Source organism: Nicotiana tabacum, chromosome 2 (genome assembly GCF_000715075.1).
Source record: "Nicotiana tabacum cultivar K326 chromosome 2, ASM71507v2, whole genome shotgun sequence".
Classification (NCBI taxonomy): Eukaryota; Viridiplantae; Streptophyta; class Magnoliopsida; order Solanales; family Solanaceae; genus Nicotiana; species Nicotiana tabacum.
The window spans coordinates 27606298-27677673 of record NC_134081.1 but is presented as its reverse complement, the minus strand read 5'-3'; the positions used below and the strand labels follow the sequence as shown (position 1 = coordinate 27677673).

General features: G+C 37.9%; 1 protein-coding gene across 1 annotated transcript; it reads right to left on the bottom strand.

Moving 5' to 3' along the window:
* Positions 1-10856: 10856 nt before the first annotated feature.
* Positions 10857-20730, bottom strand: LOC107831645 (E3 ubiquitin-protein ligase APD2-like). Its single transcript, XM_075232102.1, has 11 exons — positions 20585-20730; positions 20255-20502; positions 17961-18067; positions 17760-17885; positions 17578-17674; positions 16855-16929; positions 16660-16742; positions 16250-16396; positions 15173-15245; positions 14741-15092; positions 10857-11217 (listed from the first exon to the last, which is right to left on the bottom strand). Exons 1-11 carry the CDS (start codon positions 20599-20601, stop codon positions 11142-11144), a joined length of 1401 nt encoding a protein of 466 aa, XP_075088203.1. The 5' UTR covers positions 20602-20730; the 3' UTR covers positions 10857-11141.
* Positions 20731-71376: the final 50646 nt, after the last annotated feature.

The window sequence follows — 71376 nt, the reverse complement described above, 5'->3', positions numbered from 1 at the left end:
TATTTATTTCAGATATTTATTATTATTCCGCATTGATAGGCTTACCTAGTCTTAGAGACTAGGTGCCATCACGACATCCTACGGAGGGAATTTGGGGTCGTGACAGGACTGACCCCGAAATCATAAAGATGCTTGAGGAACTGACAAAACGGGTAGAATCAGGGGAGAAGAAAATCGAAGCTAATGATAAAAAGGTGGAAACCTACAATTCCAGGATCCACCAAATCCCAAAAGCACTACCGATATTGAAAGACCTGGATTCCAAGAAGTTCGTGCAAAAACCTTTTCCTCCGAGCGCGGCTCCAAAACAAATTCCTAAGAAGTTCCACATGCCCGAGATTCCTAAATACAACGGAACGACCATCCAAATGAGCATGTAACCTCCTATGCATGTGCCATCAAAGGGGACGACTTGGAGGATGATGAGATCGAGTCTGTCTTGTTGAAGAAGTTCGGAGAGACACTGTCAAAAGGAGCTATGATATGGTACCACGACTAACCTCCTAATTCTATTGATTCATTTGCTATGCTTGGAGATTCTTTCGTGAAAGCACACGCCGGAGCTATCAAGGTCGAGACCAGGAAGTCGGACTTTTTCAAAGTAAAGCAGATGGATATTGAGATGCTCAGAGAGTTCGTATCTCGGCTTCAAATGGAATGGATGGACCCGCCACCGGTCACTGATGATTGGGTCGTTCAGGCTTTCACCCAAGGACTCAACGTTCATAGCTCGTTGGCTTCACAGCAGTTAAAACAAAACTTGGTAGAATATCCGACTGTCACTTGGGCCGATGTCCATAACCGATATCGATAAAAAATCAGGGTCGAAGATGATCACCTTGGGGCCCCTTTCGGGTCCGTGTATCCTGTCAGAGCCATCGACAGATTCAAGAGGATATCGATCGTAAACCGAGATCAAACATGGATCGGTATCAGTCATACAATGGAGACCGAAGAAGCAGTAGGTTCGGGCGGAGCTCTATGAGAAATGAAAGGAGAAGTGATCAAGGTCAGAGCAACCGGGGACTCATGAGCAAAAATAGCTTCAATAGGCCAGTCGGGCCTAAAGAAGCACCGAGATTATCGGAGTACAACTTCAACGTCGATGCCGCCGCTATTGTATTTTGCCATCGGATGCATCAAAGACACAAAATGGCCGAGACCTTTACAGTCTGATCCATCACAAAAGGGATCCTAACCTAATGTGCAAATATCATAGAACTCATGGCCACAGAATGGAAGGCTGAGAAGAGGTGGCCCGGTTGTTCAACAACTGGCATCTCCGAGAGTTCCTGAGTGATCGAGCCAAGAACCACTTCAGGATAAGAAGACCGAGCAGGAAGAGCCTCAGCACGTCATTAACATGATCATCGGTGGAGTCGACATTCCTTAGGGTCCAATGCTGAAACGAACAGAAGTATCCATCACAAGGGAAAAACAGACTCGGGATTACGTACCAAAAGGAACCTTGTCTTTTAACAATGAAGACGCTGAGGGGATCGTGCAGCCCCACAACGACGCACTGGTAATATCGGTAATCATAAATAAATCTTGAATTAAGCGTGTGTTAATTGATCCGTATAGCTCAGCCAACATCGTTAGATCAAGGGTCGTGGAACAACTCGGCCTATAAGATCAGATCGTACCTGCGGTCCGAGTCCTGAACGGGTTCAACATAGCATGCGAAACCGCTAAAGGGAAAATAACATTACCGGTGAACGTTGCCGGAACCGTGTAGGAAGTCAAGTTCTATGTAATCGAGGGGGATATGAGATACAACGCTTTGTTCGGGAGGCCATGGATTCACAACATGAGAGCAGTACCCTCAACACTGCACCAGGTGCTGAAATTCCCAACACCCGAATGAGTCCAAATAGTTTATAGAGAACAACCGATCGCCAAGGAGATGTTTGCAGTCGATGAGGTTATACCGGCATCCACGCTCTCAACATCGGAGGATCCGATTCGGATGATCAAAGATGGGGCCAAATAGCAATCACCGATACCAGCTTCGATGGAATCTGAGGAACGAAGATTAGACGAGGACGATGACTACGGATTCCCCAGATCTTTCATAGCCCCCGATGATTTCGACGCTACAAAATCAACGGTCGAGGAACTGGAACAAGTCGTACTAACCGAACATTTACCCGATCGAAAGGTATACCTGGGCATGGGGTTAAGCCCCGAGCTCAGGAAAAAACTCATTCAATTTCTTATAGCTAACGAATATTATTTCACTTGGTCCCACCTTGTTATGACAGGGATCCCGCTGGAGATAACCACTCACAAGCTAAGCCTGGACCCGAAGTTTCACCCAGTCAAGCAGAAGAGAAGGCCCCAATACGAGGTCAAACATGCTTTCATCAAGGACGGGGTATGTAAACTCCTTAAAATAGGGTCCATTCGGGAGGTTAAATACCCAGATTGGTTAGCAAACGTAGTGGTAATCCCTAAAAAGGGAATAAATTAAGAATGTATGTAGACTATAAGGATCTGAATAAGGCATGTCCCAAGGACTCATTCCCTTCGCCCAACATCGATCGCATGATCGATGCCATGACCGACCACGAGATCCTCAATTTACTCGATGCCTACTCCGGGTACAACCAAATACAGATAAACCCGGTTGATCAGGAAAAAACCTCCTTCATCACTAAATACGACACATATTGCTATAACGTGATGCCATTCGGATTAAAAAATGTTAGTGCCATGTACCAACGCCTAGTAAACCGGATGTTCGAGGAACAAATAGGAAAATTAATGGAGGTTTACATTGACGATATGTTGGTTAAGCCTCTGCGAGCAGAGGACCATTTAAAACATTTGCAGGAAACCTTCAGCATATTGAAGAAATATAATATGAAGTTAAACCCGGAGAAATGTGCGTTTGGAGTTGGACCAGGTAAATTCCTCGGATTCATGATATCCAACTAGGGAATCGATATCAACCCTGACAAGATCAAAGCCATCAAAGATACCACAATTGTGGACAACGTGAAGGCCGTGCAAAGATTAACCGGACACATAGCCGCCCTGGGCGATTCATCTCGAGGTTCTCCGATAAGACCCATAAATTCTCTCACTATTGAAGAAGAAGAATAACTTCTCCTAAACCCCGGAGCTCCAACAGGCCTTAGAGGAACTCAAGCGGTATCTATCGAGCCCACCGCTACTTCACAAGCTGGAGACATACGAACACCTATACCTGTACTTGGCAATATCGGAGATAGCGGTAAGTGAAGTCCTGGTCCGGGAAGATCAAGGTACGCAATTTCCAATTTACTATGTTAGCAGGACTCTAGGTGAGGCTGAAACTCGGTACCCTCACCTAGAAAAATTGGCGCTCGCTTTGCTAAGCGCCTCTAGGAAGCTAAAACCATATTTTCAATGTCATCTTACATGTGTTGTGACAACTTACCCATTGCAAAATATAATGCATAAACTCGAGCTCTCGGAACGATTGGCCAAATGGGCCATGGAGATCAACTGGTACGATATTGAATATCGACCCCTGACCGCCATTAAATCTCAAATATTGGCGGACTTCGTGGCTGACTTTATGCCGGACCTAATATCTGAGGTCAAAAGAGAGTTGTTGGTGAACTCGGGGACGTCCTCGGGGATTTGGACCCTCTTTACGAACGATGCCTCAAATGCAAAAGGGTCCGGACTTGGCATCGTATTTAAGCTACTAACAGGCAATGTAGTTAGACAATCTATTAGGACTGTGAAATTGACTAACAACGAGGACGAATATGAGTCCATGATTGCATGTCTCGAATTAGCCAAAAGCTTGGGAGCGGAGGTGATCGAAGCTAAGTGTGACTCCCTTCTCATAGTGAACCAAGTTAATGGGACGTTCGAGGTCAGAGAAGAACGAACACAAAGGTACCTAGATAAGTTGCATGTAACATTACATCGGTTCAAGGAGTGGACTTTGCAACACGTACCTCGGGATCAAAACAATGAGGCCGATGCCCTTGCTAATTTAGGATCATCGGTCGAGAAAGACAAGTTCAACTCGGGGGCAATTGTACAACTCATGAGATCGGTGGTGGAAGAAGTCCAGACCGAGATTAACTCAACGAGCCTAAATTTGGACTAGAGAAACAAATATATAGAATATCTGAAGACTAAAAAATTACTTTCGGATAAAAAAATATTGAGGGCCCTGCGTACGAAGGCAACTCAGTTTAGTTTGTACGAAGACAGGACACCTGTTTAGCAGAACATTCGATGGACCACTCATGATATTTCTAGGACTAGGTGATACTGAGTACGTTATGAGGGAAATACACGAAGGCACCTGTGGAAATCATTCGGGCGCCAAATCATTGGTTCGAAAAATAATCAGAGCCTGTTACTACTGGATCGATATGGAAAAGGACGCGAAGAAGTTCGTACGAAAATGTGATGAATGTCAAAGACATGCTCCGATGATTCACCAACCTAGGGAGTTGTTGCATTCGGTTTTGTCACCATGGCCTTTCATGAAGTGGAGAATGGACATCGTCGGCCCCCTTCCAAGGGAACCCGGTAAGTCTCAATTTATATTATTTATAACTGACTATTTTTCTAAGTGGGTGGAAGCCCAGGCATATGAGAAGGTCAGAGAAAAAGAAGTCATCGATTTCATTTGGGATCACATTATATGACGGTTCAGAATGTCGGCCGAGATCATATGCGACAATGGGAAGCAGTTTATCGTCAGCAAAGTGAGCAAGTTTCTCGAAGACCATAAGATCAAAAGGATCCTATCAACACCCTACCACTCTAGTGAGAACGGACAAGCAGAATCAACCAACAGAACCGTACTGCAAAACCTCAAAAAAAGGTTAACCGACGCCAAAGGGAAATGGAATGAAATCTTGCCCAAAGTCCTATAGGCATACCGTACGACCTCGAAGTCCAGTACCAGGGCCACCCCGTTCTCGCTGGTTTATGGCGCTGAAGCTCTAATACAGGTTAAAGTCGGAGAACCAAGTCTTAGGTTTCCGATATGCAACGAAGGAATCGAACGACGAGGCTATGAATACAAGCCTGGAGTTATTAGATGAAAGGCACGAAACTGCCCTTGTTCGGTTGGCCGCTTAAAAGCAGCGGATCGAGAGGTATTACGGTCGATGAGCTAACCTTTGACATTTTAATGTCGGGGACTTGGTGTTAAGAAAGGTCACGCTAAGTTGACAGAACTTGAACGAAGGGAAGTTCGGGCCGAACTAGGAAGGCCCTAATCAAATTATCGAGATCATCGGTAAGGGATCGTACAAACTTGGAACAATGAACGGTGAGCAACTACCGAACAACTGGAACATAACTCACTTGAAGCGATATTACTGCTAAGGTATGACTCCATTCATTTCTTTTATTTTGAACTAACACTTGCAGGTAACGAACAAGGAATGATACAATTTTTAGGCCTGAAAGCACGCGTTGCACTCTTTTTCCCTTGAACCGATTTTGTCCCAAATGGGTTTTCCGGCAAGGTTTTTAATGAGGCAATAATAAAACATGCTAACTTAGAATTGAAGGCCGGTTACGAACCGGTATCGAAGATCACGATAATAGTATTCGAGGAATCTCTACGATCGGCCTCGAACATTAGGGGCATTACCCTCGGATAACAACTTTAGCAAGGAAAGAAACTTTATGATTAAATGGTCTCGGCTCGATCGATAGGATTTACTGTAAGGGCCAAATGGTCATATGAACCCTGCCTGTATAGACTGCTCGAGCCCTCACACAAAGCTTGTACACATGTGTAACTATTATGCACAAGAATAAAAAGAAGTCCCTACCTTGTGGATAAATATCTTATCCCTTACAAATTTCTCTTTTTTTCCTTTCCTCTTAAGGAATTTCCTACATTCGATCCCCTAAAGGTATCGAGCCCAAGGGCCGCCTTTCTCCGGGTTCAAATGATCACTCCCAATCGGGGACTGCCGTCCAAAAATAAATTCGGACAGCTCGGGCTAAGGGAGCCCGGGGGCACAAGACCTATTAGGCAACGCCCGAACCTTAAAGGCTACGGCCATCCCCATTCGGGGACTGTTATCTTAGACAAGCCCGGATAACTCAAGGTGACAAGCCCACTGGGAAACACCCGAACTAAAAAGGCTACGTACATATTAAAATGGCTCGGAGACATCCGTGACCCGTAATAAAAAACAAGGCCTTAAAAATTTTCTAAACCGGTTTTGAAGGCTACCCTCGACAAGCTACAATCTAAAAAATTATAAGTACTTTGGGAAAAGGTTCTGGTCATACCGAACCCCCACGATGCCTTAGACAAAATAATGTCAAAGGCAAGGCCTGTTTGAACCTCCGAACATGACCGAATGAGTTCATGCTAAGGCATTTCGATATTTGCAAACATAAAAAATAAAGCAAAGAAAAACAAAACTCAGAAATTGTCGAAGGGAAAAGAAAGCCTTGTATTATATATACATAAAGTCTTTACAAAGGCCAAACGACCTTGACAAAAAATACAAAAGTACACAAGTACAAAAAAATAAAAAAGCAAAAACATCTATAAAGGCGTCTAAATAGCCTGGTCTTCTTCACCCCCGGATCCACAAGAACCCTCAGAGTCTTCTTCTTATTCTTCCTTGGGGTAAGCCAACTTCTTGGCCTCGGCTTCGTGCCCCTTATCGGTTTCGATCTCAGCCTACAGGTCAAAACCCCGAGCTTGAATCTCCTCGAGGGACTCTCTTCGTGACTGTCGCTTTTCTTAATCAACAATGTTTTTCAAGCAGTCTTGTGCCGCCTCGGCATCGGCTCTATACTGGGCCACCATCTCATCGGAATCGGCTTTGGTTACTTCAGGCACCAACTTGGCCACTTTAAGCTCCTTGGCGAGGGCCTCCCGATCTAGAACAACCGAGCCCAGTTGAGATTGGAGCTCCTCGGCTCTCTAGGACTGTGCCTCTGCCGAAGCCAATTGCGCCCGGGAAGTTTCCTTTTCCAAGGCCAAGTGGCCCAGTTTGCTTTTTCCATTCTTCAACCTCGAACTTTATCACGTCCATCTCTGCCCGAAGCTGGTCGATCCGGTCAAGCTTCTGTTAGACCTGCGGGTTCGGACTATTAGTCACCGAGTCTAGTTCATCGTCACGAACCTCAAAGACTTTTACCTTTTCCACTAGGTCGGCATGTTCTTTCTGAGCCGCATCCAACTCGGCCCGAAGACTCTTAGCCTCTTCCTCGCGTTGCTCACTGAGAAGTTTGTACATATATCTCTTCTCAATAAGCTCTTTGGCTTCGGCCTCGAGGAGACTCAGCTCTTCTCGGTATCGAAGGAAGGTCTCGTGGTGAAGCATCGAGGCTTGCGAATACAAGGAGAAATATTAAGATCATTAAGTAACCAAAGCTGGAAAATGAAAAGGTTTGGTAACACCTTACCCGATTCAGTGCCTGCTGTGCTTCGTTGAACAAGCATAGAGATTCCACCTCGTTCATCTTTGCATGGTCTTCTTCAGTCACAGGCTCCGGAGGTAACTAGATACCCCAACGGGTATGGAAATGACCCGGGCGTCCTCCGAAACGGAGATAATGATCGACCGCTTCCGACTGGGATTGGCACTCGGGCAAGGAATCGATTGACCAGTCTCGGGCTCGAACTAGATCCACTTGCCTCGGAGGCAGTAGAATCCACGCCATAAAAAAAGCTTTGGAGGGGATCGTTCACTCCTTGGACCCCCTCATTTGACCGCTCCTTCATCGCCTGAGCTTCATCGAACATCGAGTCCGTGAACAAAAGCGATCCTGTTATATCGATCACACCGGGTGGAGCAGAACCAACATCTTGAGGGTTCTCGACCCTCACTGTAGCATCGGCCTCTTAGGTTTGGGAGGGATTAGCCTCTGTCGTCCCCCCTTTGGTTGATGCCCATTTTTCAAGGGCCGATGGCTCTCGGGCCACTAAAATTTCATCCTACTTGGACTCGTCCCTGAGCCGGTAGAGGGAGTCCGAGTCAAGTATTCGGGAGCTGGAGATTTCTTTTGGCTTGCGGACCAGCCTCCTCTTCGGTTTCTTTTTCTCCAAGCTCTCCTCTTCTTCTCTCCGTCCTGGCCCAGAGCAGGAGAATCGACGGGTAAGTCCTCCTCACCAACCAAAGGCCTAAGCTCGACATCATTAGGCAAACCTGAGAAAGAAAACAAAGGGAGTAAGAACTTGATAGTAAAAAGAGAGGCTTAACACAACTTGGTTGGAAAAGTGATCTTACCGTAGGAACGGGTCTCCCAACGGCTTTTCGAGTGTTCGTTCCATGAACGCTCGGAGTAGGGCATATGGGAAATGATACCCTTGACCCACTCCTTGAGCCGGGGGATAGCACCTGGAACCCGGGCAATGGCTGCACCACCACAAACATCAATAAGAAAAAGAAAAGAAAACGTAAAATCAACATTCTGGTCCATTTACGTTTTGTATTCCACTTCTCAGGGAATGGCATGCATTCTGCCGGAATCAAGCCCGAAGTCCTCACTCGGATAAAACGGCCTTGCCAGCCTCGGTCCCAGTCCTCATCGATGCTAGAGAACGAGGCTTTGCTGGCCCGACGCACAAGCTTTATCAGTCCCCTTCGGAATAGTCAAGGACTGTACAATCGAAGTAGGTGATCCACGGTGAACCGGAAGCCATCAATTTTGCTCACGAAGAACCGGAGGAGGATTACAATCCTCCACATTGAAGGATGGATTTGGCCGAGGCAAACATCGTACCTCTTGTAGAAATCTATGATGACCGGGTCCATCAGTTCCATGTGAAGGGATAAGTGTAAACACTCAGGTATTCCTCGACATGGGTGGTGATGGCCTCATCGGGGTCAGGGACCACTACAGTTTTGTTGGCCCAGTTGCAATCTATCCGAACCATAGGGAGGATCTCCTCGGTAATCGAACAGATGTATCTCGAGAAATCTTCGCACCGACCCGGTACAGAGGAAGTTTTTTTCAACTTTGAAATCATTATTAACGTGCAACCCCCGGGGACGAACATTTTCAATGGAGGTTCGGCCACCGGTTCATCAGTTGTTACGCTTGGAGCGGTCGCCTCGGCCCCAGTGGCCGGCCGCGAAGTAGAAGGGTTCTCTTTTCTGGGGGACAATTTTGGAAGTCTTTGCTATTTTCTTCTATAAAGCAAAAATGGAGGGAAATCTGGAAAATATGAAGAAAGAAATAAAGATTGAAGAACTAGGCTTGTTAGCTTGAGAAGAATATGGGTGAAAGTTTTTGCAAAAGACCCTGAGTGACGGAGGAAAAAACACTAGAGGGGTGCATATATCTTGAAAGCTCGAGGGCAGAAAGTTTGACGTAAAGTAAAAATGAACAAAGGAGATGGTATTTATAAGAACTCGGTGACGCTTCGCGTTCAGGGGTAGCCGACCGACGGCTGACAGGCATTTAATGCCATATTGACATGACTGACAGGACGTTTCACATTTTTGTCGTTTCTAATACGACGTCCCGAAAAAAGAACCGTGAATCTCATGTCGTTTCTTGTTAACTCATTTTTCGAGAAACAAGGGGACTATCTGTATACAGGTAAAACCAGTCTCACAGTACATTTCAGTCTCTGACGTGATAAGTCAAGCTCGAGATATGGTAACATGGGAGCTTAGATCGAGGTAGAGATCTCATCAATTTGGAGTCCGTACCATAACGCCCGCCCTCGAGGATGTCGGGGTCGTGATTCGGGATCGGTCCCTAGCCTCGATTAACTTCAAGAACATTGTCAGGTAGTCAAGTTCGGCCAACAGAAGGCCGTGATATACATGACCGACCGAATATCATGACAGAAATCTCGGCACATATCGATAAGAGATCGACAATCAATTAATTAGAGAAGTTTTACCTTTTATAGAGTTGTATTTAATGTATGACTCTCCTACTATATAAAAGAGGTCTGATGACTTGTAAAAGACATTGTAACACGCATTCAAATCAATACATTATTATTATTATTATTATTATTCATTTATTCTCTTTAAGCTCTTATTCTTTTGTGTCTTGATACCGATCGAAGTGCATTCGGCTCGAGGGTGGCTAACCTTCCAAGGCTGAAATTGTCCAATTCATGTGGTTTGCATTTACTTTATCGTTATTTATTTCGATTGCAATCTAATTTATCATTTTGTGTCAAGTTTAATTCACGTATTCTTAAAACCACTTACAAATTCAATTGTTATCCGATTTAGAGATAAACTATGTCTGCCCAATCACTATTGTATGTTGCCTCCTGGATGATTTATTGCCGACTTTTTGTCGCCCTTCCAGCATATATTTGGACTCATATTATTACCGGATTATTGCTTGTGTTTCATTTTGTTAATATCCCGATGTTGCTATGTTTCCTTTTCAGATTTGTTCATTTTTCTATATTGCATTTCTTTACTATTAATATTATGCTTACTTGAGCCGATGGTCTATTAGTAAAAAGTCTCTCTACCTGTACACTGCGTACACATTATCTTTCCCAAATCCACTTGTGAGAATATGCTGTATATATTGTTATAAAAGTGAACATTTTGGGGAAAAATTCAGTAACTTGTTTGTACAGTTATATTTCGTCTTTCGCTTCCAGCCGAAAGGTCGGAGAGTTCAAGTCACAAAAAACGTAAGTGAAGAACCATTATCGATCACTTGTGGATGGTAGTAGGAAAAAACAAAGAAAATAGTCATTAAAAAAATAAAAATATAATCTAGGGACTCCGAGTGTTGCAGTATGGTTAAAAACCATAGATATTAGAATATCACCTCGATTGTGTGTAACTTCACCAACTGTATGTTTTCAAGTACATGATAGCGTGATTGCTACTTGGTAGAGTAAACCAATGTAAAGAGCCAAACATCTAGGGGAAAAAGAATTCAAATACATGCTACAGATTACATAAGAATACATTATGTGCTGCCCGCTATACCAAAAGAGATGGCAACAGAAGGAAAAGGGCATCACATTATCCATATGTGCTGCCCGCTACACATGCTCTTAGTTATTCACATAAAAAGAAATAGATTGACCTACCAACACTGTGAACTATTTCATTTACAGCATATTCAAAGACTAATTCACTGGAAGGAGTACATGGTATATCCATGATCTACGTACATTGTATCTACAACAGCTTTCTCTTGGCTGCTCAAACTGAGTATATCTTTCTCACCTTCTTCATAGGCCTGCGACAGATTGGGCAAGTACCAGCAGCTTCTGCTATCCTGTAAATGTCAATTCATGGTGTTATCAGTCATGCATGGATTTTCCATATGTATTGCCAGTGTAGATACCACCAACGACTAAGTTAATAGGAATTGTGGAAAATGCCTTGGCAACAGTAAACTTAGGTCATTCTCTAAGTCATAGCACAAAGTTGTATGTACTTTAACAATTTATGAATTTCCAGTTTCCTGGATCCATATTAACTATCAATAGACTAATACTCAAACTACATGTTTCTGCAATTTAGCTCGAAATAGGTGGAGTATTAATCTATATCTATCTATAATAATAATAATATATTAAAAGCACAAAGCCCCTATCGAAATGTCGTTCGCATTTTTTACCCTTCTTAAGAGCATTTTACATTGGATATAATTGTAATTGTATCTAATAATATTTTTTTGAGGTAAAACCAAAAGTTTTCATATATGATCGTTTTCTTTTTTTAGGATTCTTTACAGATTTAGGATTTCCTCCAAGAATCGTGGTGCATTACCTTTTCTTTTGTTTAGCATTCTAGATTTAGAATTCTTTTATACCAATGTTACTTATGGTGTATCTTGTCTTTGTTTAAGTTTAGGATCCAATTTAGGTTTATGTTATCAAAGGTGTCGTAGGTTTAGGATTCTTTTATTTTCAATCTTAATTGCTTTATAAAAAGAGTCTAATCAAGACATTACTACAAAGTTTCAACAACTTGAGTTTTATCGGAAGATAACTTTAATAATATTTTCAACTTCTTTAGAGCGTATTCAATGAAAATTATTTTTTGATCCGATTGCACTCTTTAAAAATATTTTTATTAATTATGGGTGTGTTGCAGTAAAAGATCAACAATTGTTGATTCTTCAAGCTTATCCTCGAGCAGAAACACGAAGTCCTATGAAAATGTCGTTTGCCTTTTTAACTTTTTGTAAGTGTATTTCACGTTGGATAAAGTTGTAATTATAAACAACTAATAGTTTAACAAAACATATGTAATTAACTTGTCGGGTTTTAATTGGAGCCTTTCTTTATTTTGGTTTAGTATTTATTTAGGTTTTGGATTCTTTTACCAATTAATGTTACTTACATTGTCTCTTTTCTTTGTTTAGGTTTAAAATTCACTTTAGGTTTGGTACCCTTAACAGTAAATTGTTCCACATTAATGTGTTAAGGTGCAAGAACTTCACCTTTCATGACATTAACATAAAGGCTCCAGCCGAAGGCATAAAGACAAAGTCACATATTGGTATTGGAGATGACTGCATATCGATTTGTGGGGAAAAGCTAGGCTTAGGATTTAACAATTAATATCGAGGTCTGTGGAAATTTCAGATTGTGGTAGGAAGAAGGTAAAGAGTGACTTGTGATTAAGGTAAACATCAACCCTTTAGTCGTCCAAAATATGTCATTTTATATCCAATGAATATATTTATATATTTTCTGTAGTTCGCACGTATGTTTTATTGTGTAACATTACTGTGTCGTTCATCAATCTTATACCGTCTCAAGTTTTGCTTCTAAGATAGATTGTTTATACTGAAATCGTCAGATGTTACTGCTTGCTTTCTATGCTTTGGGTTAATTAAGAAAATTTATACTAAATTCATTCGGTACCTTGTGATGCCTACGACTACAGGATGGAAGATTTATGTTTTTTCCTTTTCCTTTTTTCTTTGTTTGTTCTTATGTGTTTGCTTTGTGGTTTTTTCTCCATAGATATTAACTTCTTTATAATCTAACTATAGCTAATAGATACTAATTCTTTATGCAGTAATTGGTGGCTCTTAAAGTCTTGATATATTTTCACAAAGAAGATTTATAATACAAATCTGTCTTAATATAATCTGGGGATTGAGGTTAAATTTTGTATCGGAATTCAAAATTTGGGTATACTTCTCCATAATCTTATTAAAAAGTTAGAAAGCATATTTAGACAAAGAACATAGTCTAAAAGAGATATTAAGTAGATGCAATAGCATAACATATTACTATCTTTTACAATAAAATATCTATAATTAGAACTACTATATAAGAACTAAACTAAATTATCATCGTCTTTGCAGGATTAGAAGATATCATTTTTTTAACACAACTACTGAATCAATGTAATAACACTCGTTTTTGTCATAAAAATAAATATAGTGTTGCATTTATTTTAATGTTAATTGCTATTTTATACATGATTCATTCTTTTTATACATAACTTTTTCATATTGACGCGGTATACACGTGCGAAGCACGTACTCTAAAACTAGTTTATTTAATAAGTATAGGCAGAGTATTAGTAATAGCTAGATCTTAATAACCAACTAGATGGAGTTACTACAGAAATTTGATAAAATGTGACCAGCTAGAGCTATCTCTTTAGTCTTTTTTAGTTCTTGTTCTTAATCACACCATTAAATCATTGGGATAAGATTCTCTTTTTTTTCTTTCTCGGTTGATAAATACCATTGAACAGATTCTTAGAATTTGATGCATGCTAAGTAAAGCAGCATGCCATCGCAGACTGAAACCCGAGTGCTTATGTAACCCCTAAAAAGGAAGGCAATATTACCTAGGATTGACGTACTAACTAGCACGGATCTTAATATACTAGAGCATTATGTTTAGCCTGTATTTCAGCAGGCAGTATGACATTCTCATTTATAGTACTGGAACTCTACGGTTCTGATGATCAAAAAGACAAATCTTGAAGTAGTTTATATTGTGGGCTTCTTAATATGTCGTAGAAGGATTGATCACAGTATTGCCCCTTTCTTTCAAGGCTTGCACAAATGACAGTTCAATAAATGATCTTGAAATTTGTTCGCTGGCTTGGTAAAATTTAGAACAATAAGAGGGGGATGGCAAAACAGAATTGCCAGAATAAGGGAGGGAGCATAGAAGATGAAATGGAAAAAAGGAGGAAGAGCAAGATCCATAACAGGATCTCTTGGTTATGGGAATGAGACAGAAAGGTGATAGTTTCCATTGAGGGCGAATCTGTGACTAGTCCTAAGTTGCGTCTTAGATATATGCCTATACTACCCCATCCATGTAGCTAGAATAGTAACCCCGAACCACATTTTCTCAATGAACAAGAACAACAATGTTCAACTCTCAATGATGAAGATGAAATGCCAGAAATAAGGGAGGGAGCTAGAAGATGAAATAGAAAAAAGGGAAAGGGGGAAGAGCAAGATCCAAAACAGGATCTCTTGGTTATGGGAAAGGGACAGATAGGTGATAGTTTCCTTTGAGGGCGAAGTTGTGACTAGTCCTTAGTTGGGTCTTAGATATATGCCTATACTACCCCATCCATGTAGCTATAATAGTACCCCCGAACCACATTTTCTTAATGAGCAAGAACAATAATATTCAACTCTCAATGATGATCTTTTTTTTATTAGAGGATGGGTAGCTGTCGTGTCATGGCTTGCTGGTTTCTCTCATATGCATATAACCCATATTCTCTTGCAAGTACTTAGTCCTTCCTTCTTGAGTTTAAACTCAAAAATGAAGCATTTATAGTTTTTAGCGAGAGGAGTGGCATACCTTGTTCCACATTCAAAACAGGATGCATAGTGTCCGCATGGTAGAAAGAAGCAGTCTCTTGGCGCATCAAAACAAATTGCACAAAGTCGGCGGATATTGCTGTTGTATTCACCATCTTTAAATTGTTTCCCTTGAGGTGCAGTGAGGTCCAGTCCATCTTCATTATACTCGTCGTCTTGTGAAAGACCATCATAAGAAGAACCCCAGCTTGCGAGATCATCATCTTTGCGTGAAAGAAGAGGGGTCTGTTGAGATTCCATCGGCCCCACTGGATTTCTAGTCCCTTCCTGACGAGTGGATTGCATATTATTCAAGTACCAGAATACCAGCCAAATGAGAAAACTCATACCACCTGCATTTGATTGATGAATATGAAAAACTACAGGGTTTTCAATTAGGACATCAGATATTACATAGAAAAGAGAAATATACCTACTCCAAGAAGATATGTTATCCATCGAGGTCCATAGGAAAGTTTGACGCTCCACATACCAGTAGCTGTACCCTACAGGAATTTAAAAAAGCCTAAATTCATTCGCATAAAATCTGTTCGAGTTGAGGCCAAATAACTAAACGTACTCAAATAAGGATCTCTAACAAGACAATCTATAATCCTTATAAGGATGGAGTCGTCATGACAAATTCATGTGAAATCTTCAAACACAGTAATGCAATAACTATATTAACTAGTTAACTGCATCTTAAAAATCTAGTCCTAGCCTTCAAACGATTGCTTGTTTGTGATGATGGAAGCAGAAAAGTTACTGCTTGGTCTTAATTCACTCAAGTAGTCTCCATTCAACAAGTTATATAATACACAAACAGAATGTTAAAGTCCCGAGCTGGTTGATTAATGGGTTGCGGTCTCCTTATATGGACATGGGCAGTTCTCCCCTCGTGAGCTAGATTTTGGGATTGAGTTAGGCCCAAGGTCCATTTCTTCACATGGTATTAGAGTTAGACCCATTCATCCCGGTTGTTGTATTTCTCAATGTTAGGCCCTAGTTATGTTATCCAAGCTCCAGTTGGGTGTGCAGGGGAGTGTTAAGTTCCACAATGCTTGAGGGAATGGGTTGTGATCTCCTTATATGGACTTGGCAAATCCTCCCCTCATGAGCTAGTTTTCGGGGTTGAGTCACGCCCAAGGTCTATAATTTCACATAGAACATACTATTCCGACAAATAAATTGTGAAGAGTTCCACATCGGTGCTTTAAGGAATGGGTGGTCTCCTTAATATGGCTGGGGCAATCCTTACCTCTTGACCTAGCTTTTGGTATTGAGTTAGACCCAAGGTCCAATTCTCTATCGTAAATTAACTGAAGTTCTCAAGATTGTGTCCATATGAGGTTTAAAATTCACTGATCAAAGAAAGAACTTTTAATAGGAATAATACAAAGACAGCTAAAAACTGCAAATGTATTGATAGCAAAACTAACTCATTCATATTGGGTATATTCTTTGCTGAGAGAGTTAAACAAGGAGAACTAGAAAAAAACTGGTGACTTACTGGACTTTGGGGAGGCGAGGTCAAAAGAGCAGCATTTCGACCGGCCAAAAAGAATCTCATACTACACTGTTTTCGTCTAAGGTTGCATTCATAGTAGGCACCAGTTGTATTATAGAGCAAAGCCCTACCTTTAATATCCAAACGAACCTGTTTTGCGCAAAACCAAACATGATAAATAACAAAAAAGAAGTAAGATAACGCAATTCCAATGCAATGCAGGATACTATGAACCCACCCCCAAAGTAATTTGAAAAATCTGGGACATCACAATTTCTTTCTACCAATGTGATTAAATAAGTGTTCATCAGGGGGAAGGAAGCTTCTACACCCATACTTGCCATGAAGAGTACTATCATAAGTGACAATTAAGACTTGGTAATAGAACAAAGCATTCAGTTTACTTATTTGACCTGCACAACTCCAGAGTTCAAGTTGCCCACTGCCACGTAATAACTAGAGGATTTTCCTATGTCCTGGCTGATTGTGCCATTCCCTGCAGAAATGCAGTTGGTGCGATAAGCTGACTTCTATCTTTTGTGATGTATAGTTCTTACAAGACCTTTTATGCAGGGATCATAAATAACTTAGCTAGTTTTCTTTCTTACCATGAATGACATTCCATGATAATGTAGTATTTGGATATGATGGGTCCTCAAGCCACTGCGCTAGCCCTTCGCTTCCTGCAGTTCATCAACTTTTAGAGAAAAATATCTAAGTGTTAGAAAACTGAAATGGAGCTAGCATGTCAGTATTCGACTAGCTATATTCAATAGGAAGACCTGATTGATAAATCAGCTAACCACCTTCCAAGGGAGTGAGCTACAAAGACAGTTTCCCCCTGAAGGGTGGAACCAGAATACACCCCTCTGATGGACAACTTTAAGAGGAAAACAAGGAGATAGATAGTGCCAGGGAACACTTGTTTTTGACCTTGGGTCTGAAAGTTGGGGACTGGGACTCAGGAGAGTCTAGCTTAGACAAAACTTATGGGTAAACTGTAAGCTAAATGATAGTACAAAGTAAAATATTCTTTGTTTATCTGGATGAGCATCTAAGAATCAAAGATCACAATGCACTCAAGGATCATAGAAGCTATGCTGCAATAGTGAGGTGGACCGCATTCGTACCACGTTGAGGATTGTGACGAGCCCTCTACACTTGTTACATCCTATGATATATACTGCTAATGTGAGGTGAAAAGCCCATTAACTTGGATTGATTTGCTAAGTGTTGATGCTGACTTACAGAACATCCTAGTATTGATTCAAATTCACCCTTAAATAATAAATGGGACACTAGGAAACAAAAATTAACGAAGATGAACTTACCTTGAGCAATAATAAGGACTAAAGAATGCGAACTTGAGGAATTGACACTATATGAAATGTTTATTTGAGATCCTTGATTCAAGTAATATATCCATTGCTGTAAAATCAAACACAAGAAAATTCATTTAACCATCCTCAGCTAGGTATCAGAGAGTACAAAGAAATTTAATGTCATGTCATGCCTTGTTAGTGTTTGCAGGAAAAGAGGTTTTGTAAGCTTCAGAAAAAGTTGTTAAAACATCAAGAGACGGATTTTCATAAAACCCATACACCGTTGGTCTAGTGTTTGCATCATCCATCTCTTCCACCTAGTAGGAAGACACAAATTGTTAAACAACAAACTTAGGAAATAATAAAAATGTAGGCTAAGGATACACATTTACCTTTATATTTTCCACAAATAAGGGATTGGGTTTTATCAGGATTGAGGAATTTGGTCCAAGCTGCAAATTGGATGGTCCATAAACCCCCAGTATCAAAGTCATAGATACTGAACAAAAGAGAAAACATTCATCAAGGCAAGCTCTGAAGTGTCAAATGGTGAGTCTAGTGGAAGAAAATAAACAGTAAAATGGAAATGGCAAGCGTATTAACGGGAAACTCCCTATCAAAGTCATAGATACTGGAGAAGAGAAATTATTCCAACAAAGAAAGCTCTGAAGTGTCAAATAGTGTGTTTACTGTGAGGAAAGAAATAAGGAAAATTTGTAAGCGGAAAAAGTGTTTTAATATAGCGTGCTTCTTACATTGAATTAAAGATTTTAAGTAAAAATAATAACAAGAGCATGCTAGGGGACCTATTACTATAGTTAAGTGATTCACTTGCCAAATATAAGATTGCACAATGTAACAATAGTTAACAAAGTCACATGAAGCCATCAAAATACATGATTTTTTAATCATTTGGAGCAACACACTACCATTACCAGCCAGCCGTTCTTCCCCCCAATCCATCATCAATGCACCATACTTACCTAGTTGCAGTCGACTTCCGATGTCCATGAAATTCACATCCTCTAGCCAAATTGTCACAACAATTATAGTTGTCATTTTGAATCCCCTTCATTTTCATAAATTTGTTTCATCTTAAGGCCCAACATATACACAAGATGAGTGTCACATACATGCAGATGATAAGATGGATGTGCAGGCATATAAAATCAGATAAGATAAAAAATGATCTCATCACATCCGATAGGATGTGCAAGTTGTATGCATAATGAACAAAATGAGAGAATGTCGTTTGAGAAGGTTTAGCTATGTCCTACTTAAACTTCCAAATGCAAAGGTAAGGTGTGAAATCATAATAATTAAAGGTTTTAAAAGGGACGAGATAGACCTACAGTCACATGAAAAAAGCTGTCTAAAAAAACCTACAATCTCTCGAAATCCATGCAGACTTAGCCAAAACAGAATGCAATAGAAGCGAAAGATCCATATGGGCGACGCCTACTAGTTTGAATTAAATCTTAATCATATTGGCATGCTTACATTAGGCCCGATTTTTGCTCGGAACCTTTTTAGTTTGTATAGATATATCAGTAGAAAATGTACATGATTTTTAGTGTTAGAGAGCCCCAAATTATCGAATATAGGAATGAAACAGGTCCAAGTGACGGATGATGAGGAATTCAAATAGCCAATCCGTTTTGGTTGGGATTGAGCAGTCGTACTCATTTTGTTGTAGTGATGGCGGTGGTGGTCTGTCATCTAAGAGAAAAACCGTAGGTAGTCAACAAGATCAAAAGGTTTAACACCTACTGATCTTTGTCTTCTTTTGGCATCAATTTTGCATCACTAACTTAACTCAAGTTACAAGGTCCGAGACAGTAGAGTACATGACACTAAATGGCTAAGAACCAATCTAAAGATCAAAACATAAATTGGCATCTAAAGGTGCTTATTCCAAGGAAGAAGGAGAAATGTGGAGACTCTTTGCAAAATGAGTACAGGATGTCCATTGTCGAGGAAGTCACAACAAGAAGATTGCAGGGCAGCTGGAAAATATAAATTTATATCCTTGATACTGTTCCACTGATGCCTAGGAGAAAGATGCTGTACAGAAGAAGGGTAGTCTAGCAGTTATATAGCATTGTGAATGATGTGTCCTTAGCTTGGAGTTCTGATCCTTTTTTTTAGGGAAGTCAGGAGGAGATAGAAGATAGTAGCTTATCAGTTTTCTAGAGGTGAGATTGCTGATCATCTTTAGGGGTAATAAAAAATTTACTTACCAAAAAAAGAGGTGCTTATTCAAGTATCGAAAGACTTCAAACTCTTTTATTTACATTTTTTCCACTTAAACTGAGGATATTCTAGGATTAAAAAAACACCAACGGGAAATAAGACACAAATATACAAGGAAAAAGGGCACAATAAACATCTGCAAATATGATACGTAGTAGTTATCGGGACAGTAAATATTGAAATTTATCCTCTTTTCTTTTTCGGTCGACTGAAGCCATACACTAAGTTTGATTTGTTAATAACTGTGTTCCATAAGATAACTCCTGCTCGCTAGTTGCCTGGACACCACCGTTATTAAAAAATATATGGTCCTAATAGTGCCAATAAATGTAACCATTGCTCAGTAAACAATAACTTAACTGATTTTTTTCATATTTAGCTGGTGAAAAAACAAAAATATCATCAAAATATTTTAAATTTTGAGAAAAATTACCGAAGAACCAGAAAGTGAAAACAACAACTACGCAGGACCAGGTATCATCTCTCGTCAACGGCACCACGGCTTCCTCATTATCGGCCGCCGGGAAATACGGCGCATTGTGAAAAACACTATTCCTCTCCGGAAACGGCAACGGAGGCCGTCGATCGTCGTCGTCAATCACCGGAACTTCCTCCTCATCTCGCGATGTCGACGCGGACGTATCACCGGAAAATGACGGATTCCGATCTGATTCTTCCATTCTGAAAGGAAAAAAACGTGAAGAACAAGTTTGGGAGAAAATAGTAGGAATTTAATTGAGAACTAAATTGAATATTCTTATACTGATGAGAAGAGTTCATGATTGAATTCAGTGGCTTCACCAATCAGTCATAATTTTAGTTTTTGGAGGGGGATATACTGAGATTCGGAATGGTAGTTGACAACTGAAAGTTTAGAATATTTAAGTGTGGCAGTTAGGTGATTACAGCCATATGCATTCCGCATTAACTTTAATTCAATTGGAAAATGACAAGTTTTAGCAAGAAGAGTTCATTTAAAGCCTCCGTTTTCTCTGCTCTTTTTTTAATATGACATTTGGCCTGACGGCCTCTTTTTCAAAAAATAAAAAATAAAAAATAAATTGGGCTGGCTCAGTATTTGCAGAGTAATTAATGTGGAGATATTATTTAAATAAAAAAAAAGTCCAGCATAATATGCTACATTATAAAATTCATGCGTATAAAATTCTAGTATATTATGTTAGAATTGGAGCACATTAGAAATCCTAACATATTATGTTGGAGTTTGATACGTAAAAAATTCGAACTCCAATATATTATGCTGAAATATTTTTGGATTTTAATATAAGATATTTTTGTCCAAATTTATTTTTTGATGTCGCACGATTATTAAAAACCTCATTATATTGATCTTTTTAATAATTAATAGTTTTAAAAATTCAAAAAATAAGTTGTGAAGATCTAATTTTTAACATTCAGTTCTTTTATATCTTGTCTATCATGTGCTCGTTTCACAAAAATGAGAAATTCGTTTACTTCTTTCCTTTGCATGAAGTATGCATAAATTACTTTATTAGATGTTTGGTACTGTGCAAAGGCAATAAAAGAGACATATTTTCTCGTCTTTGTCTAATTTAAAAATTAAAGTCAGTATATTGGGTTTTCTCTTTTGCATTTCTCGTGTTTAGCTTCCCAAAGGTAAATGACCCTTTTTCGCCAGTTTCATCCTTCTTCTTTTTCCCCTAAAAAAAGGGTCTCAATTCATGTATCTATATGATATTTAGAAAAAGTTAATTTAAAGCAAGCCTTGATCCCAACTACATCTCTTAATTTTAAGGTCTTAGCTTTTGGGATTAAATTAATGGTTTATTAGCAGTTAGCAAATCAATTAATAGCAATTAAGGATTTGTTCGCAAAAAAATAGCTTATGAATAATTTTTTGTTACGTTACTTGTCCACTAAAAACAAATATTTTAATAAGGTTATACAGATATGTTAACAACATCTTGAGGTTTGCCAAGTTATATGCCTTGCTTAGTTTTTCAGAAATGGCATAAATAACAATTCACAAAATTATTAATCTTATTCCATAAGTTACATTACCATTTGATGTATATCGATATTCTTACCCACTCCAAGCAAAAAATATGACAATTCTCACACAAGCAAAGGCTGAGATGATATCTAGTTTAGGACAACAATAGGGAGGCCCTCCCACTATCTTCTTTTCTTTCTCTCTCCTTTTTTTTTTCTTTCCCCTTCTTTCTTCTTCTTCCTTCCTTTTTTTACTTTATTCTTTATTTTTCTTTTCCATTCTTACGTGCCAATTTTTTAATAAAATCCAAAATCACCCCGTAAATCTGCACAATCCCTTTTCGTCCAAAAATCACGCTAAACATCTTAAAAATTCTCCATCATCTCAGAAATTTATCCTTACAAAATACAATCTCTTTAAAATTTTCATATAAAATCCCCACCGGAGAATTGAAGAAAATGAAACGAAAAACTTAAATAGATTCAAACTAAAACGTTATCAGCTTTTTAACTCAAATGCCAAAACCCTACAACATATTCATTAAGTAAGAAATCAAGCACATTGTTTAACCAAAAAATAAAATTTTCAGTCAAAGCCTATATTTAGAAGAAAACAGGTTACCGATAACCAAGTTTTACTTCATTTCCTCAACAATATTTTTTGGAAAAATAATAAAAGCAATAGCGTAAATTGACAGAAAGAAAAAAGGAATGAAACGACGGTCAATCCCTAAAATCAAAGTAGAAAACTTTGATAAAGCAAGAAATTAGAAAGTATATTTCAGTAGTACTTGGAACTCTTATACAAATAAAATTTTGTATCCTTATATAGGAATGTACAATCATAACGATTTTCTCACTTAGTTTGAATTTATTATGGGTATTAATTGTATTGATTGCCCATTACCATATATAACCGTAACAAGCATATTTATAGCTATAAATGCCTTATAACTGCTCTGATTCCCCTTCCTTATTTATTTCTGGTTCGTGTATCTTCCCTTCTTTTTTATCCTTATTCATTCCGTCCTCGCCTCTTCTTTGATAATTGTCAGGCCCAGCCCTCTTCTCTGTACTGTCTCGTGGGTATTTCTCCCGTGCCTTCCTCGTATTCTTAATTCTATTAATTGAGAATGCCATTTGTCACTATATCGTTGCTCCATGTGTCATGCTTCGTCAGCATACCAACACTCCACGTGTAATATATTTTTTCACCAATACAGATAGTCCCCCCACTTTCTGAATATTCTCAACTGAATATTCAGGAAGTGGTAAGCTCTTATGGCAGAAATTCTTTGCCGCCGTCTTTCGAGTGTCATCATGTCTTCTTCAGAATCAATGCGACGTACATCACATCTATTTAATGCCCATGCCACGTGGCTTTCAACGATTAGCTCTGCAGTTTTTCAGCGCTTTTTAGGGTTTTTCTATGGCTGTGTCAGTCACAAAGTGACGGTTCCATTATGAAAAGATTCATAATGACCAACTTTAACAATGGTCATGCCTCCTTATAAATACTTCATTTTTTTTTTGATTTCTTAGAGTCTTTCTTTTCAGTATCCATCATCTTATTCATTCTTTGCATTTTCTGCATTCTTCCTTCCATATTTCTTTAGACAATTATGTCTTCATCAGACCCTCGCAAGGTTGTGATTGTTGACGAACTTGTTCTTTCTAATGCTCCTACTAGAAGTAGGAAGGGTGGTAGGCTTCGTAGTCTTGGTTCAATATCTAACTGTGGTTCTTCTTCCCAGAGTAGTGCTACTAAGCCATCTTCTTCTAGACCTAGGGCTCCTTTTAACTCCTAGATCTTCTTCTAGGAATAGAGATTAAAATGATCATGTACGTGAACCCACAGTTGCAGAGATTGTTCCTCAAGAATTTTCTTTTATAGCTGATCATGAAACCATAAGGAATCAAGTTTCTTCTATGGCCTCCCTCAATCCTGCTGATATTTATCCGAGTTTAATTACTACTGGTCTTCTTTCCCTGGTTCGAAGAGAGTGTTACTGGAAATAAGATTTCCCAATTTTAGTCCCTGGTGCCAACCAGAGAATTACTTCCTATCATGCCGGTTTTTTTTTTGTTTATACCTATCCCTTCACTTTAGGGTTCAAACCTCCTATTGATCCAATGATTATTGAATTCTGCCGTTACTTCAACGTGTGTCTTGGCCAGATTGGCCCCATAGTATGGAGGGCTATTGCATGCCTTCGTTATTTAGCAAATTTGGTTTCCATGTCTTTCACTTTTCGGCACTTGCTTCATTTGTACTCCCCCAAACTATTTCGTGAAGAGGTATTTACTCTCGTAGCTAGAAGTAAAAGAGTATTGGTTAACCCTGAAGATGATTGGGACCGTGGCTGGTACGCCTGTTTTGTTGCTGCTCTCACTAATGGATTAGTGGGTGAAGAAAATATGCCTTTCCTGGAGAAATAGAACTTTGCACGTAAGCTTTCTTATAATAAATATTATTATTTTTTAAAATCTCAAAGGACTTCATGTATACCCAATTTTTCAGCAACTGTGGAAGTTTTTGATAAAATTCCCAACTTTCGTGCTTGGATAGAAAAGATGTTAATGGCTGCACCTATGGAGAAAAGATCCTGGAAGTACCTTTCTCAAAAATTCGGTTAGAAAGTGAAGACGCACGGTAATTTTTACCTTAACTATTTTTCCTTTTCTCTTCCTTGTTTGTCAAAGAATTTCTCATCCTTCCCTTTTTATTAGGGTTTCCTATTCGTGGAATTAGTCCCGCATCTGTTCCATCAACCAAGCTTTCTGTGAGTCTTGCCTAGGAAAGAATTTTAAGTGCTTCTTCTTCAAAAAGAAAAACTGACGTTGCTCGTGGCTCTGATGACGAAAAATAAACAGAGAAGGGTTCTTTGGTGCGAAGGCCACGCGTTAGGAGTCGTGTGGTTTCTGATGATGAAACTACTCCTTCTCATGACCCTTCATCAAGTTCAATCCCTTTTAGACTCATAGATGAGACAAAGAGTGCCCCTTTAGTGATTTCTGATGAAGATGTTGCTAATCATTCCCTAGGTTTTGTTGATAGATTGTTTGCTCATGGCTTCGAGGGTGATGAAGCTTTTGGGCCTGTTTCTAAAGAATTACCTCTTACTTCTCTTCCAGTTTCAGTTTTTATTAACCCTCCCGTGTCTTTACCTGATACTACTTCTGCTGTTATTCCCGCGACTGCTTCTGATGCAGAGGCCGAACCTTCTAGCAGCAGGAGGGTAATGAAAAGAGTTATTATTGAGGTTCCCGAAGGTGAAAACTTATTAAGAAAATCTGGTCAAGCCGACGTGTGGTTGAAACCTCTGCTAGGCCCCGTAGAGAAGAAGAAGTTAGAAAGCCATAACTCAATGACTTTAATGAATGATATTGTTCATTCTTCCTTGAAGGTACATGATTAATTAGATTTCCTTCCTTTTCTCTTTCTTATTCATAACTCTTCCTCCTTTTTTGCAAATCAACTTGATTGGCACAGAGCTTATGAAAATAGTTTCTCAGACGAACCAACAAGTTATAAATTTGCATACCGAAGCTGATAACTGGAAGGAACAATTCGAAGGTCTTTAACTGGAAAAAGAAGTTCTGGCGGAAGAGAAGAATGCTTTGGAACAACAGATGAGAGTGATTGCCGCTGATTAGCAGTTGAAAAAGCTCCCTTTTTCCAGGTTGGAAAGGATAAGGATATACTTGAATCCTCCTTTACTGAACAACTTTCCAAAGCAACTGAAGAAATAAGGAGTTTGAAGGAACTCCTTAATCAAAAAGAGGTTTATGCGGGAAGATTGGTTCAAACACTTACTCAAGTTCAGGAAGATATCTGCGCCTCTACTGATAAGATTCAGTTCTTGAAAAGTTCTTTTGCTCCTTTGAAGATGGCTTATGACGCCACTGAAGCAGAAAAAGAAGAGCTGAGAGTTGAGATTGACCAGTGGGAGAAGGATTACGAGATTCTCGAGGATAAGCTATCATTGGATGTGAGCTGGGCTTTCTTAAACACTCGCCTCGAGACTCTTATTGAAGCTAACCAGGAATGTTTTGATCTTAATGCTGAGATTGCTAAGGCTACAGAAGCAATTGATAAAACTCAGCAACGTCAAAGTTTTTCCTCACCTGAAGACGAAGGTCTCGAGGGTGATGGAGATGGACTTGCTCCTGGTGAGGCTGATGTTCAAGCCTCTTCTTCTCAAGTTAATCCTTCTTCTCCCGTTGGTGATGCTCCCGTGGATGATGCTTCCATTGATGATGTCCCTTAGTTTTTTCCTGCTTTTTGTTAACTTTTATTTTGTTGCTTTTCCCTTAGCTTAACAACTTTTTGGAATGTTGTTTTTGGGAAGGTTGTTTTTTGGTTACCCTTGTCTTCTTTTGGGGTTTAAATGACAAATTAATACCTATATTTTTGCCAAGGCTTAATATATATATGTTTCAGTTACTTTTACCGCTTATTCTGCTCTTTGATATTTGAGCTTTTTTCTTGCATTTAAAAATGCTTTAACAGTAAGTGACTTTAATAAACACGCCTTTTTTGTTTTATAAAAGAGGGCCCTTTTATGTTAACAATACTGTTGAAGATGACGTCTCATCTTCATATTGGTGTAAATATTTGAAAGACGAAGTAGACATGAAAGAAATAATTTGAGGAAGGTTTATGCTTTGAACTTTCAAATAAATTTCGTATAATATTTTCATAATTATTCGTACAACACTTTCATAGTTGCTTTCTTTGTACCACATTTTAAGATACAAAATCGGGTTTATTATCCCGTGACTAAATTTTGGCCTTAACCTAAAACTCGTAGGAACATGGAACATACCTTGTATCCTTTTCGCGAGTTCACACCTTCTCAAGGCTTCTTCAAGATTTTTGATTCAAGCCTTTTGGCTCTTTTGCTTCCTTGTCTATATGCATAGTCCCCCCAGTGTATGAAATCTCGAACAATGGATTACTCATTCTTTTTGGTCCATTCTATGAAAAGGAAAATACAAATGGGACTCGGAGATATACATTTCGATGATGACTGCATAACCCTTTTTTCCATCAGAAAGGTTGCAACCTAGACCGGGAATAATTCAGTATTTCGCGTGTCTTTCGGGTTTAATATCATCATTTGGTACGGGCTAGCTTTTTGTCTAGAAGTAATACTTCTTTAGATGAACAACATTCCAGTTTGATGGTAGTATCTTGCCATCCATGGTCTCCAACTCATATGCTCCATTTCCAATGATACCTCGAACCCTGTAAGGGCCTTCCCAATTTGGACTTAACTTTCCCAAATTAGCCGCTTTTGTTGATTGAAACACCTTTTTGAGAAAAAAGTCCCCAATCTTGAAGTATCTCAGATTAGCTTTCCTGTTGTAATATCGCTCAATCATCTATTTTTGAGCCGTCATCCTTATTAATGTTGCTTCTCTTCTTTCTTCTAGTAAATCCAAATTCATACGCATTTCTTCCTCATTTGACTCCTCAGTAGCATGTGTGTATCTCGTACTTGGTTCACCTATCTCTACTGGAATTAAGGCTTCAGTGCCATAGACAAGTGAAAATGGAGTCTCGCCCGTACTTGTTTTTGTTGTCGTTTGATAAGCCTACAATACCCCTGGTAACACTTCTAGCCATTTGCCTTTTTGATTCCTCTAATCTCTTCTTCAAGTTATTAATAATAACTTTATTTGTTGACTCAGCTTGCCTATGTAATCTGCTAACTCTGAAAGAATTCTGTGATTTTCGTGCCTATGAACTGCGGGCCATTGTCACATACGATTTCCTTTGGAACTCCAAACCGACAGATAATGTTTCGCCAAATAAAGTCCCTGACTTCTTTTTCTCGCACCTGTTTGAAAGCTCCCGCTTCTACCCATTTTAAAAAATAATCTATTAAAACTAATAGAAATTGTACCTTTCCTTTATCAAGGTAACAGACCTACGATATCCATGCTCCATTTCATGAAAGGCCATGGTGAAATAACTGAATGTAACAGTTCTGCTGGGCGGTGCATATTATTGGCATATCATTGACATTTATCACGGCTACAAAGTTTTCCTCTTCTTCTTCCATTTTTGGCCAGTAATATCCTTCTCTTATTAATATTTTTACCAATGATCTTCCCCCAGCGTGATTGCCGCAATGCCCCTCATGTACTTCCCTCATCACATATTCCATTTGTGAAGGTCCGAGACACCGTGCTAAAGGGTCCACCGAACATCTTTCGGTATAAGTTTCCACGAATTAAACAATAGGGCTTTTTGGCAAAGTAACTGTGACTTCTTCTTGTCTTCGGGTAAAATTTCGTACTGCAAAAAGTTAACAAATTTGTTCCTCCAATTCCAAGTTAGATTATTAAAATTTACCTCGTTCTTGTCTTGGTCGAGTGCCGAATGAAACAAATGTATTACAATAGTTTTTTCTGCATTTGTTATTTTCGCAACAGACGCGAGATTGGCCAACGCATCTGCTTCTGCATTCTCCTCCCTGGGTATTTGTATAGCTTTACATGACTGAAATTCTCTGACTAATTCCCGTACCTTTTCCAGATATTATTGCATTCATGACTCTCTTGCTATGTAAGACCCCTACATCTAGTTAACTACTAGTTGCGAGTCACTTTTGATCATAATCTATTCTATACCAAGTTCTCGTTCTAGTTCCAAACCTACAATCACAACTTCGCACTCTGCTTTATTGTTAGTGATGGGATAGCATTTTATTGCTTGTCTTATGACTTGCTCTGAAAGCGAAATTAGAACAATACCTAAGCCCGCTCCTTTAACATTCAAGGAACTATCGGTAAATAAAATCCAAGTCCCCGGATTAGATCCGGTAAATACCTGTAGTTCCTTTTCTGCTTCAGGAACTAAATTCGTGTTGAAATCTGCTACGAAGTCTGCTAAAACCTGCGATTTTACTGCAATTCTGGGCTGATATATGATATCATACTCACTGAATTCTATTGCCCACTTAGCTAACCTCTCAGACAGTTCTTGTTTATACAATATATTTCTCAGGGGAAAAGCAGTTATTACAGAGATAGGATGGCATTGAAAATAAGGTCTCAATTTTCTAGATGCCACAATTAATGCTAAATCAAGTTTTTCTAAGTGAGGATATCAAGTCTCAGCATCTAACAAAGATTTACTAACATAATAAATTGGAGATTGCTTACCTTTATCTTCTCGTACCAACACTGTGCTTACCGCCACTTCCGACACGGCAAGATAAATAAGTAGCCTTTCTCTATCTTTTGGTTTGGCTAGCAAAGGCGGATTTGAAGAATATGATTTTAGGTCCTCGAGGGCTTGTTGGCATTAATCAATCCATTCAAATTGATTTTGATTTTTCAATACTGAAAATAATTTAAAACTCTTTTTCTAATGATTTTGAAATAAACCTTCCCAAGGCCGCTATTCTTCATATTAATCTCTGCACTTCTTTTTTGCTTGTGAGAACATCCGGCATTTCCTTAATAGTTTTGATTTGTGTAGGATTCACTTCAATACCCCTGTTAGAAATAAGTAAACCTAAAAACTTACCTGAAGCCATGCCAAAAGCATATTTTTCTGGATTTAGCTTCATATTGTATTTGCGGAGAATTTTGAAAGTGTCTGACAGGTGTGGAAAATGATCTCCCGCTTGTGCTGACTTGACTAGCATATCATCAATATAGACTTCCATTGTTTTTCCCAGATGTTCTTGAAATATCTTAGTCACCAATCTTTGGTACGTGGCTCGAGTATTTTTAGACCAAATGGCATGACTTTGTAACAGTAAGTCCCTCTGTCTGTGATAAACGAGGTTTTTTCTTCATCTAGAGGATCCATCTTTATTTGATTATAACCTGAATATGCATCTAAAAAACTTAACAGCTCATGTCCTGTGGTAGAATCAATTAGTTTATCAATATGCGGTAAAGGAAATGAATCTTTAGGACAAGCTTTATTTAAATCAGTATAATCTACGCAAACTTGCCATTTCCCATTCTTTTTTGGAACTACCTCAGTATTAGCTTGTCACGACCCGAAATTCTCACCTTCGGACCGTGATGGTGCCTAACATTTCACTTGTCAGGCAAGCCAATGTTAGAATAATATTAACCAATTTTTAAATAATATTTATATTATTAATAATCAAGGAACCAAAAGCGGAAGCAAAGTTTGAAATATAATGAAATAATCCATAAAAACAACGGTGTCTAAATACCATCACAGAATTGGTGTCACAAGTGCACGAGCTTCTAGAATAATACAAATAAAGGTCTGAATAAAATAAAGCTGTCTGAAAATAAATACACAACTAAAGTAAAATAGACGGGGACTTCAGAACTGCGGACGCCATGCGGTTATACCTCAAGTCTCCTCTGAATAGCTGAAATACGAGCAAGTCTATGGCACGCCGTTGGGACCAACTCCGAAATCTGCACAAGAAGTGCAGAGTGTAGTATCAGTACAACCGACCCCATGTACTGGTAAGTGCTGAGCCTAACCTCGATGAAGTAGTGACGAGGCTAAGGCGGGTCACTTACATTACCTGTACGCAATATTAGTAACAACCACAATAATAGAAATAATTCAGGTAACTCATTTATAATAATTGAAGCCAACTCAGCAGTCATAACCAATTATCATTTCCATCAATTCTGTTGCAGCGTGCAACCCGCTCTCACAATATATTCACATTCAATTCTGTTGCAGCGTGCAACCCGCTCTCACAATATATTCACATTCAATTCTGTTGCAGCGTGCAACCCGCTCTCACAATATATTCATTTTCAATCCTCTCATATAATTATTTTTAATCAAGTATATATATTGACTTTTAAATAAGTCTATTGCGGCGTGCAATCCGATTGTTGCGGCGTGCAACCCGATCCTCCAATATGGACTTTTCATAAGTCTGTTGCGGTGTGCAACCCGATCCTCCAATATGGACTTTTCATAAGTCTGTTACGTCGTGCAACCCGATCCTCCAATATGGATTTTTCATAAGTCTGTTGCGGCGTGCAACCCGATCCTCCAATATATTCATTATAATTAATTCTGTTGCGGTGTGCAACCCGCTCCTCCAACATATTCATTTACTAATTCTTATAGAAGAAATTTCGCCAATAAATGCAACAATTAATATAAAGTATAAGACAACAAGCATACAATAATTATAATTTAATTATGAAACAAACAATGACAAATAGCAAATTATTATGGAAATCAGGGAGAAAATAGGCAGTTTAATATTTAATATGCTAAATGTCAAATAACAATTAAAACACATAATTCAAATAGCATGTAACAATTAATGCAGGAATTCAAAAATTAATATTTGACAAAGAATAGGAGAGAAACAATTATTATGATAATTAATTTATGATATAAAATAATTTATGATTTTTCAAGTAAGCAGGCAAACAATTAATTTGACGACGTATAGACACTCGTCACCTCGCCTATACGTCGTTCACATGCAATTCACATATCAATTAAATTAAGGGTTTTATTCCTTCAAGTCAAGATTAACCATGACACTTACCTCGCTTTGCAAATTCCAATCAATTACTCAACCATAACTTTTTCTTTTAAATTTGTCTCCAAAAGCTTCAAATCTATTCACAAACAATTTGATATATTCAATACTAATCATAGGAATTAATTCCATATGAATTTACTAATTTTTCGGATAAAATACGAAATTTATTAAAATATTCGGCAGTGGGACCCACGTCTCAAATCTCGGAAAAACATACAAAATCCGAACACACATTCTGAGACGAGTCCAACCATATAAAAATTATCCAATTCCGATATCAAATGGACCTTCAAATCTTAAATTTTCGTTTTTGGAAGATTTTAGAAAAATCTGACTTTTCTTCCATAAATTCACGAATTCATGATATAATTGAGTATGAAATTATAAAATATAATCAATATCGGATAAGGAACACTTACCCCGATGTTTTTCCGTGAAAATCGCCCAAAATCGCCTCTTGAGGTTTTAGGTTTTGAAGATTTGGGAAATGAATTAAGAATCCCGTCCAAAAGTCATTTTGTTCAGCTGCAGGTGTCGCAATTGCGACATGAGCTTCGCAAATGCGAAGAAACACTCGCAATTGCGATGCCCTTCACAATCCCGCTGCCTTCGCAAATGCGAAGATTATGTCGCATTTGCGATAATTGGCCCTTCGCAATTGCGAAGATAAACTCGCAATTGCGAGAACTGCTGGCCTAGGCCTTCTTCGCAATTGCGATAAAAATCTCGCAATTTCCATACCTGCTTGGTTCGCATTTGCGATGCCTGATCTCGCAATTGCGAGATCAGAGGCTTGCAACAAGTTCAGTTATACCATCAAAATTTTCTAAGTTCAAAACATCTCGTGGCCTATCCGAAACTTACCCGAGCCCCTCGGGACCTTATCCAAATATACCAACAAGTCCCGTAACATAATACGGACTTACTCGGGGTCTCAAATCACATCAAATAACATCGAAATTGTAATTCACACCTCGATTCGGACTTTGAGTTTTAAACTTTTCCATTTACAAATCTCGTGCTAAAACATATTAAATGAATCCGGAATGACTTCAAATTTGGCACACAAGTCGTAAATGACATAACGGAGCTGTTCAAATTTCAGGAATCGGATTCCGGCTCCGATATCAAAAAGTCAACCCCGTGGTCAAACTTGAAAATCTTTAGCCTTTAAATTACTAGTTTCCGTTAAATGGTCATAACTTGAGCTAAGGACCTCCAAATTAAATTCCGGGCATACGCCCAAGTCCCAAATCAAGATACGGAGCTACCGGAACTTTCAAAACACTGATCTGAATCCGTTTTCTTAAAGGATTGACCAAAGTCAACTCAATTGGTTTTAAGGCTTTATTTCACATTTTAATCCATTTTTCACATGAAAACTTTTCTGAAAATTTTACAGACTGCGCACGCAAGTCGAGGAATGATAAAATGGTGCTTTTCGAGGTCTTAGAACATATAATTACTTATTAAATTTAAAGATGACATTTTGGGTCATCACATTCTCCACCTCTAAAACAAACGTTCGTCCTCAAACGGAGTTAGAAAACAAATACCTGAGCTGGAGAAAAGGTGTGGATATTTACTCCGCATGTCCGACTCGGACTCCCAAGTAGATGCCTCTATCGGCTGACCTCTCCATTACACCCGAACTGAAGGATAACTCTTAGACCTCAACTGTCGGACCTGCCGGGCTAGAATAGCCACCGACTCCTCCTCGTATGTCAAATCTTTGTCCAATTGGACTGATGTGAAATCTAACACATGGGAAGGATCACCATGATATTTTCGGAGCATAGACACATGGAACACCGGATGAACCGCTAATAAACTAGGTGGTAATGCAAGCTTGTAGGCTACTTCACCCACCCTTTCAAGAATTTCAAAGGGTCCGATATACCTAGGGCTCAACTTGCTCTTCTTCCCGAACCTTATTACACCTTTCATGGGTGAAACCCGGAGCAATATTCTTTCTCCAATCATGAATGTAATATCACAAACTTTACGGTCGGCATAACTCTTTGGCTAGACCGAGCTGTGCGAAGTCGATCCTGAATAATCTTGACCTTATCCAAGGCATCCTGTACCAAATTGGTACCCAACAACCGAGCCTCTAACGGTTCAAACCAACCAACTAGCGATCGACATCGCCTTCCGTATAATGCCTCATATGGAGCCATCTGTATGCTCAACTGGTAGCTATTATTATAAGCAAACTCCACAAGTGGCAAGAAATGATCCCAAGAACCTCCAAAGTCTAAAACACAAGCGCGGATCATATCTTCCAATATCTGAATAGTGCGCTCTGACTGTCCGTCTGTTTGTGGATGAAATGTTGTACTCAACTCCACCCGCGTGCCTAACTCACGCTGTACATCCCTCCAAAAATGTGAGGTAAACTGCGTACCTCGATTTGAAATAATAGACACGGGCACACCATGAAGGCGGACAATCTCACGAATGTAAATTTCAGCTAACCTCTCTGAAGAATAGGTAACTGCCACTGGAATAAAATGTGCTGACTTGGTCAACCTGTCCACAATGACCCAAACTGCGTCAAATTTTCTCTGAGTCTGTGGGAGCCCAACAACAAAATCCATAGTGATGCTCTCCCACTTCCACTCAGTAATTTCTAACTTCTGAAGCAAACCACCAGGTCTCTGATGCTCGTACTTAACTTGCTGACAATTCAGACACCGAGCTACCTGTGCAACTATATCCTTTTTCATTCTCCTCCACCAATAATGTTGCCGCAAATCTTGATACATTTTGGCGGTACCTGGATGAATATAATACCTGGAACTGTGTGCTTCTTTAAGAATTAATTTACGAAGCCCATCCACATTAGGCACATAAATACGACCCTGCATTCGCAGAACCCCATCTTCCCCCACAACAACCTATTTGGCATCACCGTGCCGCACCGTGTCCTTAAGGACAAGTAGGTGAGGATCATCATACTGCCTCTCTCTGATGCGCTCATATAAAGAAGACCGAGCGACTGTACAAGCTAGAACCCGACTGGGTTCTGAAACATCTAACCTCACAAACTGATTAGCCAAAGTCTGAATATCTGCAGCTAATGGCCTTTCACCAACCGGAATATACGCAAGACTGCCCATACTCACAGCCTTTCTACTCAAAGCATCGGCCACCATATTGGCCTTTCCGGGGTGATACAAAATGGTGATATCATAGTCTTTCAACAACTCCAACCATCTTCTCTGCCTCAAATTAAGATCTTTTTGTTTGAACAGATACTGAAGGCTGCGATGATCAGTAAATACCTCACACGAGACACCATAGAGGTAATGCCTCCAAATCTTCAGCACATGAACAATGGCTGCCAATTCTAAGTTATGAACAAGATAATTCTTCTCGTGAACTTTTAACTGCCGCGTCGCATATGCAATTACGTTTCCATCTTGCATTAATACTGCACCAAGCCCAATGTGAGATGTGTCACAATATACCGTATACGATCCTGAACCTGTGGGTAATACCAACGCTGACGCCGTAGTTAAAGTGGTCTTGAGCTTCTGAAAGCTCATCTCACACTCGTCTGACCATCTGAATGGGACACCTTTCTGGGTCAATCTGGTCAATGGGCTTGCTATAGATGAAAACCCTTCCACGATCCGACGATAATAACCTGCTAAACTCAGGAAACTCCGGATCTCTGTAACTGAAGTAGGTCTAGGCCAATTCTGAACAGCCTCAATCTTCTTAGGATCTACCCTTATTCCTTCTGCCGATACAACATGCCCCAAAAAGGCAACTGAGTCTAACCAAAACTCATATTTTGAAAATTTGGCATATAAGTGATTATTCTTCGAGGTGTGAAGCACACTTTGAAGATGCTGCTCATGTTCCTCTCGACTGCTGGAGTAAATCAAGATATCATCAATGAATACAACCATAAAAGAATCCAAATAAAGCTTGAATACTCGATTCATCAAATCCATAAATGCTGCTGGGGCATTTGTCAACCCAAATGACATCACTAGGATTTCATAATGCCCATACCGAGTTCAAAAAGCTGTTTTAGGGACATCAAATGCCCTAATATTCAACTGATGGTAACCAGACCTCAAATCGATCTTCGAAAATACCTTGGCACCCTGAAGTTGATCAAATAAGTCATCAATTCTTAGCTGCGGATATTTGTTTTTGATAGTGGTTTTGTTCAACTGCCGATAATCTATACACATCCGCATAGAGCCATATTTCTTCTTTACAAATAATACTGGTGCACCCCAGGGCGAGACGTTAGGTCTAATGAATCCCTGATCAAGCAAGTCTTGTAACTGCTATTTCAATTCTTTCAACTCTGGCGGGGTCATACGGTATGGTGGAATAGAAATGGGCTGAGTGTCTGGAGCCAAATCAATACAGAAGTCAATATATCTGTCGGGTGGCATCCCCGAAAAATCTGCAGGAAATACTTCTGGAAATTCACGAACAACTAGTACTGAGTCCATAGAAGGGACATCCGCACTGGGATCGCGAATATAAGCCAAATAGGCTAGACACCCTTTCTCTACCATACACCGAGCTTTCATATAAGAAATAACCCTGCTGGCAGAATGGCTAGGAGTTCCTTTCCACTCTAACCGAGGTAACCCCGGTATAGCTAGGGTCACTGTATTGGCATGACAATCTAATATAGCATGATAAGGGGACAACCAATCCATACCCAAGATGACATCAAAATCCACCATATCAAGAAGTAAAAGATCCACACTAGTCTCAAGATTACCAATAGTAACCACCCACGAATGATAAACATGATCTACTACAACAGAGTCTCCCACCGGTGTAGATACATACACAGAAGCACTCAGAGAATCACAAGGCACAACCAAATATGAAGCAAAATAGGAGGACACATAGGAATATGTAGATCCTAGATCAAATAGAACTGAAGCATCTCTATGGCAAACTGGAATAATACCTGTGATCACAACATCAGATGACTCGGCCTCAGGCCTAGCTGGAAAAGCATTAAATCGGGGCTGGGCCCCATCACTCTGAACTGTGTCTCTGGGACGGCCTCTATCTGGCTGGCCTCCACCTCTAACAGTCTGACCTCCACCTCTAATGGCCTGACCTCCACCTCTAATGGCCTGACCTCCACCTCTAGCTTCCTGACCCCTACCTCTAGCTGGCTGAGCAGGCGATGAAGCAACCGATGTCGGTATGATGGCACGAGAATCTTGCTGAGATCTGTTACTCGCCAATCTAGGATAATACCTCCTGATGTGACCAATGTTTCCACACTCATAACACCCATCCTGATACCGTGGTTGCTGAAGCTGAAGCTGACCCAAATAGGCCGGATAACCGCTGTAGTAACTCTGGAGTGGTGATGCACTGATAGGAGATGAATGTACACTGGATACTAGCTGCCCAGAGTAGGGCATAATAGGACCGTGACTCACTAAATACATGGTGTGCTGAATGAAATGGTCTGGGAGGATGACCCCTACCAAAATTACCCCTGCCTCCAGATGGGGCACCACTGAAACCACCGAACTGACGAGGCCTCTTATCGGACGTCTGTCCTCTCTCCTGTGCAAGAACCATCTCGATCCTCCTTGCGACATTAGCAGCCGCCTGAAAAGAAATCTCACTTCCGGTCTCCTTGGCCATCTGAAGTCTGATAGGGTGAGTGAATCCCTCAATAAACCTCCTCACTCTCTCTCCCTCTGTAGGTTGTAAAAGGAGAGCATGACGGGCCAAATCCACAAAACGAGACTCATACTAAGTAACAGTCATACTGCCCTGCTGCAGACGCTCAAATTGTTTGCGGAATTCCTCTCTTAGTGTGATAGGGAGGAACTTCTCCAAGAATAGCTGAGAGAACTGCTCCCAGGTAAGTGTAGGCGATCCGACTAGTCGGGTCAATGTATAATCTCTCCACCTCTTGGCAGAACCCGTCATCTGAAACACAGCAAAATCAACCCCATTGGTCTCAACTATACCCATGTTCTGCAGCACCTCATGGCAGCGTTCAATATAATCCTATGGGTCCTCAGAAGGTGTACCACTAAAGTGAACTGAAAAGCACTTGGTAAACTTATCCAGTCTCAATAAGGCCTCAAAAGACATGGCGGGCCTATTACCGATCTGTGCCGCAACAACTGGCTGAACTACCCCAACTGACGGGGCTGCTGGATCTTGATTCTGGGGGCCCATCTGCTCCGGAGCGGTAGTAGTGGGAGTTTGTGCTCCTCCCCCAGCCTGAGAGATGGCTGGTGCCACTGGAAATGTACCATTCTGGGCCACGCCCTCCATAAGACTTACCAAACGGACTAGAGCGTCCTGAAGTACTGGAGTGGCTATGAATCCTTTCGGGACCTGAACTGGTCCAACTGGTACATTCGAAACTGGAACCTCCTCCTGAAGGTCCACCTGAGGTTCTACAATAGGTGCAGCTGCTCGAGCTCTGGACTGAGCTCTACCTCGTCCTCTGTCTCGGCCTCTAACACGACCTCGACCTCTTTTCCTGGCCGTAGTTGCCACCGGGGGTACTGGTGCTTGTCCATCGGTAGAGGTATTACGTGTTCTCACCATCTGCGAGATATTAAGAGTAGAATGGTTCAATCATCGATGATAGAATAAAATCACACGACAGAATAAGAAAGAAATGATATTGTTCCTAAACTTCATAGCCTCTAAGAGATAAGTACAGACTTCTCCGTACCAATTCTTCAGACTCTACTAAGCTTGCTCGTGACTCGTGAGACCTATGTAACCTAGTTCTCTGATACCAACTATCACGACCTAAAATTTCCACCTTCGGACCGTGATGGTGCCTAACATTTCACTTGCTAGGCAAGCCAACGTTAGAATAATATTAACCAATTTTTAAACAATATTTACATTATTAATAATCAAGGAACCAAAAGCGGAAACAAAGTTTGAAATATAGTGAAATAATCCATAAAAACAACGGTGTCTAAATACCATCCCAGAATTGGTGTCACAAGTGCATGAGCTTCTATAATAATACAAATAAAGGTCTGAATAAAATAAAGCTATCTGGAAATAAACACACAGCTAAAGTAAAATAGACGGGGACTTCAGAACTGCGGACGCCATGCAGTGATACCTCAAGTCTCCTTTGAATAGCTGAAATCCGAGCAAGTCTATTGCACGCCACTGGGACCAACTCCAAAATCTACACAAGAAGTGCAAAGTGTAATATCAGTACAACCGATGCCATGTACTGGTAAGTGCTGAGCCTAACCTCGACGAAGTAGTGACGAGGCTAAGGCGGGTCACTTACATTACTTGTACGCAATATTAGTAACAACAAAAATAATAGAAATAATTCAGGTAACTCATTTATAATATTTGAAGCCAACTCAGTAGTCATAACCAATTATCATTTCCATCAATTCTGTTGCAGCGTGCAACCCGCTCTCACAATATATTCACATTCAATTCTGTTGCAGCGTGCAACCCGCTCTCATAATATATTCACATTCAATTCTGTTGCAGCGTGCAACCCGCTCTCACAATATATTCATTTATAATCAAGTATGTTGCGGCGTGCAACCCGATCCCCCCAATATATATATATGTATGTCGACTTTTTAATAAGTTTGTTGCGCCGTGCAACCCGATCCTCCAATATGGACTTTTCATAAGTCTGTTGCGGCGTGCAACCCGATCCTCCAATATATTCATTATAATTAATTCTGTTGCGGCGTGCAACCCGCTCCTCCAACATATTCATTTACCAATTCTTATAGAAGAAATTTCGCCAATAAATGCAACAATTAATATAAAAGTATAAGACAACAAGCATACAATAATTATAATTTAATTATGAAACAAACAATGAAAAATAGCAGATTATTATGGAAATCAGGAAGAAAATAGGCAGTTTAATATTTAATATGCTAAATGTCAAATAACAATTAAAACACATAATTCAAATAGCATGTAACAATTAATGCAGGAATTCAAGAATTAATATTTGACAAAGAATAGGAGAGAAACAGTTATTATAATAATTAATTTATGATTTAAAACAATTTATAATTTTTCAAGTAAGCAGGAAAACAATTAATTTCACGACGTATAGACACTCGTCACCTCGCCTATACGTCGTTCACATGCAATTTACATATCAATTAAATTAAGGTTCTATTCCCTCAAGTCAAGGTTAACCACGATACTTATCTCGCTTTGAAAATTCTAATCAATTACTCAACCACAACTTTTCCTTTTAAATTTATCTCCAAAAGCTTCAAATCTATTCGCAAACAATTCGATATATTCAATCATAATCATAGGAATTAATTCCATATGAATTTACTAATTTTCCAGATAAAATCCAAAATTCATTAAAATATTCGGCAGTGGGACCCACATCTCAAATCTCGGAAAAACTTACGAAATCCGAATACCCATTCTGAGATGAGTCCAACCATACAAAAATTATCCAATTCCGATATCAAATGGATCTTAAAATCTTAAATTTTTATTTTTGGAAGATTTTAGAAAAATCTGATTTTTCTTCCATAAATTCACGGATTCATGATAAAATTGAGTATGAAATCATGAAATATAATCAATATATGATAAGAAATACTTACCCCGATGTTTTCCCATGAAAATCGCCCAAAATCGCCTCTTAAGGTTTTAGGTTTTGAAGATTTGGGAAATGAATCAAGAATCCCGTCCAAAAGTCATTTTGTTCAGCTGCAGGTGTCACAATTGCGACCCGAGCTTCGCAAATGCGACCCGAGCTTCGCAAATGCGAAGAAACACTCGCAATTGCGATGCCCTTCACAATCCCGCTACCTTCGCAAATGCGAAGATTATGTCGCATTTGCGACAATTGGCCCTTCGCAATTGCGAAGATAAACTCGCAATTGCGAGAACTGCTGGCCTAGGCCTTCTTCGTAATTGCGATAAAAATCTCGCAATTGCCATACCTGCTTGGTTCGCATTTGCGATGCCTGATCTCGCAATTGCGAGATCAGAGGTCTGCAACAGGTTCAGTTATACCAGCAAAATTTTTTAAGTTCAAAACATCCCGTGGCCTATCCGAAACTCACCCGAGCCCCTCGGGACCTTATCCAAATATCCCAACAAGTCCCGTAACATAATACGGACTTACTCGGGGTCTCAAATCACATAAAATAACATCAAAATTGCAATTCACACCTCGATTCGGACTTTGAGTTTTAAACTTTTCCATTTGCAAATCTCGTGCCAAAACATATTAAATGAATCCTGAATGACTTCAAGTTTGGAACACAAGTCATAAATGACATAACAGAGCTATTCAAATTTCCAGAATCGGATTCCGGCTCCGATATCTAAAAGTCAACCCCGTGGTCAAACTTGAAAATCTTTAGCCTTTAAATTACTAGTTTCCGTTAAATGGTCATAACTTGAGCCAGGGACCTCCAAATTAAATTCCGGGCATACGACCAAGTCCCAAATCATGATAAGGATCTAACGGAACTATCAAAACACTGATCCGGGTCCATTTTCTCAAAAGGTTGACCAAAGTCAATGCAGTTGAGTTTTAAGGCTCTCTTTCACATTTTAATCTATTTTTCACATGAAAATTTTCCGGAAAATTTTACGGACTACGCACGCAAGTCGAGGAATGATAAATGGTATTTTTTGAGGTCTTAGAATACAGAATTACTTATTAAATTTAAAGATGATATTTTGGGTCATCACATAGCTAACTAGTCTGGGTACTTTACCTCTCGTATTGACCCAATTTTCAAAAGCTTTTGTACCTCATCTTGGATCACTTGATTTTTGAAGGATCCTTACTTCCTCTTCTTATGCTTGACAGGTGGGTATGATAGGTTCTCATTCAGTTTGTGGGTCATCACCTCTAGTGGTATACCTGTCATATCTGAATGCGACCAAGCAAAGCAATCTGCGTTAGCTTTTAAAAATTCAATTAACTTACTTTTCATTTTCGGGCTTAGATTTGCTCCGATATAAACTTTTCTGTCTGGCTAGTGTATAAATAACACTAAAACTTTGAGTTCTTCAGTAGTTGTTTTGATGTTTTCATTTTCTTCTGGCTCTTGAATAACATCAGGTCTTGAATCAACATTCGTCTGTCCTGGAATGCCTTCAGTTGAGGTTAGTATTACTACATCCTCAACTGAATTCTGTAGTTGCTATTCCCTGTCTGCAACATCATTCATCGTGCTTGTAACCACCACTGAATTGATACTTCTAGAAGCTTGTTGATCTCTACGGATTTGTCAAATTCCCCAATTGTGAAGGAAACTTATTAACTTGATGCAATGTGGATGGTACAACATCCATATCGTGAATCCATGGTCTTCCTAGAATTATATTATAAGCCATGTCTGCATCTATCACCTGGAACTTTATATCCTTGATAACTCTATCTACAAACGTGGTAAGCACTACTTCCTCTTTTGTGATAACACTTGAATTGTCAAATCCAGACAAAGACCGTGCCTTTGGTATCACCTTGTCGTTAGCTTGCATTTCATTCACCACCCTTAGTAGAATGATATTTACAGAGCTCCCTAGGTCAATCAAAACTCGTTTAATGTTAGTATCGTGTACAAGTAGAGATTTACCAGCACATCATTATGAGGAATTATCAAGCCGTCCACATCATCATCATCAAATGTTATATTGTCTTCATCCAAGACTTGGCGAACTCGCTTCTCATGAGTGACCGTGACTTTTAACGTCTTTTTTGCAACTGTATATGTCACACCATTGACCTCATCTCCCCCGATTATTAAATTGACTGTTCTTTTTGGAGATGGGGGTTCGGAGGCTCTTGTCTATTCTTCATATATGACTGTCTACCTTTCTTGTTGAATATGTCAGTTAGATAACCTTTCTTCAACAAATGCTCGACTTCTCCCTGGAGTAATCTACAATCTGCTGTTCTATGGCCATGATCGTTGTGAAATTCACACCAGAAATCTGGATTTTTTTTGCTCGGGTCTGATCTCATTTCTTAAGACACCGCACCTTATCTCCCATACCTCTTAAAACAATAACTAACTCGGAGGTACTGGTATTAAAACTGTAATCTCCAATCCTCGCATGTGTATTGGAGTCGCTACTTCATGCATCCCGTTCCTTTCTGAATCTAGATGAAGAACCTGTATCCTTTTGCCTTGATCTCGATTCAGATCGAATATTTTCTTATTTAGACCGAGAATCTCTCCCTGCAAGTCCCATGTAAGGTTCGTACATATTGTTTCCAGTCCTTTTTTCTGATTCTGAATGTCTCGGTCTTACTCTTTCATCAACCCTTGGCCGTGCAACCGTATCTTCTTCTATCCACAGCTTCGTATTGTACATGTTGTACACGTCATTCCACGTTGTTGCTGGAAATTCTCGCAAACTTTCCTTCAGTCTCCTCGTGGCTTCTGAACTTTTCTCGTTTAGATTGCTTGTGAATGCCATAGCTTCCCAGTTATCAGGTACTCGTGGTAGCATCATCCTCTCCCATTTGAATCTATCTACAAACTCCCTGAGTAATTCTGTATTTCTTTGTTTTACCTTAAAGATGTCTTCCATCCTCTTTTCAACTTTCTGAGCTCCGTAATGTGCTTTTATGAATGAATCAGCAAGCTTAGCAAAAGAATCAATAGAGTTTTCAGATAAAAGAGAATACCATGTTAATGCTCCTTTCGTGAGTGTTTCACCAAATTTTTTAACCAAAAATGATTTGATTTCCTGTTTGGTTAAATCATTGCCCTTCACGCCAGTTGTGAACACAGTTACGTGATCTCGAGGGTCAGTTGTTCCATCATATTTTGGAATATCAGGCATTTTAAGCTTTTTAGGAATCGGCAAAGGAGTTGCACTTGGCTTCCAGGGCTATTGTGAATATTTGTCAATATCTACCACTTTAATCACGGGGGGTACGCCAAGTATTTGCTCTATGCGATCATTTTTCCCCTTCAACTGTTTCTGCAAATTTAGTACCAATCTTTGTAAATCAGAATTATTTGGTGTACTTGACCTTCCTTTACGAGATTCATTGGGTGTTCCTCCACTCCCAGAATTGTCGAGCCTCGAGCGTGGGTTTTCTAGGGTTGCGGTATTGACTGGTGGAGGAGTTGGTGACGCAGTTGGCAATCTCCTAACAAAGGCTTGAAGAGCATTGTTCATATGTTCTGCAATCAGTTGCTTTAGAGCGTCTTGTTCGACAGTTTGCTCGTCACCTTGTTGATCATTCACATGTGACGTAGATCTTTCAGGTGATCCATCACGGGACTGTTAAGGAGATCCTTGCGGAGAGAGGAGTGGTGGAATTGCTCCCTCCTGTGGGTTCAACTAGTGTTGATACCCAATTTTGCCCTCATATTTTCTCAAAAATATATATACTTTCAAAACATCATTTTACATCATTATTTAGTTTACAAAGCTATACAATCATTTTTCTATAATTTCCTATCATTTTTAGAGCTTGAAAATTAATTTTTCTGTATTTAAATTGCTTGAATATTTATTAATTACTTCTTCAAATTATTTTATGATGACTTAACTACTTAAAATTATTATTTTTGCACATATAATATATGTTTCACATATTTTATTTTATTTTATATAATTATATTAGCATTTTTGAGCTATTTATCTAATTTTGCAATAATGGCATGTATTCATACATAAAGGCTCTTTATTCTATATTATTTATATCAAAATAGTAAATTTATATTTTTATAATACAAAGTTATTATTTTAAGCACTTCAGTGCATAAATAATATTTGCATTTATTTATTAAGCAGTTTTCATAAATTATTTTGATAAAATTTAGGGTATTTAATTAATAGCCTAATTTCTTAACTATTTTTCGGACCCAATACTACCCAGACCTTAGCCCAATTAACCCAATACCCTAACCCAATAAGTCCCAGCCCAAAGCCAACGACCCGGTCGCAACCCATTTACCTAACCCAACCCAACCCTTCTTTAAAATCCTGGCCGTTGATCTCTAAGATCAACGACCCATAATCAATTCCTCCCTTTTAATTACCCAACCCCAAACCCTAATCCCATCCTCTCTTAACCCTCCGCCCCTAAATCCTCTCTACTCTCTCTTCTTCTCTGAGAAACCCTAGCCGCTATATCACTCAACTTCTCCAAATCCGATTCTAAAATGGAATCAATCACTGACTCACTTACCTTATTGGTCTCCTCTCGATACTGGTCATCTGTTTGTGGTGTTACCTAGGTGCTTGCCTAAACATGGCAAGCAATACCTTCCGAAATTGAACCAAAGTGGTTCGAATCTTTGATTTTGAGCATTATTTCGTCTACATACGTTCAACACTATGTTATGTTAGTCCGATTGCGTTTGAATTTATGTGATTTACACTTTCCCTAAAAAACTAGGGTTTACCAGATGCCTCTCTTAAATCGATTTCAAATTGATTTGCATGTTGTCTTTCCTTATTTGTTGCTTAATTTACTCCGTTTCCTTATGTTTGTTCAATTTTTTCTGCTATATAAACCCTTCCCCATTACCCTTTGAGACGGACTTTGGAGTCACAAAAATCTCACTAAAACTCGAGGCTCGTTCTGTCAATTCCTTCATTATCTTGTTATGTGTTTTGTGTTGGTCGGCTGAAAGCCAAGGCCACTGAGAGTCTACTTTTCGAACTTTCTATTGGTGTGAGCATTGCCCAGGGTTCTTTTGAAGTTCTTGGGAACTTTGACACATTGATATTTCTGGGTTCTTGTGGATCTTTTATTCTTTATTGTTGTCCGTTTAACTGGTAAGCTACTTGACTTTGCAATTTCATCCCTATGTGTCTCTGATTCACATGTGTTCTCACCTCTGAAATGCATAGTTTAATGTATTTTCTAGATTATTTTGTGCGCGATTCTGTTAAGTCTGCTGTATTCTAAGTCTCTTTAGCATTTAACTTCCTCCTAATGCTGCTAGTTTTGAGATTGCTTAAGTCTAATTTGGATAATCTGATTCTCTTAAGTTTGTTTAACCAGTGTATTGGTGCCTGAACATTCCCTAAAACTTGCTTACTTGCCTTGTCCTTAATCTCTATAATGAATACTTCATACTTGTGTTAGAACTTCATGTGTTAATTATAACATGTTCCCCCTGCTATTGTGTCACTCAACATGAGCCCCCATACCCATTAGTGATTGACTGAGATCTTAACAATTACCTCAACTTGTCTTCCATGCCCTGCTTGAATCACTTTGTTTTATGGCATAACTAAGACCTTCTTTAGTTAATTAATTTATTGTGTCAATCCTAGAATATCTACATGTGCTGTTTGGTATGAGCTTGCTATCTTGTAGTGCTCTGAATCTCTGCAATGTTTGTCCTATATGTACAATATGTTTCAATTTGTATTAAGACCATTTTCTATCGATTATGACCTTGCTTCTATGCTAGTATGTCTCCCCAGCATGTCTATGGTTCATCTGATATCCTGTTCTTTCAGTGATTATTTTGTTTGTCACAATGTGCATCCCCATCATGTCTAAATACTAATTAGCATGACACTAGGATGTGTGTTTAGCATCATCTCTTAGGTTTTAACTTGTTATATTGTGCATCTGTGACTGCAAACTTGTTTCTCCCCTGACCCTTCCCACATGTGGTTTTGTCATAAGTTGTGCTCCCTATCATGTCTCAATGCAGCCCTATTTCTTGATGAGAGTTAATATGTCTATCTTACTGATGTTAATATGTATACTTAACCTAAATTGGACTTCTTAGGTCTCAACCTATTTGTGTTAACTTTTGTCAAATTTTACAAACCTGTTCCTCCCTATAATATGGGGCTGTTATGTGCTACTTTGCTAAATGTTAAAGTTCTACTGAATAAAGTCTTGTGATCTGCTTGATTAGTTGTTTCGTATGCTCAGCTTGACTATGTTTGTTTTAAGTATAAGTGTATCACCTAACTTCTGTCCCTCTATCACTATCCACCTTCCTTACTTGCTACTTATGCTATTCTGAATCCTTCATTCTTAGCCGGCTGAAAGCCAAGGCTACCTAGGTTTTATTGTTGGCCTCCCTAGTGTGAGCACTGCTCGGGGTCCAATTGAGACCCTTGTGAACTTTGACACACTAGGGCTTGGTCCTTAGTCACTCCTTCAACCTCCAAAACTGTTCCTATTATTCCATTCCCCCTGTCATGTACTGTGTATCTGAATTTGGTTGTTTCAAGTGGCGTAACACTTAGTGCTGTGGTTAAGTAAATTGGTTTGGATTCTTCTATGTACCCTTGAGTCATGTATTGAACGCGACTCTCTGTTGAAGGTCTGGGTATGCTGTAGGAAATGTTGAAGGCCCAGGCAATACTGGGTATTTATTTGAGCCTACTGTGGGCATGTTCACTGTTATGTAATATTGTTACTTTACTCGTTATTGGGGCTTTAATAATCTTTGTATAAATAATTGGGGTTGTTAGTAAAAGAGAATGGGGTAGATTTTAATATTCATATGCGATGGGTAGATAACATGCCTATAGGACTTAATGATGTGTTTGCTATATGTGTCGTTCACTCTCTATGTACACTATTAGAAATTATGCCATTAGGGAAATCACACACTCACACAACTTGTATGCTATCAAAGCATAAGTGCTTTATTTATTCCCATGTCTACTGCTATGTGTCGCTAAACAGCATGCCTATAGGAGATAAATTCCAATATATGTCCTTCAATTTGCATAACTTCACCATGTTCATTAAATATCATGCCTATAGGATTTTAATTATTTAATTCGCTGTTGCACCTAAAAAATATGCCTATAGGAGCTAAATATAAAAAATCAGTTTCAATCGCCAATCTTTAGAAATCCTGCCTATAGGGTATTACTACTCGCTCTAAAGTGCTAATACTGGACTCTTCAAACGCTATTTATTGCTTAGTCACGCCACTATTAGAAAGCATGAGTAATCCTGAGCATTTTCAATAATTTTTATTGTCCCTTACTGCGTAAACCACTTAGAGATCATGCCTATAGGTTTTATTAGCTTATAATCTGTAATCTCAATAAATAACTTAGCAGTATTAGATACTCTCAAACTGGTAATTTAGAAATCATAGGTCTGAAGTGGCGCCCTGCATCTGAAACTGCTTGCATATTTGGATCAGATCATATAGAAACCATGTCTATAGAGCTTAATGACTTCAATCTTTCTCAATTCTGAAACTGTCTAATGCCTAACATAGAAATCAGTATGCATGCATTTGTTGTCTAATTGCAGAGGTTAACTTGAGCCTTTAACTGTCCTTAAGTGCAGTCCTATTTATTTTAAATTGTCGCCTAGTTTTGACATTTTCTGAGCAGCCTAAGTAAAGTCTAAAACTACCCAAAATAGAGGTCCAATGCCTCCTGGACCATAGGTATGGGACGGATAGTGCACGCATAAGGTACGACTTATAATTGAACTAGTGCGCTTTAGGTAATAACTTAAAGATAGTAATCGGGTAGCAGGAGATGATAGTCTGTGCCCGCTGAATAATACGAGTAACACCTCATCTTGAGGGAGTTACGAAGTATTATTTATGTTGCACGGGGTGATCCTTTAGGCTAAAAAACTTAGGATCTTCCATCTTATTCCCCTTTTACATTTAAATCAAGTGTTTGTATTTTCTCAATGCCTTTTAATAATAAAATTTCTCAAACTTCTTGCTTTCTCTGTCTTTATTTATCCGACTAATTCAAGTTCAGCCGGGACCCACAGTTGTGGATCTCGAAGAGTGCCTAACACCTTCTCTTCGAGGTAATTTCGAGCCCTTACCCGATTTCTGGTGATGCAAACTAGTTTAACCCGAGTCATATGCAAATAGGTGCCCTAACTCACCTTAAACCGTTAGGTGACGACTCTCCTATTTTAATACTTCCTTAAAAGAGTTGTCACATGTCGAAACCCGATTTTTGCGAGAAGAAAACGGGGGGAGCGACAACTGGTTATTATCGTTAACAATTGACATAGTTGGTTGTCAGGAAAAAGTATTTGAAAAGTGAAAAGATTATTAGATTCACGGTAATGGAACCAATCTGTTTAACCAAAAAATAGAATTTTCAGTCAAAGCCTATATTTAGAAGAAAACGGGTTACTGATAACCAAGTTTTACTTCACTTCCTCAACAACTTCTTTGAGAAAACAATAAAAGTAATAGCGTAAATTGACAGAAAGAAATAAGGATTGAAACGACGGTCAATCTCTAAAATCAAGGTAGAAAACTTTGATAAAGCAAGAAATTAGAGAGTATATTTCAGTAGTACTTGGAACTCTTTTACAAATAAAATTATGTATCCTTATATAGGAATGTACAATCATAATGATTTTCTCACTTAGTTTGAATTTATTATGGGCATTAATTGTATTGATTGCCCATTACCATAGATAACCGTAACTAGCATATTTATAGCTATAAATTCCTTATAACTGCTCCGATTCCCCTTCCTTATTTACTTCTGGTTCGTGTATCTTCCCTTCTTTTTGATCCTTATTCATTCCGTCCTCGCCTCTTCTTTGACAATTGTCAGGTCCGGTCCTCTTCTCTATACTGTCTAGTGAGTGTTTCTCCCGTGCCTTCCTCGTATTCTTAATTCTATTAATTGAGAATGCCACTTGTTGCTATATCGTTGATCCACGCGTCATGCTTCGCCAACATACCAACACTCCACGTGTAATGCCTTTTTTCTACTAATACACATATATACCATTCTGAAGTTGGAGGTGTTCCATATTCCAAAGTTACGAGGAACTCTTGTCAAAATTTAATACATTTGAATCATCAGCATCTTTGTTCCCTTGTTTCTCTACGATCTGCATTAGCTTTATTAAAATTTGATGCCGCTTTCAGATGGATCGGGATTTCTAAAGATGTGAATAAATAAATAAATAATATGAAGTGCAAATAAGCAAATAATATGAAGTAAACTCAAACCACCTAAATTCGTGTATTATATGGAGTAAGAAAGAATCGATACCCTGCATGTGGTAAATTCCAGTGAGAAATACTTTTCTATTTTGTTGAAGTTTGCGAGTGAATCAGCCGTTGTAGCACCTTGCTATAAACAATGAGGAGTTTTACTAACGACGAGCCAACTGTTGTTCCTTCAGACCTTACGTTCATAAGTGATGAGAAACCACATAGTTTCAAATGCGATCTCCTATTAAAGAGACATTAAACCTGGGTGGAAAAGTGAACGAAGATTACATTTAATAGCCAGATGTTGTTATTGCAGATTTTGTGGTCAGTCAGAAAATCTCGCTTGCTGAAGCATTAGTAGGCTGCAAGGTCCATCTAACGACGCTTGATGGAAGAAAACTGATGACTATTCGTATATATGAACACTATAATATAATAATAGGTCCAACATGAATATCTGTCTGTACGTTTTCGATTTGATGTGTCTCTGTACGTTAGAATTGTTGAAATTGTCAAAAATCCCACGTCGGTGGATGACAATTTTGAATGGGAATTTCACCCTATAAAAGGAGGCTTAATGTTTAGGATTTAATTACACCTCTCATTTGCCTTTTTTATCTTCTTAAAGCATTTGTATCTTCTCTCTTTAGTATTATTTCACTTGTAATTTTGGAGTGGAATAAAATATTGATTGTGTCCGAGGAAGTAGGCAAAATTGGCCGAACCTCGTAAATTCTGGTGTTCTTTTATTGTTGTCTTATTGTCTTGTTTATTATTTAGTGGTTGTCATAATTTTTGGTATAGTAGTTGTGACTCATTCACACTATATACATTTGGCTTCCGCAACAATTGATATCAGAGCCAAGGTACTGTCTAAGTATGCTCTGTGGTTGCAGCATAGTCTGATCTTCCACATCAGAAAAGATCTATCTTGGTAACTGAGTCAAGGTTCTGTCTGAGTATGCTCTGTGGTTGCAGCTTAGTCTGATCTTCCACACCAGAAAGGAAATAATCTTGATTTGTGTCGTCAGCTACTAAATAATATTTATGTCAAAATGGAAGACAATAAACAAGAAGAATCTACATCAAGTGTCAATAATACGTTGTCGTTGACATCTTCGCTTATGACAAGAATTGTGTTAAATGCGAAATTTACGGTAGAAATTTTTGACGGGTCAGGACATTTTGGGATGTGGCAAGGCGAGGTTCTAGATGTTCTTTTTCAACAAGGGCTAGATCTTGCCATTGAAGAAAAGAAGCCAGATGTTATTGGAGAAGAAGATTGAAAAATTATCAATCGTGTTGCTTGCGGTACCATTCGATCCTACCTTGCTAGAGAGCAGAAATATCCATACACAAAGGAAACTTCTGCAAGTAAATTATGGAAAGCACTGGAGGATAAATTTTTGAAGAAAAACAGTCAAAATAAATTGTACATAAAGAAGAGACTGTTTCGCTTTACCTATGTTCTTGGTACCACAATGAATGAACATATCACCAGTTTCAATAAGTTGGTCACAGATTTGCAAAATATGGATGCAACTTTTGATGATGGTGACTTGGCCTTGATGTTGTTGGGGACACTTCCTAATGAGTACGAGCACCTTGAAACTACTCTACTCTATGGAAATGACGAAATTTCTCTCAGAGAAGTTTGTTCGGCTTTGTACAGCTATGAACAAAGAAAGGGAGAAAAATAGAAGGGCAAAAAAGGAGAAGCACTAATTGTAAGGGGTCGTCCTCAAAATCAAACGAGGACTAAGAAGGGAAGATCCAAGTCGAGATCTAGACCCAGCAAAGATGAATGTGCCTTTTGTCGAGAAAAGGGGCACTAGAAGAAAAACTGTCCGAAGTTGAAGAATAAGGCCAGACATAACAATGGAAAGGCCATTATGGATTCAAATGTAGCTGATTGTGATGATTCAGACTTCTTATTAGTTACAACAGAGTTATCTACATCATCAGACATATGGTTGATGGACTCGGCTTGTAGCTATCATATGTGTCCCAACAAGGACTGGTTCGTGAATTTTCAAGAAGGAGAATATGGAGTCATCCACACAGCGGATAACATCCCTCTTACCTCATATGGCATTGGTTCAATAAGATTAAGGAGCCATGATGGAATGATCCGAACATTAACAGATGTTCGATATGTATCGGGTTTGAAGAAGAATCTCATCTCTGTGGGAGCCCTAGAATCAAAAGGGTTCAAAATCATCGCAGAAAATGGAGTGATGAGAATATGCTCCGGTGCACTAGTGGTAATGAAGGCCAATCGGAAGAACAACAACATGTACCGCTATCGTGGTAGTACAGTTATTGGGACAACAACAGTGACATCCAGTGATGACAAAGAGGCAGAAGCAACTAGGCTATGGCACATGCGCTTGGGACATGCTGGAGGGAAATCCTTGAAACCCTATCTAATCAAGGATTGTTAAAAGGCGTAAAGACTTGCAACTTGGAGTTTTGCAAGCATTGTGTCAAAGGAAAACAGACAAGGGTTAAATTTGATACAGCGATCCATAATACTAAAGGCATTTTGGATTATATACACTCTTATATTTGGGGTTCTTCCAAAACACCTTCATTGGGTGGGAAGCGCTATTTTGTAACCTTTGTTGATGATTTTTTCCGAAGAGTGTGGGTGTATACAATGAAGAGGAAAGATGAAGTGTTGGAAATTTTTCTCAAATGGAAGACGATGGTGGAGAATCAAACAGGCAGGAGGATCAAGTGTATTCGCACAGACAATGGAGGTGAATACAAAAATGATCATTTTAATAAGGTCTGTAAAAATGATGGCATCGTCTGACACTTCACTGTCAGACATACACCACAACAGAATGGAGTGGCAGAACGTATGAACCGGATTTTACTGGAGAAGGTACGGTGTATGTTGTCCAATGCTGGCTTGGGCAAAGAATTTTGGGCTGAGACAATTACATATGCATGCCACCTCATTAGTCGTCTACCATCTGCTGCTATTGATGGCAAGACACCATTTGAAAAATGGTATGGAAAACCTGCTGTAGATTATGACTCTTTGCACGTGTTTGGCTCAATTGCATACTATCATGTGAAAGAGTCAAAATTGGATCCGAGAGCAAAGAAGGCTATATTTATGGGGATTACTTCTAGAGTCAAAGGATACCGCTTATGGTGTCCAGAGACAAGGAATATTATATTCAGCAGAGATGTTAGCTTTGATGAATCTGCCATAACAGATAAGGTGACAGTTGAAGATGTCAAACAAACTGGTGGTGTATCAAAGCAGGTGGAGTTTGAGAAAAAATTTATTTTTCCTACGCAAGAAGCAGAAGAGGAAACAAATGAAGATTACCCTCTGGAAGAAGAGCCAGTAGAGAGGGAGATTCCAACTCAGGAACCTCGACAACAACTTGAATCAATAGCAACCAGCAAGCCAAAAAGGACAATAACGAAACATGTCCATCTCATAGAGACGGTTGCTTGTGCAACCTCAATTGTAGCTGATGGTGTTCCTACCACTTATAAAGACGCAATCCAAAGTTCAGAAGAAGATAAGTGGAGGATTGCCATGAATGAAGAAATGCAGTCCCTTCATCAGAATCATACATGGAAATTGGCCAATCTCCCGAAGGGAAAGAAAGCAATTGGGTGCAAATGGGTATTTGCAAAGAAAGAAGGATTTCCTAACCAAGAAGATGTTCGCTACAAAGCAAGATTGGTGGCCAAAGGATATGCTCAAAAGGAGGGAATTGATTACAATGAAGTATTTTCTCCAGTTGTAAAACATTCCTCCATTAGAATTATGTTGGCTTTGGTAGCACAGTTGGATTTGGAACTAGTTCAGATGGATGTAAAAACTGCGTTTTTACATGGAAACTTGGAGGAGTAAATCTACATGACTCGGCCAGAAGGATTCAAAGTTGCTGGAAAAGAAAATATGGTATGCAAACTTGAAAAATCGTTGTATGGATTGAAACAATCTTCTAGACAATGGTACAAGCGATTTGACAAGTTTATGTTGCGGCAAGGGTACAAGAGAAGCAAATACGATCATTGTGTGTATTTGCGCAAACTTAATGATGGTTCCTTTGTATATCTTCTCCTATATGTTAATGATATGTTGATAACTTCCAAGAATTCGGAAGAAATTGATAAGTTGAAGATTCAACTGAAGGAGGAGTTCGAGATGAAGGATCTGGGTGAGGCAAAGAAAATTCTTGGCATGGAGATAATAAGAGATAGACGTTCAAAGAAACTCTGTTTATCTCAGAAAGAATATTTGAAGAGAGTACTACAGCGTTTTGGCATAGATAAGAAGACTAAGCCAATTAGTACGCCACTTGCTCCCCATTTTAAGCTAAGTAATACTATGTCGCCAAAGGATGAAACTGAACAGGAGTATATGTCAAGGGTACCATACGCAAATGATGTTGGTAGCTTGATGTATGCAATGGTTTGTACGAGACCTGACATTTCACAAGTCGTTGGAGTTATTAGCAGATATATGCATAATCCAGGAAAGGAGCATTGGCAAGTTGTGAAATGGATTCTACGGTATATTCATAGTACTGTAGATGTTGGGTTAGTTTTTGAGCAGGAAGGTAATCGGTCTGTAGTTGGATATTGTGACTCAGATTTTGCGGGTGATCTGGACAAACGAAGGTCAACTACTGGTTATGTGTTTACTTTTGCAAAGGCACCAGTTAATTGGAAGTCTACTTTGCAGTCAACAGTTGCTTTGTCTACAACAGAGGCAGAGTACATGGCTATTACAGAGGCTGTGAAGGAGGCAATTTAGCTTCAGGGGTTGCTAAAGGAGCTTGGTATTGAACAAAAAAATATTATAATTTTTTGTGATAGTCAAAGTGTTATTCAATTAGCGAAGAACCAAGTTTATCATGCAAGGACGAAGCACATTGATATTCGGTATCATTTCGTACGAGAAATCATAGAAGAAGGTGGAGTCACGGTGAAGAAAATTCATACTACAGAGAACCCTGCTGATATGCTGACAAAAGTGGTGACTGCGGTCAAGTTTCAACATTGTTTGGATTTGATCAACATTGTTGAACACTAAAGATTGAAGATGAAGACACAACCAAAATTTGTTATTGAGAGAAAATTGAAAATGTGGAATTTTGCCAAGGTGGAGATTTGTTGAAATTGTCAAAAGTCCCACATCGGTGGATGATAATTTTGAATGGGAATTTCATCCTATAAAAGGAGGCCTAATGTTTAGGATTTAAATACACCTCTCATTTGCCTTTTTTATCTTCTTAAAGCATTTGTATCTTCTCTCTTTAGTATTATTTCACTTGTAATTTTGGAGTGGAATAAAATATTGATTGTGTCCGAGGAAGTAGGCAAAATTGGCCGAACCTCATAAATTCTGGTGTTCTTTTATTGTTGTCTTATTGTCTTGTTTATTATTTAGTGGTTGTCATAATTTTTGGTATAGTAGTTGTGACTCATTCACACTATATACATTTGGCTTCCGCAACAAGAATAACATTTGGGTTCCTTAAATTTTAAGGTAAACGGTTGGTTTATCAGATAAAGTCTTTTAAAAATAGAAGGAAATCTAAAAAATGGAGAAAAAAAGATAAATAAGATTCCAAGTCAAAGAAGCATGCCATATTGCCAAGTCCCAACTATATATATAGTTTTTAAATTAGGCAGTTGTAAATCAGGTTAATTCTAAATTTTTTCCTAAAAAGAATACAAGAATTATCAACGTCAAGTCATTGAATTATTTGTGTGAGATAAAATATTAATTTTCTAATTTAATGAAATAAAGTTAAATATCCAAATTATATAAAAAGAGTTCAAAGCAAAAATTTCTATGATCTATAATTTGGGGGGAAAAGTCCAAATTTGCATATGTACAATTTGAAAATGCTCATTTTTATTCTCTGTGGTACTTTGGTTCCATTGATACCCTTGCAAGTTAGCAAATCGTTTTGTATTTACTGTTATCATTAACAGAGGTTAGTGTAAAATTAATGGACTCGACATGTTGACATTACTTTAAGGAATCGCATTGAAAAGTCGAATCGGATAGAAAAAAGATGATGTTTTGCCTACCAGTGTTTTAAAAGGCGTGGGCGTAAGGCGAGGCATTTTACATATGCTTCAGCGAGGCGTAAGCCCCGAGGCACGGGGCATAAGCCCCATAGGTATTTAATTTTTAATATTTTATAAAATAATATAATAATAGTAAATATTTATAAACAGGTAAAATTGCATAAAAATTGAAGAAAACTATAAATATGTGATTTTATATATATATAAAATATCTAGCATGATTCTTAAGTATAACTAATGCATACAAATCACGTATAACGTCTTTAACTTTCAAATAATTAAAAACTTACAATTTCTTTAAAAAAAAATGATCAAACTCCACATTTTACCTTCCTAAAAGTAAATAATTAATAAAATCTTATTAGTACGATAATTAAAATATTACTCCTTCATGAATAAATACAAATTAGTTTAAGATATCAAATTAATAAAAGTGTATAACAAGGAGGGACAAATGAACTAAGACACGGCCAATAACAAGTGAAGATATAAATTCAAAATACTATGTCTCATTATTAGAGTTATGCTCAATCTTCATATTTCTATCGATGAATATAACTTTTATCATTAATTTGTTAAAGAATTTTGAAGGTCAATGATATTAATTAGGAAATTCGACACGTGATTTGCGTTAGAACTGTTAGGCGAGCCCCGAGCGTTGGGCGTTAGGCGTGTTTAGGGCGCACGGTTGGGCGCTTGAAGCGTAAGCCTCACAGAACTAAGCCCCATACATGAACCCCAGGGCGTTTTGCAAGTGTCCCGTCCAGGGGCGAGCCCCGGACAAATCTCAGAAATGCCTTTTAAAATACTGTTGCCTACATTGTTGAAGAATTACTTTTCTCTATTGTTTCCAAAGAGATGAAGTATTCATCTTTATCGATCTTGGCATGCTTTTCTTGTCATCAGTCAGGCCAATACGATCACGTTCAATATTGTTGCTCTTAATTGCTCGAGCCATTCTACCAATTGGCTCCAGATTTTGCAGATCAATTTATAAGATAAAGACATTAAAGGGTAAAGTTTGTTCACTGGACGTGCCAAAAAATTTCGAACATGAAAAAATGAACTATGTAAACGAATTTGAGAAAAAATATTTTGATAATTAATAATGTAATTCTCTTAATTTTTTCTTCAAACTATTCTTTCTGATTCGAGTGGTAGAATAATATTTTTCTCTAACGTGTAATGATTGACCTCCTTGTGATGTACTAATCTTCTTAAAGTATTTGATAATTAAGAAGCATTTGACAACACTTTTAGTTGATTTTGAAGAAGAACATCTCTCAATCACTTCATCGTTGCTGGAGAACTTTATGAGAAAGACAGCACTGGATATTTTGATTTCTTTTGTGAATATTTATAAAAATAAATTGAGGAGAGTATATGACCATTTTTCATAAGTTTGAATTAGGATTTAATGCTGACTAGCCTCCTAAAAGATCCTGACGGACCTTTGGGTTTGAAGAACATAGATGTGCTAATCTTGTAGGAGCCTCACTTGATGGCCTCATCCAAATTTAATTAGATTTTTTTTTTACATAAGTAATATAGTTTTGACTTAAATATTTAATCTAAACTTATTAATCTAAAATACGACTTGGGTTAATGTGTCTTGAGTTTAAAAACTTAGTCTAAATTCTTCATCAATTTGATCCAATAAAATTCTGATGTCTATAACATTCTTCTTCTATTTCTTTTTGGTTTCTATCGTCCTTTCTCCTTCTCCTACAACATATTTTTAATTTATATTCATTTACTTATTTTAATATACTTAAATCATCAAGTAAAAGACATATTTTTTTCACATATCCAACATTATCGATTTGATTTAACTATATTTTAATGATAAAAAACTTAAATATTTATTTTTTCACTCATGTTTTATATTTTTTTAAAAAATAAGAAAAACTTTACTGCACATTTTCTTGATAAATATTTAAAATCGTTTATCCGTTTAAATACTATACATACTAATTGTTAAAAGGACATTTTGTACAGGGTAAAATCGAATCGTATTAAATACTCGAATAATAGAGCGACAAGTGAAACTGGAGACAAACGAAAAGGGAGGCAAGTGAAAACCAAGATCGAAGACAGCAGCTTCGGTTGGCACCGGATAGACGTCCCCGAAGGGAATAATGTTAATGAAGACAAACGAATGTCTGTCACCGGATAACATTCAATGAAGAATAATCTGCAATATTAAATACACAGTCCGTTATAGAGAATTTTGGCATTCATAGCCTACCGTTACACATTCATCAATGGTTCTCATAATTGTCATTTAAGAAGGGCTTGATCCTAGGACCTTGTTCCCCAGGTGCATGTATAAATAATGACTTCAACAACCATCATAAAGGGTACGAATTTTCTGACAAACTTATGCTATATACTATTCAAAAGCTTACTAATACTTTATTTCTTGTCTATTGATATTCATATCACTGCCTTCGGAAGCTCTGATCCGGAACCAAGTTATTTGCCGTCTTATCTGAATTTCAACGCTAAGTCTTGCATTTTATTTAATTTATTTATCATTTTGGGATCAAATCGATTCGCTTGTCTATAAACTATGTTACAGATTCAACTGTACCGTTTTACGGGTAAACACATTTATGCTATCGTTTTTGTAATTTAACACTCACAAGCGCTTTTTAGAACATATACTTAGAAAAAGGTTCTTAAGCATACATCAATATAACATGATATAAGGTTTAAGTCTTATAGGTAACATCCCTTTCTTAGTTTTTCCATCCTGTATACCCTATGTAATAATAAAATTAAAGAAAGATAACCAAGTCAAATACTGTTTAATAACTAAGATTTTGAACAATTCCACCATAAGTTTAGCAAGCACTCAAGGTAGTTTACACTATTTAATTTGGATATATCAACTACCTTATGAAACTCATAAAAAAGAAAAGGATAAGCAAACGAATTCAAGCTAATGCAATCCATCAGAAATTTTAAAAAGTTTTGTTCCATCAGCCTCACATGCCAAATATACTAATGGCGAGAAATAAACTAAGTTGCGGAAAAAAAGGACTTCCTATATTTAACAACGAGCCTAGTTTATAACAGCGGAAAAGGAAATAACATTTGAAGGATGATCAAATTTACAAGTAATTTTTGAATTCAAAGCATTAAGAGTCTTGAAACAAAACCAACGAGAAGAAAATGAAGTGGAGATCACAAAACACAATTAGCTTTGAAAAAAAATCGTGGAAATTTGTTGGGATTTGCAAGAAAAATTGGTACAATTTTCGTCGTCGTTTTAATTTCTAAATTCAAAAGGCAACTTTTAGTCTTTTGGAAAGATCAAACATTCTCTTATTAAATCTAAATTGAGATGTATACTATTATCATTTAAAATTTGATGATTCTTTCATTGGGGTTACATGTTTCTAAAACCCCTATTATTTCTTAGTTAATATTAGATTCCTAGCTCTTTTATTATTTTTTATTATAGTTATAGTTTTATTGTATGTGGGCAGATTATAAGTCCCACAAATGATAGGGTGGATCCATTATTGGAAAATGGAAGTGTAAATATAAATGTACAATCATAGTTATGATGTATGTCCTTATTATAGTATTGATTTGATCCATTTTTGAGCTTCTTATGCAAATGAATACTGGCAAGAATCAGCCAAAGGACAAAACCTTTAAATCGTTAAATTAAATGTGTTTAATGGATTCGACTTCATTATTTTCTCAATTTTCTTGGTTTTGGTACTGTTTGATCACCTTAAGTATTTTGATGATTGGATTAAAATATATTAAATGTGCGTTGATTAGAAGGCTGCTGCAAATTACTTTGGAACTCAAAGGGGAAAAAGGGATAAACTATGGGTGCAATGGGTATATATAATTACTACATTAAAGGGAGGATAGCATGGGAACTGGAACCTAAACAAGTTTCATGGGTACAGCAGAAAACTCTGAAGGCAAAAAAATATAGATAAAATTACTCTATTTATCAATCGGGGTAGCCCATCTTTTTGCTTCTTACCTAGTTTAACCAACTTTATATATAACTTGAAATTCTTTCAACCTTAGCCCGAAAATAAAGATGTCACGACCCAAAATCTCATCACAGGCGTCGTGATGACACCTAGTCTCTAAGACTAGGTAAGCCGATTTTAATTACATTTTGAAGCCATTTTTTTTATTTAAATAAAATAAGTAATCAAAACTAACAGCGGAACAAAATGAATATACAACCTCCCAAGACTGGTAGTACTGAATCACGAACTCTAACTGAATACATGGATTGATCACGAGAACCGAATATACAATACTGTTTGATTAAAAATTAACAGTACAATGAAATGAAAAGACTCCAAGGGACTGCGACGACCAAGCAGCTCTACCTTGAATCCTTATGATCCCGCTTTAACTCTGCTCAAATACGATATCTCCAATACCTGACTTTGCACAAAAATGTGCAGAAGTATAGTATGAATACACCACGGTCGGTACCCAGTAAGTATCAAGACTAACCTCAATGGAGTAGAGACGAGGTACAGTCAAGACACTCACTAGTCTAATAGCCGGTGCAATATAATATACAAAATAATAGGAAACAGATAACAATAAGGGCAAGATAAAACAACCAGTGATATGCACAGCAAGACAACAAGAACATCATAAATATCGCTCAACAATTAATAAATACATTTACACCCAATTAAATCAGGTCCTTCAAATAAATGTCTTTCACATATAATTCTTCCAAATAACTCTTTTTCAAATATAATTTTCTCAAATAATTATCTTCCAAATATAATTCTTTCAAGAAATCTCTTCAAATATAATTTTCTCAAATAATATCTTTTAAATACAATTCTTTCATATAATACTTTCTAAGAAAAAATCCTTCCAAATAAATGTTTTGAATGTAATTCTTTCAATTAAGAAGTCACCTTGTGACACCTCATTTCATAATCTTAAAAATACGGGTCTCAGCCCATTTTCATATATTTTCATGGCACTTCGTGCTCATAATTAAATCATCATATTTTTCCGGCAGCTCGTTCCCTCATTTCGTATCACAACTGCACAGATAATTCACGTGCCAAATATCATTATCATTTACGCACAGCACCTCGTGCCCACATTTCATATCATAACTGTACGGATAATTCACGTGCCAATATCCTCATTATTTACTCACGGCACCTCGTGCCCACACTTCATTTTATAATCCTCCTGGCAATAGCCACAGGTTCTCAATTTCAACATAAATCAGATTGTTATCAATTTACTAACAACAAGATAAATTGCACAAGGTATAAAAATAAACACAAGAAAATCATAACATCACATGAAAATCACCAACACCACGACTCCACATCATCACATATCGTCCCTGATAATAGCCACCCTTATCTCTCCTATAGCCACCCTTATCACTCTTATAATAGCCACCCTTATCCCTCCGCCCTAACAATATCAATAGCCACCCTTATCGCTCCTATTGCCACCCTTATCTCTCCTATAATCACCCTTATCGCTCCGCACAGACAATATTCCAACAAACAAAACAACAGTGAAATATCACCCTTATACCCGCATAATATCTACAGTGGAATGCCACCCTTATATTTTCAAAATAACAACTGACACAACACAATAATTTACACGAAAAATTATCACAACAACATAACAATAATCAATTCATATCACAATTTGCCCAATGGCCACAATCAATTCCAAGGATATAATAAAACCAATTAATTTCACAACAAATAGCCCAAGGCTCCACACAATGTATATAAAACCTCAAAATCAATCAACAGAGATAGAAATTATTCAGCATAAAGCAAAGCCTTCATTAAACCAAATTTAGATAATTATATTAGCATATCTTCTTAATCTTGCTTAATTAATTATTTGCATAAGGAAAATTCATAATAAAATTAAATTCCAAGAATTCAAACCATCAAATTCGCGGAAATCACATAACTATACAAGTAAAAATTACATCGAATTGTTATATAAAAACAAGTTCAATAATTGTGATTTGAGGCATGGCAATTAGATAATTAAATATATACCAACAATTATCCAATTTACTATACAATATGCCCAAGACTTTAACTCAATAAAGTTTGCACATATAAGCCCGAGTACGTACTCGTCACCTTGCATACACGATTTTACATTTCACAAATGGCATATAAGACTCGATGCCGAAGGGGTAATTCCCCCACTTGAGGTTAAGCAAGATACTTACCTTTTTGAAGTTAGGCCGATATTCCAAAATAGCCTTCTTGCATGAATTAACCTTCGGACAGCTCAAATCTATCCATGTATAACTTTATTAAAATTCATCGGATAATAAAACGTCGACTTGAAAATTTATTTTAAAAATCAACAAAAGTCAACGCGGGGCCCGCCTCTCGGAACCCGACATAATTTTTACGAAATCCGAACACCCATTCCGATACGAGTTCAACCATACCAATTTTATCAAATTCGGATAACAACTCGACCTCCAAATCTTAAATTTTCGTTTTTGGAAGATTTTGCAAAAATCTTGATTTTTTCTTCCATAAATTCACGGATTCATGATGTAAATGAGTATGGAATCATGAAATATAATCAATATAGGATAAGGAACATTTATCCCAATGTTTTCCCGTGAAAATCGTCCAAAACTCGCCCAAGAACCGTGCTCTAAAAATCCAAAATGAAATGAAGGAAATGACCAATTTTGGTCCTTAAGTTTCTACCCATCCGTCACTAAAAGTCCATTTTCCGTCACTAAAAGTCCACACCAGAACTTGCTTGCACTAGCCTTTATTCAATCGATCATAACTTTATGTACAAATGTCCAAATGATGAATGGTTTAACTTTCTGGAAACTAGAATAAAAAGACTGCAATTTTTATGTTTTGATAATTTTCTGATTCCTTATGAATTGCGAGATATAAGCTTCCAAAATCGGCTTCACGCATCATAAATTTCTGGCGAAACTGCTCTACCAGCCTTCATTCAATCTATCATAACTTTCTGTACAAATGTCCAAATAATGAATGGTTTAACTTTCTGGAAACTAAAATTAAAGGGCTACAATTTTGACGTTTTAAAGATTTTTAGATTCTTTATAGATTGCGAGATATAAACTTCCAAAGTTGGCTCTACGCACCAGAAATTTCTGGCGAACATCTATGCAACAAAAATTTCCAGCAACCCTCTTTGTCCGAAATCCATTCCGTTTACCTTCCGAAATCCACTTGAGGCCCTCGGGACCTTAACCAATTATACCAACATGTCCCAAAATATAATACGAACTTAGTCGAGGCTTCAAACCACATCAAACAATATCAAAATGACGAATCGCACCTCAAATCAAAATCTATAAACTTTGAACTTCCAAATTCTATATCTTGTACCGAAACACATCAAATCAATTCGGAATGACTTCAAATTTTGCACACAAGTCATAAATAACAGAACAGACCTATTTCAATTTCCAGAATCGGATTCCGACCTCGATATCAAAAAGTCAACCCCCCGATCAAACTTCCCAAAAATTCAACTTTCGGCATTTTAAGTCTAATTCCACTACGGACGTCCAAATAATTTTTCGGGCACGCTCCTAAGTCCAAAATCACCATACAAAGCTATTGACATCATCAAAATTCTATTCCGGAGTCGTTTGCTCAAAAGTCAACTCTCCGGTCAACTCTTTCCATTTAAGCTTCAAATTAAGCATTGTTTCTTTTAATTAATTTCGAATCTTCCGAAAAATCAAACTCGACCATACCCGCGGGTTATAATACTTATTTCAAAGTTACTCGAGACCTTAAGTCGCTGAACGAGGCATTAATTCTTAAAATAACAAGTCGGGTCGTTACATTCTCCACCTCTTAAACAAACATTTGTCCTCGAACGTGCTAAGAATTATTCTGAGGTTACCAAATTGATGATTTTTACTTTTACACATATACTCGCGGTTGATCCCATATTACCGCATTTGAGATAAGCTCGACAACACCATCTCATTTGAGATTATTTCTTTTATCCATATTTGTAAATTTTAAGACTAATTTCTTACACTCTAAACCTTTTCAAAAGGCTTGATTTTCACAACAACGCACGGTTTTATTCTCAACCGGCTATAGCAACTCGTTCCTACGCACGCATCCGCTTTCTTGATAGTGTTGAAGTACTTCAAAAAATTTCTGGGGTATTTCATTCTTCCCCGCTTAGGATCATTCTCCCCCAAACACATAACATAATTTGTCTCTTCTTTTGCATGTCTCAATCCTCCAAATTTTTACTAACCCCCAAATGTTTCAGAAATTTTGGCTGAGTCTCCTCTGTAATTGGGCCTAACCACCTGCCAGAGTAACACCAAACAACTCCTAACAACACATCCATAACCCAACAAGGCACCACAATGTATATATCAATAACACTAATCTCAGCATTACACGCACTAATTATCACAATGATATCAGAACATGAAGCACATCATATGCATGCTCATCACCACATCTCTGGTCTTAAAAGCCGTTCATAATTAATTCCCGCATCATCAATTAATCTCATATTAACTACCACCTCATTTCGAATTTTCATAACACTGATAACAGAATGTGAGGCATGAAGACCTCATGATTACTTATTTAGATTAATGAGCCACATTTAATGCCACCTGGGCACTCATCTCATAGGCTAAAACTCAATGTTTACAGCACGAAAATGGCTGAATATGCACAGAAAATATACAAGAATTATCAAATAAGCCAAACAGGCATGACTCCCTATTAATATTATTGTATAAATTAAATTTCACATAGGGAGAATTTTAAACTCATAAATATTTCACCACAAGGACTTCGTCCTTATATAACTTCCACCGCGGCTTGTAGCCCAGTTTAAATATTTCACATCATATAAAAATGCGAGGATCTCGTCCTCAACTACGAATCACAAGGATTTTGCAAATTGTGCCAACTGAAATTTTAATTTCCTTTCTTTATTTTTTTCAGTATATTTTATAAACAGTTTTCACAACACATAATGAACCCTCATACCGGTAGGACATATAATTCATAAAATTGGAATCAATTATTCCGAAACACATCAAACCCATTGTAATAAATAATAAAAATTACTTTTGGACTTATAGCTCTCAATGGTGCCCAAAAATAAAATGATAGACACGTGCTAACATCATCAAACCTCCCAGCAGGGATAAACATATAAGTGGTTCACAAAATTACGATGCTCACCCATAAGCGGAGCATAATAAGAGGACTCAGAACTGAATCAAATTAAGGAAAAATATCCTTTTATAACAAATCAGGATCATACCTGTAACGAAACCATCTGGTGTATCGGCCTCAGCCAAATCATAGCGATTATATCAATGGGTCGGGCCTCCACCTCTTAGGCGCCCTCTACCCGTCTGTCCTCCACCCCTAACTAGCTGTGCACGTGGGGTAGTAGCTGCACTGGGGCCCATAGTTTGAGTGTTTGGATAAATTCCACCCCTCCCAAGTTTGGGACAATCTCTCATAATGTGCCTAGTGTCATCACACTCATAACAACCCCTCTGAGGTCGCAGCTGCTCATACTGAGTCTGTGCCGGATAACTGGAATAACCACTGTAAAAATCTCGTGTCGGTGGTGCACTATAAGAACTTACTGGATCACCCCGAGTAATTTGATGTACGGACTGAGCTTTCCGACTGCTCGAACCTCCGCCATAATAGGTCATAGCTGAAGAGTAAAATCCACTGAACCCTCTAGAGCTTCGAGACCTTTTTGGCCTCCTTAGACTCTCTTTCCTCACCTAAAACACCCTCAATCCTCCCCGCAATCTCCACTACTTGCTGAAATGGAGTATCAGTTTGCAACTCTCAAGTCATGCATATTTTAAGATCATAATCGAGCCCCTCAATGAATCTGCGGACCCACTCTTTAATAGTAGGAACCAAAGTAGGTGCACGACGAGCTAACTCACTGAACCTGATGGCATATTCTGACACTGTCATGGTGCCCTGACGCAACCGTTCAAACTCTGTGCGCCACGCATCTCGGAGGGTCCGGGGAAAAAATTCCTTCAAAAACATCTCTGAAAACTGAGTCCAAGTAGGTGGTATTGCATCGGCTTGTCTACCTTCTTCATAGATTTGCCACCACTGATACGCTGCGCCTGAAAGTTGAAATGTAGTAAAGGCAACTCCGCTCACTTCCACAATACCCATGGTGCGGAGAATACGGTGACAATTTTTTAGAAATCCTTGGGAATCCTCTGTAGCTGTGCCACTGAAAGTAGGTGGACTGTACCTCTTAAACCTCTCAAGTCTCTTTTGTTCTTCTTCTGATGCCTCTCGCTTGACCTCAGGCCGAACCGAAATAACAAGTTGTACTGGTACTACACCCGGAACCTGACCAACGTGAACTTGCTGCTCTGGAGTTGTGGTAGGAGTCAGAGCTACTCCCCCAATCTGCAGAATATTTGGTGCAACAGAGATCAATCCCGCCTGGGTTAATGTACCAAACATACTCAGGAACTGTGCCAAAGTCTCTTGAAGTCCGGGGGTAACAACAGGTGCTTCTGGTACCTGTCCCCCAACTGGAGCTACTGGTGGCTCCTACACTGTTATTCTGACAGGTGCTCTAGTCACGGCACATGCCCTTCCTCGACCTCTGCCTCGGCCTCTACCTCGGTTCCGGCCTCTTGCAGCCCTAGCAGTATGTGCGGATGCCTGCTCAGCTAACCCGTTAGCACGTGTCCTCACCATCTATGAGAGAATAGAGATACAAAGGCTCAAATTCTACAATCAACAAATCCGCACGACAGGAATGAAAGAAGTGGAAATTTCCTAAAGGTTCTGTAGCCTCTTGAAGATAAATACAGACGTCTCTGTACCGATCAGCAAGACTCTACTAGACTCGTTCGTGACTCGTAGAGCCTATGAACCTAGAGCTCTGATACCAACTTCTCACGACCCAAAATCTCATCACAGGCGTCGTGATGACACCTAGTCTCTAAGACTAGGTAAGCCGATTTCAATTACATTTTGAAGCTATTTTTTTTATTTAAATAAAATAAGTAATCAAAACTAACAACGGAACAAAATGAATATACAACCTCCCAAGACTGGTAGTACTGAGTCACGAACTCTAACTGAATACATGGATTGATCACGAGGACCGAATATACAATATTGTTTGATTAAAAATTAACAGTACAATGAAATGAAAAGACTCCAAGGGACTGCGACGACCAAGCAGCTCTACCTTGAATCCTTACGATCCCGCTTTAACTCTGCTCAAGTACGATATCTCCAATACCTGACTTTGCACAAAAATGTGCAGAAGTATAGTATGAATACACCACGGTCGGTACCCAGTAAGTATCAAGACTAACCTTAATGGAGTAGAGACGAGGTACAGTCAAGACACTCACTAGTCTAATAGCCTGTGCAATATAATATACAAAATAATAGGAAACAGATAACAATAAGGGCAAGATAAAACAACCAGTGATATGCACAGCACGACAACAAGAACATCATAAATATCGCTCAACAATTAATAAATACAATTACACCCAATTAAATCAGGTCCTTCAAATAAATATTTTTCACATATAATTCTTCCAAATAACTCTTTTTCAAATATAATTTTCTCAAATAATTATCTTTCAAATATAATTCTTTCAAGAAATCTCTTCAAATATAATTTTCTCAAATAATATCTTTCAAACACAATTCTTTCATATAATACTTTCAAAGCAAAAATTCCTCCAAATAAATGTTTTGAATGTAATTCTTTCAATTAAAAAGTCACCTTGTGACACCTCGTTTCATAATCTTAAAAATATGGGTCTCAGCCCATTTTCATATATTTCCATGGCACTTCGTACCCATAATTAAATCATCATATGTTCTTGGAACCTCGTGCCCTCATTTCATATCACAACTGCACGGACAATTCACGTGCCACATATCATTATCATTTACGCACAACACCTCGTGCCCACATTTCATATCACAACTGCACGGACAATTCACGTGCCAATATCCTCATTATTTACTCACGGCACCTCGTGCCCACACTTCATTTTATAATCCTCCTGGCAATAGCCACAGGTTCTCAGTTTTAACATAAATCAAATTGTTATCAATTTACTAACAATAAGACAAATTGCACAAGGTATAAAAATAAACACAAGAAAATCATAACATCACATGAAAATTACCAACACCACGACTCCACATCATCACATATCGTCCTTGATAATAGCCACCCTTATCTCTCCTATAGCCACCCTTATCACTCTTATAATAGCCACCCTTATCCCTCCGCCCTAACAATATCAATAGCCACCCTTATCTCTCCTATAACCACTCTTATCGCTCCGCACAGACAATATTCCAACAAACACAACAACAGTGAAATCTCACCCTTATATCCGCATAATATCTACAGTGGAATGCCACCCTTATATCCTCAAAATAACAACTGACACAACACAATAATTTATACGGAAAATTATCACAACAACATAACAAAAATTAATTCATATCACAATTTGCCCAATGACCACAATCAATTCCAAGGATATAATGAAACCAATTAATTTTACAATAAATAGCCCAAGGCTCCACACAATGTATATAAAACCTCAAAATCAATCAACAGAGATAGAAATTATTCAGCATAAAGCAAAGCCTTCATTAAACCAAATTTAGATAATTATATTAGTATATCTTCTTAATCTTGCTTAATTAATTATTTGCATAAGGAAAATTCATAATAAAATTAAATTCCAAGAATTCAAACCATCAAACTCGCGGAAATCACATAACTAAACAAGTAAAAATTACATCGAATTGTTATATAAAAACATGTTCAATAATTGTGATTTGAGGCATGGCAATTAGATAATTAAATATATATCAACAATTATCCAATTTACTATACAATATGCCCAAGACTTTAATTCAATAAAGTTTGCACATATAAGCCCGAGTACGTACTCGTCACCTCGCATACACGATTTTTCATATTTCACAAATGGCACATAAGACTCGATGCCTAAGGGGTAATTCCCCCACTCGAGGTTAAGCAAGACACTTATCTTTTTGAAGTTAGGCTGATATTCCAAATAGTCTTCTTGATTGAATTGACCTTCGAACAGCTCAAATCTATCCAAATTAATTGTATAACTTCATTAAAATTTATCGGAAATAATTTTGGATAATAAAACGTCGACTTGAAAATTTATTTTAAAAGGTCAACAAAAGTCAACGCGGGGCTAGCCTCTCGGAACCCGACATAATTTTTGCGAAATCCGAACACCCATTCGGATACGAGTTCAATCATACCAATTTTATCAAATTCCGATAACAATTTGACCTCCAAATCTTAAATTTTTGTGTTTGAAAGATTTTGCAAAAATCTTGATTTTTTCTTCCATAAATTCACGGATTTATGATGTAAATGAGTATAGAATCATGAAATATAATTAATATAGGATAAGGAACACTTACCGCAATGTTTTCCCGTGAAAATCGTCCAAAAATCGCCCAAGAACCGTACTTCAAAAATCCAAAATGAAATGAATGAAATGACTATTTTTGGTCCTTAAGCTTCTGCCCATCCGTCACTAAAAGTCCACACCAGAACTTGCTTGCACCAGCCTTTATTTAATCGATCATAACTTTATGTACAAATGTCCAAATGATGAATGGTTTTATATTTTGTAAATTAGAATCAAAAGACTACAACTTTCATGTTTTTATAATTTTCCGATTCCTTATGAATTGCGAGATATAAGCTTCCAAAATCAGCTCTACGCATCAGAAATTTCTGGCGAAATTGCTCTACCAGCCTTTATTCAATCCATCCTAACTTTCTGTACATATGTTTAAATAATGAATGGTTTAACTTTCTGGAAACTAGAATCAAAGGGCTACAACTTTGATGTTTTAAGAATTTTTAGATTTCTTATAAATTACGAGATATAAACTTTCAAAATTGGCTCTATGCACCAGAAATTTCTAGCGAACAACTATGCAACAGAAATTTCCAGCAACCTTCTTTGTCCGAAATCCATTCCGTTTACCTTCCGAAATCCACCCGAGACCCTCGGGACCTTAACCAATTATACCAACGTGTCCCAAAATATAATACGAACTTAGTCGAGGTTTCAAACCATATCAAACAACATCAAAACGATGAATCATACCTCAAATCAAAATCTATGAACTTTGAACTTTCAAATTTTATATATTATGCCGAAAGACATCAAATCAATTCGGAATGATTTTAATTTTTTCACACAAGTCATAAATAACATAACAAACCTATTTCAATTTCCAGAATTGGATTCCGACCTCAATATCAAAAAGTCAACCCCCCGGTCAAACTTTCCAAAAATTCAACTTTCGGCATTTCAAGCCTAATTCCACTACGGACCTTCAAATAATTTTTCGGACACGCTCCTAAGTCTAAAATTATTATACGGAGCTATTAACATCATCAAAATTCCATTCCGGAGTCGTTTGCTCAAAAGTCAACTCTCCGGTCAACTCTTTCCATTTAAGCTTCAAATTAAGGATTGTTTCTTTTAATTAATTCCGAATCTTCCAAAATATCAAACTCGACCACACTCGCGGGTCATAATACTTATTACGAAATTGCTCGAGACCTTAAGTCGCTGAACGGGGCGTTAATTCTTAAAACGACAAGTCGGATCGTTACAAAAGACTTACTTCTTATATATTTTTTTCTTTTCTATCTTCTTATCTTTCATACAAAAACAAACTTTAATGTGTAGTTCATCAATTGTTGACTTCATATAATCACACAAGCATTAAAATGATACAGAAGAATATAGGTATGTCGTTGTAGTGTTAACACTAAACGCTACCATATTTATATGTTATGACCATCTTTATACTCATATTTTCAATTGAAGCGAGCAAAGTTCTAAACGATTTGTCCATGAATAATAAATTTTAACTTTTGAGTAATTAAGTTATCGTTACACCAATAAACGTTCTATGTTTGTCATGATTGGTGAGAACTCTCGTGAGTGACACACACTTTACGCTCCTTTTTTTTAATGAGTAAATATCTTAAAACCCGCTTAAACTATCACCTTTTTGTCAGTTTCCTACTTAAATTATCGAATGTCCCCAAAACCCCCTGAACTATATCCTCCTTTATATTAAAACTCCTACGTCGTATTTTGAATGGTGTGTGTGATACACTCTCGTAAATTTGTAAGAAATGTGCCATGTGGCACTCCACATGGATACTAATTAGCCTAATTAAAAAATAACTTAATTACGTATTTTAAATATTAATTCCAATCTATTAAATGGGTAAATATTATTCACCCGATTAAAACATATAAGAGGTCTAGGAAAAAAAATATTAAGTACTAAAATCTCATTCTCTCTCCAATCTTCCAATAATGGGTTCTCTTTCTCTCACTAGCGATTTTCACCATTAAGTTTCGTTCTGACTTTTATGTTTTCCAATAACCCTCGATTGGGTTATTGAGTTATTTTTTAGAAAATAATAAGGGCTAATTAGCAGTTAGTCACTGTCATGTGAGCCATTTTGATGGATTCTTCTAACCTTTACGCGCTCTTTCACGAGTTGTTACACATGATACGCCACATAAGCAGCAAAGGGGTTTTAATACGAAGGAGAATATAGTTTAGAGGGGTTTTGGGAACAAACGATAGTTTAGATAGGGAACTGACAAAAATGTGATAGTTTAGGCGAGTTTTAGGATATTTGCTCTTTTTTAATCTGCGTAAATACTATTAAAAATTTGAAATTGGTTTTAAATATTTACCTTTTTTAGGTGTTAGGATTTTGTGTTGTTCCAATCGATTGAAAAAATCAAGAGGAGATCAAAACTTAAATTGAGTAATTTGGAGTAGATTTGAGTTAAATTTCAGATCTTAATTTTTCGAGTTTGTTAGTTGTTTGGATTGAGCGTTGTTCTAATCAATTGGAAACATCAAGAGGAGTTCAAAACTTAAATTTAAAAGTGATTTGTA

Excerpts from the sequence above, each read along its gene's own strand:
- LOC107831645 (XM_075232102.1), bottom strand. Across the intron at positions 18,068-20,254 it reads TTTCACTTTCTGGTTCTTCG|TATCTATGACTTTGATACTG; the intron begins GTAATTTTTCTC and ends TCTTTTGTTCAG. Across the intron at positions 15,093-15,172 it reads AACATATCTTCTTGGAGTAG|GTGGTATGAGTTTTCTCATT; the intron begins GTATATTTCTCT and ends AATCAAATGCAG.